This window comes from Symphalangus syndactylus, chromosome 8, assembly GCF_028878055.3.
Source record: "Symphalangus syndactylus isolate Jambi chromosome 8, NHGRI_mSymSyn1-v2.1_pri, whole genome shotgun sequence".
NCBI lineage: Eukaryota > Metazoa > Chordata > Mammalia > Primates > Hylobatidae > Symphalangus > Symphalangus syndactylus.
In genome coordinates, this window is record NC_072430.2 from 16301030 (window position 1) to 16371697 (window position 70668).

General features: G+C 51.6%; 1 protein-coding gene across 2 annotated transcripts; it reads right to left on the reverse strand.

Moving 5' to 3' along the window:
- Nucleotides 1-26920: 26920 nt before the first annotated feature.
- On the reverse strand, nucleotides 26921-38241 carry DLK1 (delta like non-canonical Notch ligand 1). Of its 2 annotated transcripts, XM_055291392.1 has the most exons (6): nucleotides 37998-38241; nucleotides 36674-36737; nucleotides 36059-36189; nucleotides 32954-33095; nucleotides 30719-30998; nucleotides 26921-30499 (listed from the first exon to the last, which is right to left on the reverse strand). In XM_055291392.1, exons 1-6 carry the CDS (start codon nucleotides 38062-38064, stop codon nucleotides 30251-30253), a joined length of 933 nt encoding a protein of 310 aa, XP_055147367.1. In that variant the 5' UTR covers nucleotides 38065-38241; the 3' UTR covers nucleotides 26921-30250. The 2 variants fall into 2 exon arrangements, with proteins under 2 accessions (XP_055147367.1, XP_055147366.1); XM_055291391.1 differs by having other exon boundaries at nucleotides 26921-30998.
- Nucleotides 38242-70668: the final 32427 nt, after the last annotated feature.

The window sequence follows — 70668 nt, forward strand, 5'->3', positions numbered from 1 at the left end:
TCAGAGCAGCTGGATTTTCTACATGGTGGCCCCGGGATCCAAACCAAGTGTCCCGAGAGAGGGAGCAGAAGTGAGTGCAGGCTTTTTGGCTGAACCATGCTCTATAAATGCAATGGTGAGGGCAAATCTTCCCACTGGGCAGAGCTTCAGGTGGGGCTCCCCGTCATCCACTTTGTATGAAAAGCATCCTGGCTCAAGGATGGCGCATATAGGATTCTTGACCAGTGAAGAATAGTTTGATTGACTTCTCAGACACTAGAAAGAAAAGATTGGCAGATCAGGGAGGGGGAGGTCTGTGGAAGAGGCAGGTGGGGGTGCTTTGAGAAAGGGTATCATGTGGCCAGAAGAAGGTCTATTCATGTGAATGCCCGCTAAGCACCCTACAATGGAAGAGGCAAGGCAGACCTTAGGAGACAGAATGACTTGGCCAGCTGATGTCAGCCAGCCTCTGTCATCGGCCACCCCGTGCTGTGAGCATAGCCGTGGGCCTGGCCACATGGCCTCCTATTGACGTAGGCTGCTACAGCCCCAGGAGCTCCTGAGGCTGAATGTCCCACCTGCCAGCAACAGAAACCAACAGTGAGCTGCCAGCAACAGCAGAGCCTTTGAGCTTCATCTGTATTTACAGCCTTTCCCCATGGCTTGCATTACCTGCTGAGCTCCGCCTCCTGTCAGATCAGTGATGGCATCAGATTCTCTTAGGAGCACAAACCCTATTGTGAGCTCCCAGAGCTCCCAGCAAAAGCAGAGCCTACACTGCACCCTTCCACCCTGGAAAAGGCAGCCATTCATCATGACTAGAATTGACACATACCCAGGGGACTAGTCAGTTCTCTAGAGAAACAGAACCAATAGGATGAGTATATACGGTTCATCCTTGAACAGCACGGGGCTGAACTGCATGGGTCCGCTTTTGGATTTTGGGGGTTTTTGCTGTTGTTGTTTTTAGAGACAGGGTCTCCCTCTATCACCCAGGCTGGAGTGCAGTGGCACCATCACAGCTCACAGCAGCCTCAAACTCCTGGACTCAAGCAATCCTCCCACCTCAGTCTGCTGAGTAGCTGGGACTACAGGTGCATGCCACCACACCCAGCTAATTATTATTATTATTATTATTTATTATTTTGTAGAAATGAGATCTTGCTGTGTTGCCCAGGCTGGTCTCAAAATCCTGGCCTCAAGCAATCCTCTCACTTCGGACTCCCAAAGCGTTAGAATTCCAGGGTGAGCCACCACACCCAGCCCAAGAGTTCACTCCTATGAAGATTTTCTCCCGCCTCTGCCCTCTCTGAGACAGCAAGACCAATCCCACCTCTTTCTCCTCCTCCTCAGCCTACCCAACATGAAGATGATGAAAATGAAGATCCTGATGACCACTTCCACTTAACGAATAGTAAATATATTTTCTCTTTCTTATGATTTTTCTTAATAACATTTTCTTTTCTCTAGCTTACTTTACTGTAAGAATACAGTATATAATACATATAACATACAAAGTATGTGATAATTGACTGTGTTATCAGGAAGGCTGCCCGTCAACAGTATGTTGTTTATTGGTAATTAAGTTTGGGGGGGAGTCAAAAGTTACAAGTGGATTTTCTACCACATGGAGGGGCGGGGTCGATGTACCAAACCCCTCTGTTATTCAAGGGCCAACTGTATATAGAGAGAGATTTAGTATATGGAATTGGCTCATGTGCTCAGGAGGCTGACAGCCTGGGGTCCCAGGAGAGCTGATGGTGCAGATGGAGTCTGAAGGCAGCCTTCTGGAGCAGGGGTGAGAGCGGCGGGCAGGTGAGCAAGCCTTTCCCCGTGGCTTGCATTACCTGCTGAGCTCCGCCTCCTGTCAGATCAGCGATGGCATCAGATTCTCTTAGGAGAATCTGTGAACTGTGCATGGGAGGGATCTAGGTTGAGCGCTGCTTGTGAGAATCTAATGCCTGATGATCTGTCGCTGTCTCCCATCACCCCCAGATGGGACTGTCTAGCTGCAGGAAAACAAGCTCAGGGCTCCCACTGATTCTACATTATGGTGAGTTGTATAATTAGTACATTGTATATTACAATGTAATAATAATAAAAATAAAGTGCACAATAAATGTAATGAGATTGAATCATCCAAAAACCATCCCCTAACCCTGGTCCATGGAAAAATTGTCTTCCACGAAACCGGTCCCTGGTGCCAAAAAGTCTGGGGACTGCTGTTCTGGAGGGTTCCCGTTGCTCAGGCTCACCCTACTCAAGCCTTCACCTGATAGGATGCCACTCACCGCATTGCAGAGGGCAGTCTGCTCTACCCAAGGTCCCTGGCTGAAATGTTAACCTCTTCCAAGCTGACACATAAAATTCACCATCACATCCAGGAAGTGGTTTGCTTTTCCTGGCCACAAGTCACAGAGAGCTCCCACCTCACCCCCAACCCCGTCCCCCCACCCACCTCACCCCATCTGAAGATTTACAGTGCTTGATCCACCAACATGGACTCCCACATAAAATCACAGAAAAAGAGGTGTGACCATGTACACATAACCACAGGATACACCATCAGTTACAGACCCTGCCATCCAAATGCTGTGGACTGATAGGAAGTGGGATGGTTTGTTTTAGGCAAAGCTGAGATGCCAGTCTGAAGATGAGCCCACGTCCTCCGAGGTGCAAATTCCCTAAATCAATGGCCATGATATGGTGTCCTGCCCCTGGTAGATCAAATAGAAATGTTACCTCTGTACCTACGTAGGTCCAGGAACCAAGGGGCAGAAGCAGGAATGGCCCTGCTTGTAATAATCCCTCCTACAACCTATTTGAAGAGTTTGTGATTCTTATTCCTGCAACTCAAAGCCCTGTGATCAGGGAGGTCCTGGTTCTCAAAGGGGAAATTCTTCTGCCAGGGAACACAGAAATAGTCTCATTAAACTTTATTTTTACAGCTTCATTGCATCATAAAGTTCACCCATTTTAAGTATGCAAGTCAATGATTTTCAATAAATTTGCTGTGTTTTACAACCATCCTTGTAATCCAGATTTAGAACCTTTCCATCACCTCAAGAAGATCCCTCAGCCCCATTTACAGTTAATCTTCATTCAACCCCCAGCCCGAGGCAAATGCCTATGTACTTTCCGTCTCTCTGTCTTTGCTTTTTCTGGACATGTCATACACATTGCATCATACAGCATGTGGTCTTTGGGGGTTCCTCCATGTTGTAGCCTGCATCAGCACTTCCTCCCTTTCTCTTGATGAAGAATATTCCATTAGGATGGATAGACCACATTTCATTTGTCAGTTCACCGGTTGACAGACATTTGAGTTATTTCTACCTGTTTTTTTTTTTTTGGCTATTAGAAATTAAGCTACCATGAACATTTACATGCAAGTTTTGTGTGAACTTATGTTTTCATTTCTCTTGAGTAGCTATTTTGGAGCGGAACATTTGGGTCATTTAGTAAATTTATGTTTAACTTTTTTTGCATAGATTCAGGGGGTATGAGTGCAGTTTTGGTCCATGGGTGGTGAAGACTGGGCTTTTCATGTACACATCACCCAAATATTGAACATTGTACCCAATAGGTAAATGTTTAACTTTTAAAGAAAAAGCCAAACCACTTTCCCAAGTAGCTGTACTGTTTTACATTTCCTCCAGCCGTGTATGAGAAAGCCCATTTCCACACACTCTAACTAGCATTTATTATTGTCTGCCTATTTAATTATAGCCATTCTAGTGTGTATGAAGTGGTATCTCATTGTGGCTCACATTTGCATTTCCCTCATGACTAATGATGTGAGCATCTCTTCAAGCGCTTATTAGTCATTTGTTTATCTTTTTGGTGAAATGTCTATTAAAATCCTTTCCCCATTTTTTAATTGGATGTTTGTCTTCTTGTTGAGTTATCTGTCTGTTCTGGACACAAGTCCTTAATCAAATATACGATTTACAAATATTTTTCAGCCTATGGCTTGTCTTTTCATTTTCCTAATGATGTCTTTTGAATTGCAAACATTTTATTATTTTGGTGAAGACTGATTTATCAATTTTTTCCTTTATACAGTATGCTTTTAATGTTGAATCTGAGAAAGCTTTGTTAACCCAAGGTTATAATGATTTTCTGCTGTGTGTTCCTCTAAAACTTTTATAGTCCTGGTGTGGTTGCTCACGCATGTAATCCCAGCACTTTGGTAAGCTGACGCAGGGGGATTACTTGAGCCCAGGAGTTCGAGACCAGCCTGGGCAACATATGAGATCCTGTTGCTACAAAAAATTAAAAAATGGCTGGGCACAGTGGCTCACGCCTGTAATCCCAACACTTTGGGAGGCCGAGGCGGGCAGATCACTTGAGGTCAGGAGTTCGAGACCAGCCTGACCAACGTGGAGAAACCCCGTCTCTGCTAAAAATACAAAATTAGCCGGACGTGGTGGCACATGCCTGTAATCCCAGCTACTCGGGAGGCTGAGGGCAGGAGAATCACTTGAACCGGGGAAGCAGAGGTGGCAGTGAGCCGAGATCATGCCATTGCGCTCCAGCCTGGGCAACAAGAGCGAAACTCCATCTAAAAAAAAAAAAAAATTAAAAAATTAGCTGGGCATGGTGGCACATACCTGTGGTCCCAGCTACTCAGGAGGCTGAGGTGGGAGGATCACTTCAGTCCAGGATGTTGAGGCTGCAGTGAGCCGTGTTCATGCCACTGTGCTCCAGCTTGGGTGACAAAGTGACACCCTGTCTCAAAAACATTAAAATTAAAAGGAAAGTTTTATAGTGTAAGCACTTACATTTAGGCGTACAGTCGTTTTGGGCGATTTCTTTTGCGAATGGTATGAAGTTTGCCTTTCTGCATGTGGATATTCAGCTGTCCCAGCACCATTTGTTAAAAACCTAGCTTTTCCCATTGAACAACATTGACACCTTTATCAAAACTCAATTGACCGTAAATGTAACAGCTTCTCACTGGACTCTCAGCTTTGTTTCATTTATCTACGCAGCATGCCCACTCTTACACCAGGTAACGCTGCCTCCGTTACCAAAGCTGTAAAATGAATTTTGGAAGTGGGAAATGAAAGCCTTCTTGTTTTGTTCTTTTTCAAAAGTGTTTTTGCTATTCTGGGTCTTTTCATTTCCATATAAATTTTAAAATCAGCTTGTCAATTTCTGTGAAAAAGCCTTCTGGGATTTTGATAGGGATGGTGTTGACTCTGCAGATCAATTTGGGGAGAATTGCCATCTTAACAATATTGATTCTTCTCATCCATGAATATGAAACGTCTTCATTTATTTAGATATTCTTTCATTTCCCTTGGCAATGTTTTATAGTTTTCGGTGTACAAATCTTACACTTCTTTTATTAAATTTATTCCTAAGTCTTTTATTCTTTGTGACGCTGTTGAATGGAGTCACTTTCTCAATTATTTCATTTCCAGATTGTTCATTGCTAATATAAAGAAATGCAGTTGATTTTTGTGTATTGATCTTGTGTCCTTGCTGAGTTTATTTATTGTCATAGTATTTTCGTGAATTCCTTAGGATTTTCTCCATACAAGATCATGTCATCTAAATAAAGACAGTTTCCTTTCCAATCTGGATGTCTTTATTTATTACATCTGACTGCACTGTCTAAAACCTCCAGCGCAACATTAAATAGAAGGCGCAAGAGTGAAAATCTTTGCCTCGCAACTCCTGTTAAGGAGAAAGCATTTAGTCTGTCACCATTAAGTCTGACATTAGGTAAAGGATTTTTATAGCCTCTCTTTATCAGGTTAATAAAGTTCCCATCTATTCCAGGTTTGCTGGGAGGGTTTTTTTTTCTTTTTTAATTGTGAATACAAGCTGAATTTTGTCAAATGAGTTTTTCTCTGTCTATTGAGATGGTCATGTGGGTTTTGCTCTTTATTGTATTAACACAGCGCATTATATGAATTGATTTTTGGACGTTAATCCAGCCTTTTATTTTTGAGACAAATTCCATTTGGTCATGATATGTAATCCTTTTTCTATAGTGGTGAATTCACTTTGATATTTCATTGACGGTTTTTTTCCTCTATATTCATGAGGGGATTGGTCTGTAATATTATTTTTTTGTGATATCTTTGTCTAGCTTTGGGACCAGGGTAATACCAGCTTCAGAGAAGGACAAAAGTATCCCTTTGTCCTCTATCATTGGGAACAGTTTGTGGAATAGTGATATTAATTCTTCTTTTTTTAACTTCTTTTTTAATTTTTTGAGACAGAGTCTCCCTCTGTTGCCCAGGCTGGAGTGCAGTGGCGCCATCTCGGCTCACTGCAACCTCCTCCTCCCAGGTTCAAGGAATCCTCCTGCCTTATCCTCATGAGTGGCTGGGATTACAGGCATGCGCCACCACGCCCAGCTAAGTTTTGTATTTTTAGTAGAGAAGGGGTTTCACCATGTTGGTGAGGCTGGTCTCAAACTCCTGACCTCGTGATCTGCCCGCCTCGGCCTCCCAAATTGCTGGGATTACAGACGTGAGCCACCGCGCCTGTCTTGACATTATTTCTTCTTTAAACATTTGGCAGAATTCATTAGTGAGGCTCTCTAGGCTCAGGCTTTCCTTTGTGGACAGACTTTTAAAAGTATCAATTTTTTGGCTCGTTCTAAGTATATTCAGATTTTCTACTTCTTCTAGAGTGAATTTTCGGGATTTGTGTTTTGCTAGAAGTTTATCCATTTACTCAATTGCCTAATTTGTTGGGGTAAAGTTGTCCACAGTATTCCCTTAGAATTTTTTATGAATTCTATAGGGTCAGAGGTTATGTCTCTCTTTCATTACTGATTTTGGTTATCTGAGCAGTCTCTTGTTTGTCTTGATCACGTTAGCTAAAGGTTTTGTTTTTTTTTTATTTTGTTGATCTTTTCCAAACAACAAACTTTTGGTTTCTTTGGTTTTCTCTGTGGTTTATCCCTTTTCAACAAACTTGCTTTCCACTCTTATCTTTATTTCCTTTGTTCTGCTTGCTTTGGATTTAGTGTGTTCTTTCTTACGTAGATTGGTAAGGTGAAAGATTAGACTGCTGATTTGAGATCCTCCTTCTTTCCTAACATAGACTGTGTATTGTCTTTTAAGCACTCCGTTAGCCGAATCAGGAAATGTTGATATGCCATGTTTTTGTTCTTACTCAGTTCAAAATACTTTGGATTTCCTAAATTTCTTTCTGTTGTTGTTTTCTCATTTAATTCTGTTGTGATTGAAGCACATACTTTTTGTGATTTCATCTTTTTTGATTTGCTGAGACATGTTTTGTGACCTAGACTTTGGTCCACCTTGGAGAATGTGTCAGGTACCCTTGGAAAGAGTGGCTGTTCTGCTGCTGCTGCTGCTGGGTGGAGTGTTCTGTAGAGATCGGTTTGGGGAAGTTGATTGATAGGGTGGTTCAAGGCTGCTATAACCTTACTAATTTTCTGTATACCTGCCCTATTAACAAAATACCTTAGGCTGGGTAATTTATAAACAATAGAAATTTGTTTCTCACAGTTTTGGAGGCTGGGAAGTCCAAGATTACGGAGCCACAGATTTGGTGTCTGTCAAGGGCCTGTTCCATAGGTGGCATCCTCTCCGGTGGACTGGGGCGTCCTCACATGGCCAAAAGGGCAGCCTCTTTTTCATAAGGTCACTAATCACATTCCTAACAGCTCCACTCCCATGATTTAATCACCTCCTACAGGACCCGCCTCTTAATATCACATTGGCAATTAAGTTTTAACATGAATTTTGGGGGGATGCATTCAGACCATAGCAAAGGAGTATTGAAATCTTCTACAAGTGGAAAGTTATCTATTTCTCTTTGTATTTATATCAGTTTTTGTTTCATGTATTTTGAAACTCTTATTAGGCACACAAAGGTTTAGGATTTTTATGTCCTCTTGACTGACTCTTTCATCATTACAAAACGTCTCTTCCCTTCTTTTTTTTTTTTTGGTAACTTCTTTTTGTCTTAAAGGTCTATTTTCCTGATAGTAATATAGCCACTCAAGGATCATGAGGTCAGGAGTTCAAGACCAGCCTGACCAACATGATGAAACCCTGTCTCTACTGAAAATACAAAAATGAGCCGGGTGTGGTGGCATGCATGTAATCCCAGCTCCTCAGGAGGCTGAGGCAGGAGAATCGCTTGAACCCAGGAGGCGGAGGTTGCAGTGAGCCGAGATCACACCACTGCACTCCAGCCTGGGCGACAGAGAGAGACTCCATCTCAAAAAAAATATACATTTTTATATATTATATATGTATATATATAGCCACCCCAGTTCTCTTACAGTTACTGTTTTCTTGGTATGTTTTTTCTATTCCTTTACTTTCAACCTATTTTCTGAATCTAATAAAGTGTCTTTTTTTGTAAATAGTATAGTTGGATTTTTTTTCAATCTGATAATCTCTGTCTTTTGATTTGAGTGTTTATATTTGATGTAATTATTGATATGGTTTAATTTACATCTGACATTTTGCTATTTGTACAATGTGACAATCTGTCTTTGGATTTGCGTGTTTATATTTGGTGTAATTATTGATATGGTTTAATTTACATCTGACATTTTGCTATTTGTCTGATGTCCTTCGTTTCTCTCTTCCTGTTACTGCATTCTTTTGTGTTAAATAGATATTTCACAGTGTAACGTTTTAATCCTTATTTTCACTGTATTTTAAATTTTATTTTCTTAAAAGTTATTCTGAACATTACAATATGCACTTTAATTTAAAATAATCTTTATGGGATTAAAACTAACTTTATTCCAATAAGATATAGAAACTTTGCTCCAATATATCTCCCTTCTTTTCTCATTTCTTTGGGCTAATACTGTCATAAAATGCATCTTGATATATTACAAGCCTAACAATACAGTTTTATAACTATTGCTTTATTTAGTTATGTTTTACATCACTTAAGAGAAGAAACAAGTAAAAAAACATATTTATGCTAACATTTACATTTACCTACATAATAATCTTCACAAGTGCTCTTTATTTCTTCATGGAGATTCAAGTTATCGTATGACATGATTTTTTTCAGCCTGAAGGACTTCCTTCAGCATTTTTTGTAAGGCAGGTCTGCTAGCAAAGAATCCTTCCAGTCTGTTTATCTTGGGATGTCCCTATTCTGCCTTCAGGTTTGAAGGATAATTTTGATAGATATAAATTCTTGATTGATTGATTTCTTCTTTCAACACTTTGAATATCCTACTGCCTTCCAGCTTCCATTGTTTCTGAAGATAATCAGCTGTAATCTGACTGTGGTTCTCTTATACATGATGAGTCATTTTACTGTTGGTGCCTTGAAGACTTTGTCTTTGATGACATATGTTATAGTCACAGACTTTGCCTATGGTGTGTCTAGGTGTGGATTTCTTTGAGTTTATTCTATGCTATGGTCTGAAGGTTTGTGTCACAAAATTTATATGCTGAAATTTATATGCTGAAATCCTAACCCCAATGGTAGTAGAAGGTGGGCCTTTTGCAGATTAGGCTATGAGGGCAGAGCCTTTGTGAATGGGATCAGTGTCCTTATAAAATAGGCCCAAGAGAGCTTCTTCACCCCTTCTGCCACGTGAGGACTCAGTGAGAAGGCGCCATCTGTGAACCAGAAAGCCAACTCTCACAAGACACTGAATCTGCTGGCACCTTGATCTTAGACTTCCCAGTCTCTGGAACTGTAAGAAATAAATTTCTGTTGTATCTAAGCCACCTAGTTGATGGAATTTTGTTAAAGCAGTCCAGACAGACTAAGACATTCCACTTGGAGTTTGTTAAGCTTATTGTATATACATACTAATATTTTTGAGCAAATTTGGGACATTTTCAGCTATTCTTTAAAAAAAAAAAAGGTTTTACCCCTTTCACTTGATGGTGTCCCACAGGTCTCTGAGAACTGCTATTCATTTTATTCTGTTTTTTTTCTTTCTGTTCTTTAGACTAAATGGTTTCTATTGCTTTGTCCTCAAGTTCGCTGAGTCCTTCTTCCTCTAGCTCAAACCTGCTGTTGAGCACCTCTAGTAAATTTTCATTTCAGGTATTATACTTTTCAATTCCAAAGTTTTTATATAGTTCTCACTAATACTTTGTATCTTTTTGCTGACTTTCTCTATTGGTTAGACTTTGTTGTCATACTTTGCTTTATTTCTTTGTTTTCTGTTTTTTGGTTTTTCTGAAATGGGGTTTTGCTGTGTTGTCCAGCCTGGTCTCAAACTCCCGGCCTCAGGTGATCCTCCCCCCTCAGCCTCCTGAGGAGCTGGGATTACAGACATGTACCACCACACCCAGTTGCTTTAATTATTTAAACATAGATTCCTTTAGACCTTTGAACATGTTTATAGTAAATTGTTTTAAGTCATTGTCTACCAAGTCCACTATCTGAGCTTGCTCAGAGACAGCTTGTATGCACTTCTTCTTTTCTGTGTATGACCACATTTTTCTGTTTATTTGTATGTTTCACCATGTTTTTGGAAACTGGAAGCTTTGGATAAATATTATAACGAATCTGAGTTCTGATTTGTCTCCCCTAGAGGCTATTCCTGCATTTATTTGTGTGTTTAGTGACTTGCCTGGATAAATTATTTAGAGCTGGTCTCCCCTCCAGTGTGCAAACATGGAAATCTTATTTGTTTGTTTGCTTAATTCCTGCCTTCATTTTAAACCTTTTCTATAGATTAAGCATAATCTGTGTAAGCATCCTTAATAGGCAGCCAATGATTTGTCAGAGGTTTTGCTTAAACACCTTCAGCCAGTAAGGTTTCCGCCCTTTGGTGTGGTGAGGCACACACTCAGAGTGCAGGCAGTTTACAAGTGTGCCCACCTTCACTTGCAGCTTGTGCAGGGCCTCGTGGTCAGCCAGGAACAAACAGATAACTGGGCCCTCTCCACTCTCTCCTGCGCATTCCTACACCTTGGGCAAGTGCACAGCATTCCAGATTCTTAGAAATATGTCTGGTTTATCAAAGCCCCTATGGTTGTCTTATTTCCCAGCTCTTTCTTGTAAATTTTTGGCTGGTTGCTGCTTTCCCAAGTCGGTATCACAGACTTAGGTAGCTGTGACATTAGCCTTCCTTGATTGTCTGCTACAGAGACGGCCTTTGCTTTTGACAGTGTTTCTGGACATTGTGCTTTTCTATGGAGCTCCAAATTAGATCAGCCCCCTCCAGCAGCAGCAAGATTTCTGGATTTATGGTTGCCACACCATAGAGTTCAGAGAGAGGTGGGTAGGAGCAGCCCCTTGTTGAAATGGCACAGACCCCGCCACTGTCAACAAAGCCTCAGCTGTTTTTATTAAATAAATGTCTTTCCATTTGTTATTTGCCTTTGGTTAATGTCCAGAGTTCCGAAATGGTTGTTTTTGGCAATTTTGTCCAATTTTATCATTGTTCTCATAGGGACAGGATTTGCCGTGATCCTCCTCCCCGTTTAACTTTAAGCTCCGCTGCTGCCAGTCACTTCAGGCTCCTCCCATCAAGAGACCCGTAGGCAAGGAAAGGGGTCACCATTCTGGCAGGAGAAATGGACCCTGATCATCAGAAAGAGATAGGGTTTCTAGTACATTATGGAGCCAGGAAGGAACACATTTGGCACCCAGGTTATTTTCTGGGCATTTCTTGGCGCACTTTGGCCCAATTTGATCATAAGTGGGCAAGTGCCACAGTCATGACCAGAGCAATGCATGGTGACCAAGGTTTCAGACCCCTCAGAAATGAGGCTCTGAGTCACTCAGCCCTATGAGCCGCCTAGATCATTACAGGTACTACATTGGGATGAGAACAACCTGGAATGGGTGGCGGAGGTGGGAGACAATGAGTGTCAGTCACGGCCTAAAGATCAGCTGCAGTGGTCGGGGCAGTTGGTTCATCCCAGCAATGCTCCTCTCGTGAGTTGTCCCCGGGAAAAGAGGCCCATAGATTCCCGGAGGAGTTGCTCTCAGGAATTATCATATGAAATAAGGGGAGTCAAGTGGCACGAGGTGTGGACTGTAGCCTGTGCTATTTGGGACTGAAGCATTAATTTCCCCAGCTGCTGGAATGGTTGGTGGCTGACAGCACTCAGCTGGGTCCACCTCTCCCTGGTGCCTTGCCTTTGGCTGAAGAAAGCCTCACTGCCCATGGTCAAAGGCTCTCTCCTGCGGCAATCCATATCCAATGATAGGTCAATATGGAGATACAAAGACTCATCCCCAACCCCCACCCCAATGTGAAACAACTCTGAGAGGATGTCTAAAGCTCCATGAGGATTGTCTGATACTTTGTTGCAACTGAAGAGCAATTAAACTCATCCCACTGCCCTTCTTGTTTCCTTGACCCCCACCCTCCTGGGGAGGTGTTGATCATGAGAACATTTCTCAAAAAATCTCTTGTACATAAATTTCCACTCAGAGTATACTTCCAGGGGAACTCAACCTGCAACAATTGGTATCTCACTCTCTTGTTTCAATCATGCATAATTAAGCCTAGGCAACACAGCGACAACTCATCTCTACAAAAAATTTAAAAATTAGTCAGGCATGGTGGCACACACTTGTAGTGCCAGCTACTTGGAGGTTGAGGCAAGAGGATCACTTGAGCCCAGGAGTTTGAGACCAGCCTGGGCAACATAGTTAGACCTCTGCCTCTACCAAAAAAAAATAAATAAATAAAGGAAGAAACAGAAAGAAATTTTAAAAATTTGCCAGGTATGGTGGCACACACCTGTAGTCCTAGCTACTCAGGAGGCTGAGACAAGATCACTTGAGCCCAGAAGTTTGAGGCTGCAGTAAGCTATGATCATGCCACTGCGCTCTGGCCTGGACAACAGAATGAAGCCTTGTCTCGAAAAAAAAAAACAAAACAAACAAAAAAAAAACCATAATTAAGCCCAACAATTAACATGAATGAATCCTCCTCCTCTATTTTTCTGGCAGCAGACAGGGAGAAAAGGGTGGCACACACAAAAAAGTCTAATTGACAGATGTTAAAATTGAGGGCAACTGTTTTATGAATAGGTAATTAAATCTTTTTGTATGCCAACGTCTCATCATTGTATACCAATGATAAAAATGTTGCTTGCACAAGAACTGCCACCTCTGGGATTTTTATAATAACTTCTGACAATTATATAGAATTTACAAGGCCTAAGCTGGAAACAACTTCAAATGATGGATTAAGTCTGATGTATCCGCAGTACCAACATTGGGCACTGCTCCTAGAAGGGGCTGGGACACATTTCCTAACTAAACTAAGGTGAAAACCCTTTCACATGTGTCTTGTCGCACTGGTCTCCTCTAACACCCTCTGCAATGGTGAGTTTGAGTCACACAGTAGTTGAGAGCCATGGCTTGGAAACTGTACGAGCCAGGACCCCATCAGCAGAGCCGAGCCACTCAGACAGAGAGGGAGAGAAAGGGATCCGCTGCAGGGGTTTGACCTCACACAACTGTGGGGCCTGGCTAGGCAGTCTCCGTAAGTCTATTGTCTTTGCATCCGAGGCTGGAGCTTGGAGAACAGAAGGCAGTGGGGAAGGCAAGAGGAATGTAAAGTGGGCAGATCAAGAGCGAGCCGGGGTCCATAGCAGAGCCGGCCCCACAAGGACAAGCACACCCGGCTCAGTTCTTTTTGCCTCTAAAATTGGTATGAGTAGCCCACAGGATCCCAGGGCTTTCATCGCAGAGCGAAACACACATGCCTGGCCCAGAAGCCAGAGAAGCAGAAGGAGGATCTGGGGGTGTGGCACAGCCATGGGCCCAGCCGGTCTCATGTCAGTGAGGTGATCGGAATATCAGCAACCTCATAGGTGAGTTACACAACGGATGTTCCTTCACCCTGCCCTCCCAATCTCCCCAGAGTCAATACTGTGGCCCACTCTCACCAAAAATACACAGGAAAGGAAGTTCTTGGTAACATAACTCAGCCTTGCTAAGCTGACACATTACCCATACACCAAAGTCCACCTCTTGTCAACTTGACACCCAGGCCACATCTCCTCTCCAAAGTATGAACGAGACTCACAAAGTCATCCTTGTGGATTACACAACTATCTTACAGCTACACATTGCACAGCAGGCCTGCCTATACTTACAAATACACTAACCTTTCCCTAGAAGAGGATAGAAAGTCCTTTTTTCCCCTTTGGACAAGGTTGACTCTTCTAGCTCATTCACACTCCCTGTTTTAAATTCTGCAGCTTAGATACTGAGATACGAAGCTAACTACTGGTTCCACATCATATGCTAGATGATGAGACAAGAAAAGAAAACAAAAAATACACATGCATATAAACATATTCAAAATAAGGAAGAAAGACCCATAGCTATTACAGTCCTCATTTCTGCCACTGGTTGCATGGTCCTAACAGGCACTGATAACTAACTCCTTCCAATGGCCATTTCATATTCCCTTTGGCTTTAGCGAGCATTCCAGCTACTCATGGTTCTTTGCTTTGTAGAGTGCCCCAAGCATTGATTCATGAAGACTTTGGGCCATTGGAGGTTCTGCCTGATTTGGGCTGGTAAAGATTTTCATTGGTTTTAATCACAGGGCAGGGGAGGAATAGAAAGCACCCAAGGGTCTCCTGCAATTCATGGGTGCATTGGCAATCCAGTCTCTCCTTGATCGGGATTGATCAGGATTGATCAGGATCAATCACCCCAGCCAGTACAGTGACCCGCCTTCTTCGCTTGCTGACTCAGCGGTTTGAGGACCTCAGAGTGACCGGATGGCAGTTTCAACATCCAGCTTTGCTGTAGTTTGCATAGGGTTTGTTTGGCTCCATCAAGTCTCTTCTTGAAATTTGACGCCGAGTGTTAGCCGTGGAGGCCTGGTGGGGGGTGTTTTGGTCAGGGGAGCAGATCTCTCATGAACAGGCTCTTAGTTTCCACGGGAACTGGTGTTTGAAAAGAGCCTGGCACCCTCCTTCTTTTTTATTTTTTATTTTATTTTTCATTCTTTCGAGAGAGTGTCTTGCTCTGGTGCACAGGCTGGGGTGCAATGAAGTGATCACAGCTCACCTCACTGCTGGTTCCATCTCCCCAGCTCAGGCGATCCTCCTGCTTCAGCCTCCCAAGTAGCTGGAACCATAGGCATGGCTCCCACGCCTGGCTGATTTTTTTTTTTTTTTTTGTAAAGACGAAGTTTCACCATGTTGCCCGGGCTGGTCTTAAAATCCTGGGGTCAAGTGATCCTCCCACCTTGACCTCCCAAAGTGCTGGGATTATAGGCGTGAGCCACCACACCTGGCTGGCACCCTCCTTCTGCCTTATGTGCTGCTATGTGATCTCTGCACATGCTGGCTCCTCCTCACCTTCCATCAGGAGTAGAAGAACCATGAGACCCTCACCAGATGCAGGTGCCAGCACCATGCTTCTTTTTTTTTTTTTTTTTTTTTTTTTTTTTTTTTTTTCTGAGGTGGAGTCTTGCTCTGTCACCCAGGTTGGAGTGCAGTGGTGCAATCTCGGCTCACTGCAACTTCCACCTCCTGGGTTCAAGTGATTCTCCTGCCTCAGCCTCCTGAGTAGCTGGGATTACAGGCACCTGACACCACGTCCAGCTAATTTTTGTATTTTTAGTAAAGGGGGTGTTTTGCCATGTTGGCCAGGCTGATCTCAAACTCCTGACCTCAGGTGATCCACCCACCTCAGCCTCCCAAAGTGTTGGGATTATAGGCTTGAGCCGCCACGCCTGGCCAGCACCATGCTTCTCGTACGGTGCTCAGAATTATGAGCTAAATAAATCTCTTGCTTTATAAATTATCCAGTCTCTCACATTCCTCATGGGAATACTAAATGGACTGAGACAAGCTCAAGGGAGTCATTGCTGTGTCAATGCCAAAAGGACTTGGTAGGCCCACGGGTGTACATTTTGGCAGGAGCATTGAGGGCAGGGAAGGCAAATTCCATCCAGAGTCAATATCTATTCCGGTGAGAACAAAGTGCTACCCCTTTCCATGATGAAGTGGCCCAGTGCAGTCATCTGCCTCTAGGTGGCTGGCCGGTCCCCGGGAAGCAGACCACGGCAGGATTCAGTGCCGGTCTCTGCTGGTGGCCCATCGGGCTCTCAGCAGCGGCTGTAGATGATTGGCTTTGTGCGATGGAAGCAGATGTGGCTGAGAGTGTGCAACCTCCACCCCTTCCTGCTTTGCTCAGGAGCCTGTATGACAAACCCAAGCATAGGCCAGAGAGGAGACTGTCTGCCGTCCCCAAAACAGGTCATCCCATCCAACTGGTTAATAAAATCTTCCTCTGCTGAGATCATCCTTTGACGACTTTCGCTGAACTTTCACATGAGACACAAATATCTTCACACTCTGTGCTGATTTGGAGAGGTCTATCCACTTACCCACTTCCTCAGACCTTCTTCTCACCGGTTTCTCAATTGTATTCCAATTCCAATTCCCTAACCGCTTAGCCAAACCATTAGCGAGAGCCCACAAATCAATACAGACCTGTGTCTCTGGCCAGCTCTCTTTCCCAACAAAATGAACAACCCAGATTCTGCGAATTGGTAGGATGCCCCCTCACCACAGACCTTCAGGGCCATCTCAGAGTGGGGCCACCTGTTGCAGCTGTCTGCGCTGGGGTAGTATCTGTGTGTCACACAGAACCATCTATAAACCAGGAGGGAAATGCCTTCCTCAGTGACCTGATCATGGAGACCTCCCCTGAGGCCATCAATACAGATTGATAGAGAGAAGGTGGCACAGCTGAGAATAGGGGCTGCAGGCTTCAGAGTATCAGAGTCATTTTTTCTTTTTTTTTTTCCTTTTTTGAGACAAAGTCTCACTCCGTCACCCAAGCTGGAGTGCAGTGGCACTATCTCAGCTCACCGCAACCTCCACCTCCCAGGTTCAAGTGATTCTCCTGCCTCAGCCTCCTGAGTAGCTGGGATTACAGGTGCCCACCACCACGTCCGGCTAATTGTTCTATTTTTAGTAGAGATGGAGTTTCACCATGTTGCTCAGGCTGGTCTCATACTTCTGACCTCAGATGATCCACCTACCTCGGCCTCCCAAAGTGCTGGGATTCCAGGAGTGAGCCACCACACAGGGCCTTGAGTTGCTTCTCACTCAACTTGCTTTTGACTAAAGCATTTGCTCCAGCCTGAGCCTATACGTTCGTTTCCAGGTGACACAGGAGCACCACTGTGCACGACCAACCTTTTGGCTGTGTGGGTCTGACTGTACTTAGCCCACAGTGGGTGTCCCGGGTCACCTGGTAACTTGGCTGCCCATGGTCAAGAGCTCATTCTCAGCCAGACGCACTGGCTCATGTCTGTAATCCCAGCACTTTGGGAGGCCAAGATGGGGACATCACCTGAGGTCAGGAGTTCAAGACCAGCCTGGCCAACATGGTGAAACCTCATCTCTACTAAAAATACAAAAATTAGCCAGGCGTGGTGTTGGACACCTGTAATCCCAGCTACTTGGAAGTCTGAGGTAGGAGAATTGCTTGAACCGGGCAGTTGGAGGTTGCAGTGAACTGAGATCGCGCTACTGCACTCCAGCCTGGGAAAGAGAGCAAGACTTTGTCTTAAAAAAAAAAAGAATTAAATCTCTATGGAAGCTCAGGAGCAAGTCAAAGGTGGTTTCTCAATGACACCCGAGTGGAGAGTGGTTCTCCACAGAGGAGGGCAGCACCTCACTCCAAAATGTGAACAGTCTGCACTGTGATTCACCTGGGAGGGGATGCCAAAAGCTCGGAATAACCTCCCAGGGAAGTGCTCCTGACACTGCAGACACCACTGGATCTACTGGGTCATATGGCCCAAGAGGCAGAGCCACTGGCACGGCAGCCTGGATCTGCTGCGCAGCCTTCTCTTGTTCTGGGTCTCACTCAAAATTGGCAGATTTTCACATCACTCAGTAAATGAGTCAGAATAGCACGCCCCAGTGAAGCACAGTCATACCTCACTTAACCAAAGGGGTATGTTCTGAGAAACGCATCATTAGGCAATTGCGTTTTTGTGCAAACATCATAGAGTGTACTTGCACAAACTTAAATGGTACAGCCTACTGCACACCGGAGTGAGGTGATATGGTCTATTGCTCCTAGGCTACAGACCTGTACTGCATGTGACTGTACTGACCACTACAGGCAATTGTAACAAAATGTTAAGTATCTGTGTATCTAAACATAGAAAAGGTACAGTAAAAATACAGTATAAAAAAATAAAAACTGGCCAGGCGGGGTGGCTCATGCCTGTAATCCCAGCACTTTGGGAGGCCGAGATGGGTGGATCATCTGACATCAAGAGTTTGAGACCAGCCTGGCCAACTTGGCGAAACCCCACCTCTATTAAAAATACAAAAATTAGCTGGGTCTGGTGGTATGTGCCTGTAATCCCAGCTACTCGGGAGGCTGAGACAGGAGAATCACTTGAACCCGGGAGGCAGAGGTTGCAGTGAGCCAAGATCATGCCAATGCATTCCAGCCTGGGCAACAACAGAGCGAGACTCTGTCTCTAAATAAATAAATAAATAAATTTAATAAAATAAAAACTGGTCCACCTGTCCAGAGCACTTACCACGAGTGGAGCTTGCAGCACTGGAAGTTGCTCTGGGTGAGTGAATGGGAAGGCCTAGGACATTCCTGCACACTACTGTAGACGTTATACACACTGAGCACTTAGGCCACACTAAATTTATTTTAAAATGCTTTTTTCCTTCGATAATAAATCAGCCTTAGCTTACTGTGACTCTTTAACTTTGTAAACGTTTTCGTCGTTTTTAACTTCTTGACTCTTTAGTACCAACACTTAGCTTGAAACGCAAACATTGTACAGCTGTACAAAAATATTTCTTTCTTTATATCCTTATTCTATAAGCTTTTTTCTATTAAATTTTTTTCTTACTTTTTAAGCTTTTTTCTTAAAAACTAAAACCCAAACGCACACATAAGCCTAGGCCTACCCAGGGTCGGGATCATCAGTATCGCTGCCTTCCACCTCCGCAGCTTTTCCCCTAGAAGATCTTCAGGAGCAGTAACAGGCATGGAGCTGCCATCTCCTGTGATAACGATGCCTTCTTCTGGATGCCTCCTGAAGGGCCTGCCTGAGGATGTTTCACCATTCACTTTGTTTTTTTCGTTTGTTTGTTTTTTGTTTTGTTGTTGTTTTGTGTTTTTTTGAGATGGAATCTCACTCTGTCGCCCAGACTTGAGTGCAATGGTGTGATCTCGGCTCACTGCAACCTCCGCCTCCTGGGTTCAAGCAATCCTCCTGCCTCAGCCTCCCAAGTAGCTGGGACTACAGGTGCGTGCCACCATGCCTGGCTAATTTTTTGTATTTTTAGTAGAGATGGGGTTTCACTGTGTTAGCCAGGCTGGTCTCAATCTCCTGACCTCATGATCTGCCCGCCTTGGCCTCCCAAAGTGCTGGGATTACAGGCATGAGCTACCGTGCCCGGCCCCACTCTGCTTTTTTATAAGTAAAAGTAGTACACTCTAAACAATTAAAAGTATAATAGAGCCGGGTGCGGTGGCTCACACCTGTAAGCCCAACACTTTAGGAGGCCAAGTTGAGAGGATCATGAGGTCAGGAGTTCGAGACCAGCTTGGCCAACATGCTGAAACTCCGTCTTTACTAAAAATACAAAAAATTATCCGGGCACAGTGGCGGTCACCTGTAATCCCAGCTACTCAAGAGGCTGAGGCAGGAGAATCGCTTGAACCTGGGAGGTGGAGGTTGCAGTGAGCCAAGATCGCACCACTGTACTCCAGCCTGGGTGACAGAGTAAGACTCTGTCTCGGGAAAAATAAATAAATAAAAATTGAAGTATAATAGAGTAAAGGCATAAACCCATAACATAGTTATTTATTCTCATTATCAAGTATTTTGTACCGTCCATAGCTGCATGTGGTAGACCTGATAGAACTGACGGTGCAGTGGGTTTGTTTACACCAACATCACACAAACACGCGAGTAATACATTACACCACGACATCATTACAACAGCTACGATGTCACTAGGCAAGAGAACGTTTCAGCTCCGTTCTAATCTTATGGGACCACCTTCATATGCGCAGTCTGTGGCTGACGGAGACATCATCATGCGATGCATGGCTATATATATGCCACCTCCGAAATCCAGGATCTGCACTGGAAGCTGTGTCTCTTTCATGCCGATAGGAGATACCAGATGAAGCAACTTTCCTTTCACGTTGGAAAGAATCTTTCGACATGCTCCAAAACTACTGGACTCCTAGAATTTTCACTAAGCTGGAAAGTCCCCAAATTTTTGTGAGATTTATTTCCCACCCTTTGGCATTCAAGTGTCTTACCAATGCGTCCTGCTAACCAGGTCCAGTCGAAAGAATAACTTCAAAGTAATGAAGCAGCGTGACGCTCTTGTAAAGGAAAGACAATCAAAGTTCCTGGGGAGTAGATTATGCCATAGAGTTGGAGAGATGGTTTGCCCCTCAGGTAGGAAGGTGATGATGAGCTGCTGGCCTTACCAACAATACAACTCGGAAGCAAACTTATTTTGCTGCTCTTTGCTAACAGGTATAGAGAAAAGGAGACACCTACCAACTCAACAGCTGCATTCCCAGTGTCTGATGATGTGTTGATTTGCTCCAGCAATGGAACCACATCTGGAACAGCAGCGGCAAATTGGAATTGCCATCTGATTAAATTTATAATAATTTACTCTAATTTCTCTAAGATCCATCTGTTTTCTACTCAGGCCAAATAGGTGAGTTGGATGAAGATATTACAGGAATCACCACCCTTTCATTTTTCAAGTTCCTTGATGAGGGCACTAATCTCTGCCATCCCTCCAAGAATACAGTATTACTTCTGGTGTACTATTTTCATAGGTTGAGCCGTTCTAGTAGCTTCTTCCATTTGGCCTTTCCTATCATAATAGCCCCCACTCCATGGGTCAAAGAGTCAATGTGAAGATTCTGCCAGCTGTTGAGTGTGTCTATCCTAATTTTGAATTCTAGAGCTCGGGAGATAACCACAGGGTAGGTTTAGGGACCCACCAGGTCCATGGTGAGAGAGATCGGAATAAAACTCCATTGGTCACTCCACTGATGACTTCCAAAAGCCCCTTTTCTGACTGCTGGACCACAGTGATGCTTTAGGTCTTCAGAAATCAGTGTGTTAATTCAGAGCCAGTATCTAATAATCCCTGAAAAGTCTGATAAGATAAAAATAAAGTGCTGACGGCGCACAGTGGCTCACACCTGTAATCCCAGCACTTTGGGAGGCCGAGGCGGGCAGATCATGAGGTCAGGAGATGGAGACCATCCTGGCTAACACGGTGAAACCCCTTCTCTGCTAAAAACACAAAACGTTAGCCGGGCATGGTGGCGGGCGCCTGTAGTCCCAGCTACTCGGGAGGCTGAGGCAGGAGAACGGTGTGGACCCGGGAGGTGGAGCTTGCAGTGAGCCAAGATCACGCCACTGCACTCCAGCCTGGGTGACAGAGAGAGACTCCATCTCAAAAATAAAGAAATGAAATAAAATAAAATAAAATAATAAAATAAATAAAATAAAATAAAATAAAAACAAAGTGCTAACTGCGGTGCCTTAGCATTAAAAAAAAAATACTGAGGCCAGGTGCAGTGGCTCGTGGTTGTAATCCCAGGACTTTGGGAGGCCAAGGCAGGTGGATTGCTTGAGCCTGCGAGTTTGAGACCAGCTTGGACAACATAGTGAAACCCTGTCTCTACAAAAAGTGCAAAAATGAGCCACGTGTGGTGGCGTGCACCTGTAGTCCCAGCTACTGGGGAGACTGAGGTGAGGAGGATCACCTGAGCCTGGGAAGTGGAGGTTGCAGTGAGCTGTGATGGTGCCACTGTACTCCAGCCTGGGTGCCAGAGCCAGATCTCATCTCAAAAAAAAAACAAAACAAAACCAGATATTGTTATGATTGATATTAATTGCAGCAAAGGGTCTTGATTCCATCCTTATCTTCAACTTGGCAGAGTGACATCTTAACTCCCCTAGGCAGGGGATGGGGGCATTCGGGGTAGAGTGGGTTATTCCACAGTGAGCGGATGGATGGAAAAGGAGGTACTCACAGAAGCTCCACCCTGAAGTGGCCAAGGATGGAACCTCATTCTCCTGGGATTCCTACTGGTGACCTGCAGGAAGTGACGCTGCCTGAGATGACCTGTTTCCCTGAAGCTCCCAGTGAAGCACAGTTGCTAATTCTAAGAAAATTTGGAATAAGTTATGTTTAAAAATCAGAAGGCAGCATCAGGTGGTGGAGAGAAAATTGGCGTGTACCTTCTGGAGGTCTGGACACTGGGCTCAGCCCTACCACTCTCCAGCCGGGTGAGCGTGAACATGCGTTTCACTTCTCTGAGCTTCAATTTCTTCATCAGTAACAGTAGAAGATGATATTATTCACCCCGTAGGTTGTGGAATGAACTGCCTGAGATTATGCATTTGGAGTACTTGGCACAGAGTCTGACACAGTTGTGTACTGTTGTTCTTAATGGCTCCACTTCTGCCCCATCACCCACCTTACACCAGGGTTTTGCAACCTGGGTGTTACTGACATTTGGGGCCAAATAATTCTTGTTGCAGAGACGTCCTGTGCTTTGCAGGCTGGTTAGCAGCATCCCTGGCCTCTGTCCTTTGGATGCCACCCAGATTTTACAATGAAAAATGTCTCCAAGGATGGGCGTGGTGGCTCATGCCTGTAATCCCAGCACTCTGGGAGGCTGAGGCGGGCAGATCACTTGAGGTCAGGAGTTCGAGACCAGACTGGCCAACATGGTGAAACCCCATCTCTACTAAAAAATACAAAAATTAGCCAGGCATGATGGCCTGTGCCTGTAATCCCAGCTACTTGAAAGGCTGAGGTGGGAGAATCACTTGAACCCAGGAGGTGGAGGTTGCAGTGAGCTGAGATAGTGCCAGTGCACTCCAGCCTGGGTGACAGAGTGAATCTCTGACTCTGTGTCATGGAGTTTTTGACTCCATGTCAAAAAAAAAAAAAAAAAGAAAGAAAGAAAGAAAAAAGAAAAGAAAAATGTCTCCAGACATTGCCAAATGTCTCCTGGGGGGAAAAATTGTCCTCAGTTGGGAAGTTTAGGCTGGTCATTCTTTTGGTTTCAGTTTCCACATTTGTAAATAAGTAGTTGAAGCAGGGAATGTAGATGCCTTCAAAAGCTATCATTCTTGCATTCCTTCATTTATCCCCTCATTCCTAGAAAACCAATGTTAAGTATTAACTCTGTATCAGTCCTGAGACACACAATTTTTTTTTAGTTCTCTGTTTTAATATCCAATGGTGCAAGTTGCCCCTTGGTTACTTTTTTCCTTGCTTGTTCTCGCTATTTTATTTGTTCAGATAAACTTCAGAATTCTATTGTCTAAGGACCTAATGCAAATAGATAGCATTAAACTTTTATAAATTAATGTTGGGGATAATTGACAACTTTATAATAGTAAGTTTTAATTACTCAAATCCTTATTTTTTAGCAATGAGTTGCTATTGGTATTTAGGTTTTTGTGTAGGTAGCGTATGTGTCCTATTAACTGACTTCTTATATTGTTCCTTCAGGTCATTTTCTTGAGGTTTTCGGTAGACAATGATCATTATCATTTAATCTCCTTTCCATGTTTTTCTTTTTCTTGTCTTATTACATGGGCTAGAAGTCCTAGAGCAACAGTGATACTCACTGCTCTCCATGACTACTCCTTCGCAGGTGAGGAAGCAAACATGAAGATATTATGGGCCCAAGGGACAGAGCCAAAATTTAAAGCCAGTGCCCTTAACTGCTGTATAACCCATGACCTTACTTGCCTTTAGGTTTTACTGACTAATAGGATAGTAAGCATTAGTTTAAGACAGATGTTCTTGCTGACATTAAGGAGATATGTACTTTTTTCCTAGTTTGCTGGGATTTATTTTGATTTTATGAGATTCCCTCTGGCACCTATTGCATTGGTATCATATATTTTTTTCCTATGACCTGTGCTCAAGTTGAAATTTGGTCAACTCCAGTGTTCGCATCTTTGTCATGGCCATGGCGCCCCAGTGACCACAGCCAGACGCACTTCCGGGTGCAGCTGAGCCACCGGCCAGTCTGAGTGAGCTGGGATCTTCATGTCTCCTCCCCAGCTGTGAGTCGGGGCTGGGCCCTCTCCTTCCTGTGAACAGGATATGTGGGATTCACTGAGTGAGGGTCTTGGCTGGGTGACGTGGAGAGCCAAGGCTTTCTTCTTTCTCAGCTGTGGGAGAGAGTCACTGAAGAAAGAAAGCCACGGGGCCTAAGACCCAAAGCCTATCACCTGCAGTGTGGATTCACAGGCACCCCCAGGCCCAGGGGCCCAGTTAGTTGAGCTCCAGCCTTAAGCTGCCCAGCTGTTAGCCTGTGTCAGGGTCCTGGACCGGGTCCTGACCACATAGTCTGCCCACGGAGCCCCCTCTCTATCTTCTCCCCAGTCTCCACAGCCCCTCCCCACTCCCTCCTTCTCAGCTCTCCTTCAGGAACATTCCCTGCACCTGCTCCAGGTGCTGCACGGGGCCTCTTCCTCTACGTGGAGTTCACTGGGGATTTTCCTGCTGCTGCTCCCTAGCCCAGAGCACTGTGCAAAGGCCGCTCACAGCAGTAATCCCTCAGGCCCCAAGCCTGCCCTCTGCCTCTGGACCATCCCAACCCCTGGACTCTTGTTGGCCACTGGGCCTGTAATCAGGGTTTCCTCTCCCAGGTCCAAGCCTGGCTCCAGGGTTGTCTAGTAGGGACTCTAGGTGACCATCACTGTCCCCTCCTTCTACGACCACTCCAGGCTCAACACAACTACTGCATTTCCTGATGTTACATTAAACGTGCTTTCCTAGAAAATGCTACACATGATCACACATTAAAAAAAAAAAAAAAAAAAGAAACCTGGCTGCAGGCCGGGTATGGTGGCTCACACCTGTAATCTCAGCAATTTGGGAGGCTGAGGCAGGCAGATTACCTGAGGTCAGGAGTTCGAGACCAGCTTGGGCAACATGGCGAAACCCCATCTCTACTGGAAATGCAAAAATTAGCTGGGCATGGTGGCGCCCAGCTGAGGCACAAGAATCGCTTGAACCCAGGAGGTGGAGTTTGCAGTGAGCCGATATCACCCCACTGCACTCCAGCCTGGGTGACAAAGTGAGATGGTGTCTCAAAAAAAAAAAAAAAAACCCACAAACAAACAAAAAATGTGGCTGCTTTGCTGTGTTGTTATTTCATTGGAAATTTTGTTTCTCTATTCAGGCGTGAGGACAGTGACTTTTCAAGTTTTGTGACCTTTGTCAGGTTTCAGCCTGGAGGTTCTCCTAGCTCTGGAAATGGAATTGGAAAGACTTCGTCTTTTCTTTTTCACTGCTGTGGAACAGTTCCTCTAGCCTGAGCCTTCCCCCTTCCCTCGAAGGGTCAAATGTGGCTTCCAAACCTGGTCGGCCTTGCCTGCCGTGGGATCTTCCTCCAGGGGATCACTCTGTTCCTGCTGGCTGCATTGAGGAATTTGGAGGATTAATATTTTCCCAGAAAACTCCCCCCTTTCATCAATATTTCTGCATTTATTAACTCGGGAACCTTCAGTGTGGTCATGTTATTTCCCTAGAGGTTTGCAGGACAGCGTCCGTGTCTGGCGTTTAGCCCCTGCTTGTCCGTCTCGTGTGCTCTGCTGCATTGAGGGCAGGAGGCAGGTGTGGAGTCAAGGCCCCGGGTGGGTGAGGGTAGGTGGGTGAGATCAAGGGCTATGGGGCTGACTGCCTAAGTGGCAACTCCAGATGGCACATTATGACTCAAATGGGCTGATTTTTCTGAAACAGGAGGTGGGCCAGGAAGCCCCCCACTTTGAGAAATGCAGTTAGGATGAATTTCAATGTCTACTGTTCATCCAGGAGAGGCCAAACCTCTCATATCCCGGGATGAGACTTAGTCTTCATCAGTCCTGATTTTTGGGGCCAGGAAGTGTTTTGGGTCATACCTCCTGGTTCCTAATTCAGGGTTTTAGAGCCAGAGAGGACCTTGGGTGGGGAGACCAGAGGGACACCGAGGGACGGAGTGGGCCTGAGCCCCAGCTATGAGGGCCGAGGGCGGAAGGAGATGGGGAGGAGGCAGAGCCGTGGCTGCTGTGGTGGCCGAGGGAGGAGGCGGCTATCAGGGGATCCCAGGACCTGGGGTTGGAGAGCTGGACGGGGTGGTAGCAGCCTGGCCAGAGAGAGTCTGAGAGAGGAAAGACGGGCCCTGGGGAAGAGGAGAGGGGACCCAAACCAAGGGCTGCCTCCCAGGCCACCAGGGCCAAGGAATAAGACCTGGACTCCTCTGTCCTGGGTTCAGCTGGCCGCTCTGGCTCTGGCAATCTGGGACTGGAATCCTGTGCTGAGCACACTTGCGTGTGGCCGGGGCTGGGCCTGGGAGGGATGTGCAGGGCCTGCCTGAGGAGCCCAGGGAAGCCCGTCCACCTGCCATGGGAAGTTTTGAAAGGCTGCAAGTCCCCCTCACTAAGTAGCACATAGACTGTGTCCTAGCCCCTCTCTTGGGAGACTGCCCCTCCACTAAGCCCCGGAAGGCCCCACACCAGCATGGGAGACTTGGACTCCCCTGAGTTCTGCGTTGGGCCTTGGAGCATGGGGGGAACTGGCCCTGAACACGGTAACTCTCATGCTCCCACGTGGACCCCCTCCCTGCACCTGTCACCTTCATGTCCCAGCTCCATCCAGGCCACCCACAAAGAACCACCTCGGGAAACAGACAGGGACAAGGCCCATGTGGGCCTTGGAGGTCATCTCAGGACCCTCTGGACAGGAAACTCCCAGTTTCCAAGAGTGTGGTCTAGAAGGGGTGTGCACAGGCCTGGGCGGGCTCACCCCTTAGCCCTGCGGCCTCCTGGCCACATGAGAGGTACTGGGTGTTAGGCCAAAGCAGGGCCCTGGAAAGCATGAACCCCTGCCCGCCCTGCCTGGGGCCTGAGGCCCCCATGGGAGGGGACCGGTGTAGCCTGGCACACGTGAAATCAAAGACGCAGACACAAGACTAGCCCTTGTTGTTTATTTTTCAATAAACAAGGTTTTTTTGCATGTCTGGACCGGCAGTAAACGGGAAAGCTAAAAAGAGCGCCAAGGACATTTTTTTTTTAACATTTTGGTGACAAAGTTGATACTCCTCTTCCTCCTCTCCTAATTTGGGACCGAATTGCTGATCATGTCTTGGATCGCTGTCTTTGAGCTTTTCCGTTTGTTTCGTAAACTACACACTACACCAGACACACACAAGGTGTGGCTGGGCGGTCAAGGATCCCGACACTCTCAGCAGAATCTGGTGGCCATAGAACATGGAATGACCATTTCTGCATGACGTGAAAACCGTGGCGAGGCTGCTGACTCTGCTCCTGTGGCACGGGGAGGGGGGAGTGCGAGTGGTGGGCACTGTGGAATTTGGGAGGGACGGCCTCATCGCGTGCTGGTAATAGATAATTTGTTGCGTGGGAAGGTGAGATGGTGGCTCTTCTCCACGGGAGGCGCCTGATCAGGACCCTCCATTCCCACGGCACGTGACCGGCACTGCGCTGGGCTCCCTGGGGACAGCTGTGTGTCCACCCCCCTCCAGATTGCCCCCTCATCCTGCCTGCCCTGCAGCTCCCGCACACTGCCTAGTGCTCCGCAGGTGCCTGGAAATGCTTCCTGATCAGATGAGTTGTGGACGGTGAACAAATGAATGGATGGGGAGTTGGTCAAGGACACGTCGACCAACCATGGGACGTCTTTTTCTTGTTATCAGGGGAACATGGCTGTTCTCTACAGCATCAAGATCGAAAACATAGATAATTTGATCGTCTCACCAATCTTAGAATTTTCTATTTGGGGAAAATGAGGAACAGAATCGTTAGCAGACTCAGTCCAGGTCTCACGCTGAGAGAGGCCAGGCGGGGTACCAGACGCCCGCCTGACACATGCCAACAATTCTTTTTTTTTGTCTTTTTAATTTTTTTATTTCTTAAAACAAACTCAAAATGAGATGAGATGGTGACTTATGAATGACTTTGTGGGGGAGGAAGAGGGACTTGGGGCGGTTGTCAGAGATTGGGGTGGAGGACTCAGGGGTTTGGGGTGAGGGAAGGAAGGGGAAGGGTGGGGGTGATAGGAAGGGAGGGCTGGTGGGGACAGGAAGGGAAGGGTGAGGAGAATGGGTGGGGAAGGGTGAGGGTGATAGGAAGGGAGGGCTGGGGGGGGACAGGAGGGGAAAGGTGGGGGATCAGAGGGGAAGGATGACGAGGATCGGAGGGGAAGGGTGGTGGGATCAGAGGGGAAGGGTGGGGAGTACAGGAGGGGAAAGGTGGGGGTGATAGGAAAGGAGGGGTGGGCTAACAGGAGGGGAAGGATGGGAGTCGGGAGGGGTGGTGGGGACGGGAGCTGGAGAAGGGGAAGGGGCTTGGCAGTGATGATGGTGGTCGGGGGTGACAGGGTTTTAAGGGTGAGGCTGGGAGGGGCTGGGGATGCATGCTGTGGGACTCAGGGCTGACAGTAGGGAGGGGCCTGGTGGGGACAGAGGCGGGTAGGAGGGGCTCTGCAGAGCGCAGATGATGCGGAGGAGGTGGTGAGGGTAGGGCGGGGCTTGGAATCGGGATGACAAAGGACCGGGAGTGAAGAGACCAATGGCTTGGTGGGGAGAGTGGGGTGTTGGGAGTTTGGGCAGATGCTGGTCGGGCTTTGAGTCAGGATGAGGGGGCTTGGGTGGTGGCTGGAGGACGATGAGGTCGATATTGTGTCATGACGATGGCGCAGGTGACCAATGGATGGGTGACTGTGAGTTGTGTGTGGTGACTGATGTGAGTGACTGTAGATGACGAAGGTGATGATGACGTAGAAATAAACACCTGGAGCCAGGTAAACACGGCAGCAACGCGCGATAAAGCTAAGAGCATAGATTCCTATCCAAATAGTCTAAGAAGCAAAATATTCCTATCTGGTACCCAAGGGCTGCTTAGCTGTCCAACCCCAAAAGCTGAAAAGCTAAACAGAGCTCTGTCCCATTTCTTTCTATTTTTGCAAAAAAGATAGATGCTCTTTGTTAAAAAAAAAAAAAAAAAAAAAAAGTCAAATTCAAAATTCAGAAGCTGGCTAGGTCTTTTAAGATCTGAGGATTATTAACTCAGCAACACAAATGTAAACCCATGGCTGTGTGGGCCAGGTCTTGGACCACATTTGCCACAAAACTAGTAAGCGCCCCACAAGTGACAATTTCCACTAATCCCTGTGAAAACCTTGGTGAGGGCTGTGTTGCTGCTCAGATTCTGCCAGGGGCACTTGCGGCTCAAAGTACATTCAAGTCTCAAGGGATGTCTCTATAGGGTAGAGGGAAATATAGTGTTGGGTTCTGGGTGGGCAAGGAGGGGTGGGGGAGGGCTGGCTGCCTAAGTGGCAACTCCACATGGCACATTATGACTCAAAGGGGCTATTTTTTCCCAAAAGGGAAGTGGGCCAGGAGGTTCCCCACTTTGAGAAACACAGTTAGGATAAATTTCAACATCAAGCGTTCATCCAGGATAGGCCAAAACCTTTCAGATCCCAGGATGAGACTTAGTCTTCATCAGATCCTAATTGTTGGGGTCAGGAAGTGTTTTGGTTCATACCCCCTCGTTCCTAATTCAGAGTTTTAGAGCCAGAGAGGACCGTGATGGTCGGTGTTCAAACCCCTCCCTCGAGAGGGGTGAGAAAGTGGGCCCAGGATTGGGATAGGGACTCGCCAAGGATCACACAGCGAGTTAGTGGCAGGGCTGGGACAGAGGCCCGGCCCCCCAGCGGCCAACCCGGGGCTCTCTCTGACTGACACACAGCCGCTGCACTCCGCTAAATCTCAAATCAATCGGAAAGATCTACAGGTAGCGATGTTGAGCTGGATGTGAGTGCGAGTCGGATGTGGTGTGTGAGAATTAACGAACGAAAACAATCGTAGCTTTTTGCACAGTGGGTGGTCATGTGCAACACTCGTAACGGTTTCACGAGGACCCTGTGGCCGAGACCCCCAGGGGAGGGGCGTCGGCACTGAGCCCTGGTTCTGTTGCCTTGTTTTTTTTTGGTCTTTTTTGAAATTTCATTTGAGTTTAGAGTTTAGAATAACATACTTATTTCTCTTAATCATTTAAAGATGAAATTCTTATTATTATTCTGTATCATGCATTAAGAGAGAGAAAGAGGATTGTTTTAGCATTGCGTTTGTCACACAGCCACACAAAGACAATATATGTAAGCGTAGCGTTCACCAGATTTGACACAAGAGATAGCGAACACCACAAAGATTAGGACAGACCGCATACAGTAAGCTCTGCGGAACTCCGGGAATCTAGGGGGGGCTGTGGGAACGCTGCCTAGATCTCTTCGTCGCCCGCCTCCTTGCTGAAGGTGGTCATGTCGATCTTCTCAGGGAAGATGATGTTGACGGCCAGGTCCTCCCCGCTGTTGTACTGAAGCAGCAGGTTCTTCTTCTTCCGCAGCATGTGGTTGTAGCGCAGGTTGGACACCCAGGTCTCACACTTGTTGAGGAAGATGATACCCACAGTGCCCAGCACCACCAGGCTGGTGAGCACGCCCAGGATGGTGAAGCAGATGGCCTGGCCCTCGGTGAGGAGAGGGGTATTCTTGTTGAGCTCTTTCATGGACACCTTCAGGATGCGGTGCTCGGGCTGCTGCACCGGCAGCTCGTGCACCCCAGGGGTCAGGCGGTAGGCCAGCCCGTAGCCGCTGGGCAGACGGGTGACCTGCTGGGGGCTCAGCGCGCGCTTCTTGACACAGGTGAGACCTGTGAACTCGGGCTTGCACAGACACTCGTAGCTCACCTGGGTGTGCTGCAGGCAGGTGCCCCCATTCTGGCACGGGCTGCTGGCGCAGTTGGTCACCGGGCGGCTGCAGGTCTTGTCGATGAAGCCGGCTGGGCACCGGCAGCGGAAGTCGCCCCCGATGTCGGTGCAGACGCCGTCGTTCTCGCATGGGTTGGGGGTGCAGCTGTTGGCCACGATCTCGCAGAAATTGCCTGAGAAGCCAGGGGGGCACAGGCAGGAGGCATGGGAGGCCCGGCCCTCATCGTCCACACAGGTGCCTCCGTGCTGGCAGGGGGAGCTGCAACACAACGGGGACACAGTAAACAGCCTCAGGGGCTGGGCTACAACAGCACTGCAGGGCACGGGGCTCAGGGCAGAAGGTCCCTGGCCTGACTAAGGAGCAGGTGCTCAAAACACATCAGGTGAATGAGGGAGTGAGGGAGGGAACGCCAGCCAGGGAGGCACAGAGAGGCGCCCGGGGCCGTGACCCCTGTCTGCAAGAAGCTCACCAGCAGCTCTGGGGGTGGGTGGGTGCCCACCTCACCCCCGTCTCGATGCTAACCTGGGACACACCCGACCTCCCATGCCAGGATGCCCACGTCCTCTCCCACCTCTTACTGCACCTCTCCAACCAGAGGACTGTTGGTTAGTCACTAGCCAACTGGGGAAACTGAGGCTAGGAGAGGAAAAGTCAGTGACAGCCCAGGACTGGAGCAAGCCCCCTTCCCTTAGCTCCATCCCTGGGCTGCTGGGGCAGAAGAACCAAGCAAGGGGCGCCCCTGACTCTATCCCGGGACCCACTGTCGTCCTTCGTGCCTATGTCCACTGTTGCCGCCAACCCTCATTATTATTATTATTAGCGGTGTGGATCCACAGGCTATTGTGCAGGAAGCGCTTGGGGACTCTCAAAGAGAAAGCAATACGAGGTCTGTCTATGCTGGCACAAGCCAGTGTCTGTGCCAGGCTGTTTAATAGTGGTCCATTCACCCAAGTGCAGCTTTGCAAACCAAAGCTGTTTGCTCAAAGTGGAGCACAAGGAGCATTTAAAGTAAGTGCTTTTAAACGAGCAAAGCCCTTTGTCATCCGATAAATGCCAAAACTCCGGGGAAGAAGGGGCAATAAACACAAGAAATCAGCATTGCTGCTTCAGGGTGTGGGCTGCGCGGGAGCTGGGCTCTGAAGGAATTTCAAGGGCCTTAGGCTCTATTTTGACACACTGGTTTAAGTCCATTAGCGAGAAAAGCAAAATATTTTAAGGGTCTCGCTCTGTTTTTCTCCTTCTTGCTAATAAGCAGAAATGGAGTTCAGTTTCCATCAGCCCCCACTCTGACTCCGTCTGAAGACTGATCTTTGGAAGCCCCGTTAATGTCCGCTTACAGCTTTTACAGACTACTGGGGTCTCTGTGCCAGCCTGCAATGTCCGGTCAAGATAAGCTTATTTGCATGTTAGCTTCTGTTTCGTCAGAGGAAAGGGACACCCCTGCCCCCCAACTACAGGCCCAGGACTGGGTTCAAGTTTGGATTCTTATATTCGGACTCTGCCTCTGTCAAGATCTCCCTTAGCTTCAGGCTAAGCCCCATCCAATGGGGAGGAGGGATGGCTCAGGGCCGCCAAAGAGATAATGGGTGGACAGCGGCTGAGCTGCTGGGAAGCATTGTTCAGGGAGGTCCAAGTGAAGACAGTGGCCACTCTTTGTCTGTTACGTCCACTGCCCAGGAGTCCCAAAGCCCCCTTCCCCACTGAGGATAGCCCACAGCTGGCCCACCTCCTCTCGTGCTGGCTGAAGCCCAATCTTTTCACCTCTCAGCCTGGCAACCCCCTCCACAGACATCCCAGAAAATCCAATTGCAGAGCCCACCAGTTCCCCAAAACCACCCCCTGAGATAAGGCAAGTGGGTTTTACAAACAGCCTCAGCCCCGCGGAGCTCCGATCTCTTATTACGTTGCCTTTAGAAAATTATGCAGCTCCGAGTGTCAGTTCATCATTCCGATCGACTGTCACTCACACGCATCAGGACTTGAGAACATCAGGGGAATATGAAATCGCCTTCAGGATCATTTGATAAAATTACGGCAATGACACATTCCCCCGTAAATACCCCCATCCAGGGCGGTCCCCCACGGGGCTGCCAGCATGAGCGCTTACTTCATCTTTTGTCAGAAGACAGGTCCAACAAGGCTAGGCTGAAAGGGTCTTTAGCGGCCGCATGAAAAGCAGCATTCATTAGATCACGCATAGGAAGGATATTTACCCATTGATCACACAGGGCCCGTCCTTTTTCTGGCAGTCCTTTCCCGAGTACCCGGGGGCACAGGAGCATTCATAGAGGCCATCGTCCAGGCTCACGCAGGTCCCGTTGTTGGCACAGGGGGTCGAGGAGCAGGCCCGAATATCTGCGGGGTGACGGAGAAGCCGAGAACTTAGCTTCCTCTCCATATACAAGCGTGATGCGGACCCCAGTGGCCTTTAAAATGGCTCTATGGCCACCAAGTGGGGTCTTGAGTAAGAGGGTGTAGGGAGCCCCCTCAAAGACACCCGTGAAGTAGGCTGAGGCTCAGGAAGCTGAAGGGGTTTCCTTGCCTAAGGTCACAGATCAGAAAGTCGTGGCCACTGATATTCAAGCCAGGATAGCTGTTCCCTTTGCCTGGCACCAGGTCACCCCATATCCAGCAACATGTCCGTGACGTTCACTGTGGACATCGTGCCCCTCCCTGCAACAGCGTGCCTAGCTGAGATTCCCTAAGGCCTGTCTCCACCAGACAAGACTGCACCTCCACCCTCTCCTGTTGGGGAAGGGGTCCTGACCAGCTGGGGGATAAATACAGCCCAACCCTCAGAAAAACCACCAGCGCTTCATAGTTTTCCATCAAAGAGGGGCAGTGGGGGGGATGGAGATGTAACGACCCCCCTCAGTCAGGAATCAGGAAACCTGTCAGCTCCAGCACTACCACGTGTTCCTGCGGTCTCCCTTTCCGCACTCAGGCTCTGAACTCAAGGGGTCCCTAGTAAAAAGGCTGCATTTTTTAAAGCCAGGGAAATTAGAACTACTGAGCGCTCTCTTATCAGCACAGGTTTCCATGAGCACTGGTATATTCCCACCATCTTTTAACACCTTCCATCATGCACACTTCATTATTCAGGTTCAGCAAGCCAGGGACGAGCTGATCACAAGGGCCTGCGTCAGGGGCTCTCTGACGATGGAGACCCCAGCTCCCCAGTGGGGCCAGGAAGGGACCCCTGTCCTGCCCTGTATCCAGCCTGCTGCCATGTGGCAGCAGAGTTCAGCTCCTCCCCATCCTGGGCCTCAGTTTCCCTACTTATAAAAAGAGGGTCTTTCCCTGGCCAATCTCTGAGGGACTCTTCAGCTTTGATTTTCTATAATTTGAGCTGCTGCACCTGCCAAACAGAAAGCCAGGGGCAGTGAGAGACACAGCAAGCTAAGGCAGGCTGGTGGCGGTGGGGGGAATCCCCCGTGCTGAGGCCACACATGTGCATATCTTTTCCCCCTCTCAGAGAGACCCACACCCTCGTGGAGGGGAGAATGCAATCAATCAAGGAGGAAGAGCCTGAACGCTGCGTTGATGGACTACCCTGTGGTGTTCCATGGAAGCCCGGCTTGGTGCAAGGACACATAAAGAGGATTTATCTTTACGGGACAGCACCGGCAAGGCATTAGCACGTGGCACCTCCAAGTCAGGCTCCTTATTCTCTGCACCCAGCTCTCCTGTCACTCGGAATCTTAAATTTAAGCTAAAAAGCTGGCGACCACCCCCAGCTTGTCCCTGCAGCTCTCCCTGCTACGCCAATCCTGGATCAGCCCTCCTGAGCCTCCAACCCCAAGACAGGGGTGAACTAAGCTGCTCTGAGGAGAAGGCTGCTTGGGGGTCTCTGCCGGGACAGCAGCTGTGGCCACGACAGCCTCAAAGACGGGCAAAAAGGGAGAGGGAGGGCCATGTCTTCTCTGGGACCTTAGACTCTCTGGCCATCCCCAAGCTGGCTGCCTTTGTCAACTTGGTGGGGAGGGTCATACCAAGGGCCCATGAGAAGGGAGGCATTTGTCTGGAAAATTTCAGCAAGGGTATACTGCATTTAGATACCAAAAAGATGGGCTCCAGGCTAAAAGCCTAACCCTGATCCCAAATAGTGGCTTTGCTGGAATCCCCCAGATCCCCAAACGACTCAGAGCTGCTGCCGCTGCTTCTGTGAGGGGCAGCAGAGATGCTGGCCAGACCATGAGTCAGCTGCAGATAAACCTTGCACCATATTGGGGGGGCTGGAATTAAGGACCAGAGACAATTCGGGGTGGGAGGGAGCTCAGCTTCAGAACCACAGCTGCCCTGGCTGTACAGGGCAGGGGCCATAACAAAACGCTCTTAGGTGTTCCTTAAGGAAAGATGTTAGATGCAATCGAAGATAAAAATTAACTCTCTTTCTGGGGCTGGGGGAAAGGGTTGTAGCTGGCTTTTCGCCCAACTTCTTTCATATCCCTTAGCAGACACTTGTGCTTCTCTGATCCTCAGTTTCCCTATCTGTACCGTCTTTACTAATGTTGGGGGCCGACGGACAGAGGCCCTGAGGGCAGGCTGCTACGCAGCTGGGAGTTTTTTTGTGGACTTCAGTTTGCTCAAACGTTAGGGCAGGTTTTGCCAAATGAAAATGGGCTTAGACGAACATTTCGCAGCCTGAAAATGCAGTGACGGCCAACTCTCAATTGCTTGGGGTAATGGAGGCAAAGATTGCATAAATTAATGAAATCAACAGATAACACCCATCTTCACTTTAACCCTTTCTCAGCTTTTCCCAACCGCAGCCTCCCCCTTTACCTGACCCACTCAGTCCAGGCCCCCCAGCCCTGTCCTCCTGGCCCTGACTTAGCACCTGCCCCTCAACCACTGAGCAGTGCTGGCCACCCCCCACCCTGTTTGTTTGTTTGCAGCCTCTTTAGGGTCTTGCGTGTGCTTTTCTAGGGAGTCTTAGCTCCGAGATCCCCAGAGCCCTGTCCATCACTGGGCTTCCATGACCTGGACAGGCAGCCTGGGGTCTGTGGTCCCACCAGCCCAGCTGTATGTGTATTTTGTGACTCTTTATTCAACAGGCAGCTCCCCAGCCCCATCCCATGTTCCCTCTAGGTGCTGGGTGCTGATGGTACAGAGGAGAGCAAAATAAAGTCCCTACCTCTGAGGAGGCATTCGGTACCCGCAGGAAATTTATAAACAGATCTTTAGAATACAGGGCACGAGGTGTGCAGGAATGAGGAAGTGAGGGCCACCAGCAACAGGAGACTGGGAGGAGGTGGTGGGGGCCGGGGCAGGCAGGTAAGGACGCAGGGCTGAGGTGAACAAAGGCGAGTGCCAACCTCTATCACAGAGTTCCCCGTCCCAGCCGTCGGTGCAAGTGCACTGCCCGGGTTCTTCACAGAGTCCGTGAAGGCAGCCAGGAGAGGTCACGCACTGGTCACACAGGGGACCCTGCCAGCCAGGCTGGCACCTGTAAGGGGTGGGGGAGAAAGGTGGGGACATATGAAGAGGGCAGGGGTAGAGAGGGAGCTCAGGCTACTTTCTGTGGAACCAAGGACCCTTGGGGGTCTTTGCACAGTGGCAGCAGGTGGTCCCGGGAAGTAAACACCAGCCACCTGAATGGGAAAACTTAAAGAGAAAACATGCCAAGCTGAGGGGGCCAACTTGGAGGGGCCCCGAGATCCCGGGGGCGTGCTGCGTTTTGCCGCAGTGGCCTGCAGTGGTCCCACCTACCACCCCGCCTCTGAGAATGCAGACAGGAGCTGTGGCTGCCCGCCCCCCCGCCCCGCCCCCGCCCTCATCTCCCCCGCTGGCCCCACCAGTTTTCTGCAGGGGCCAGGAAGCTGTTTGCTGCAGCGCAGTGGCCAAGCCCCCTGTTTCTTCTGCCTGACTTCACGACTCCCCAGGCTTCTGCATGGCCCCCACAAGCTGCCTCTGAGGAGCCACTCTATTACCTGCAAACATTGTCATCCTCGCAGAATCCATTTTGGGGGTTGCAGGCCGGGAAGCATTCAGCCCCTGAGGTACAAGAAAGGTTATACAATTCACCCCACCAGGCCCCAGGCCAAGGCAAAGGCTGTCTTCTCCCACACAGCCCACCACTGCCCTCGAGGGCACCAACAGCCCTCTTGGGTCCTACCAGCCTGGCACACAGTAGGCACTTCCTATCCGAGCATGGATGGAGCTCAGTGCACTCAAGAAAAACATCTCTGCCACGTTCCCAGCAATGAAATGACCACAGTACACTCCCCCTAGTTCTTAGGATCAGGAGAAACACCTTCTCCCCCGACCCCCAAAAGCAAATACGACACCTCAAGTCCTCCTAACAGCGGGGACGGGGACCGTGAAGGGAAATATGTTGACCCCTGGGCACGCAGCCTGACCGTCACTTTTGCAACCTGAGCTGAAAAGGGGAGCAGATTTTGAGGTGTTCAGCTCCGGGAAAGCCCAGACAGGTTCACCTCGTGGGGTCCCCAGTAAGGCGTCTGTATTATTTTTAAGGTTCATCCCTATTAAGCCGGGCACCCAGGTCAAATCTTCCCCCTTTCCCCTACCCCAGACTCTTCGCATTAAGAAAACGATGACGACACAGGGTTTTGCTTAGCGAGCTGAGGTTGCAACAACACTGCTTAGAGACTCTGACACTTTAATAGGCACCTACTGTGTGCATTTACTCAACCAGCTCTCCAGCTTTCTAGACAGCCCCCTCACAACCACTGGTGCAACGAGTGGGGGGGCGCTGCGGGAAGGGGGCAACTCTCTCGCTGTCAGAGACAGATGGCCGCTGCAGACAGAAGTGTCGCAGCCCCTCACCTACAGAAACGCGCCACGCAGGAAGGGCTCAGGCTCGGCTTCTCTGGGAATTGGGGGCTAAGACGGCAAAGTCGCCCCCCACCCCCGCCCCGAGACCTGTTCCCGAACGTTCACACAGGGACACCCCAAAGTTGCACCCCAGAGTATTTTCATAGAAGACTCCACAACAGCACCTCATTTTTCCATACCTCCTCGCTCAGCGCACCGACACCCCTCTGGCGCCACTTCTGCGGGGCAGGAAGGGGCTGGGGGTCTCACACATCCCCTGCGCACTGGGACCCCTGGGTCGGGCCTTGGCATGCGAGCGTGGTGGGTAGGGCGAGACAGGCACAGCGCGCGGCTTAGGGCTAGGCGGGACGGGCGGAGTTGGGGCGCATGAGACGGGGCGTGCGGGGCACCGGGCGGCCGGCGGGGCGTCGCAGGCTTCCCCAGAGGGGGCGCGAGCCGGGCCGCCGGGGGACTCACCATAGGTGCTGTGGCCGAAAGCCAGCAGGAGCAAGAGGACGCGCAGGAGGGCTTCGGTCGCGGTCATCTCTGGGCGGCCGAGGTCGCGGTCCCGGGAGCGGTGCGGGCGCGGGTCCGGCTCCTGGCGCCGCACTGGGCTTCTGGTTGCGGACGCGAAAGGGGGCGCGGGCGCGCAGCGAGGGGAAAGCCAGGGCTGCACCGGGCTGCGCGCTGCGCTCTCCACCGCCGCTGCCGGGGAGCTGCCGCCGCCGCCGCGCGCGCCGCCCTTTTCGTACCGCCTCCCCCCCCGCGGCCCCCGCCCCCCGCCCCCGCCTCCGTGCGCACGGGGCCGGCGCCGGCCAGTCCCGGTGACCCCCTCCCCTCGCAGGGCCGCCCCCGACCACTGCGGCGTCCCGGAAGCCCGCTCGCGCACACGGGTACACTCTTGGCTAGACGGGCACAGGTATCCCGCGAGCGTTTGGCACACGTTCCCTCACACAGGATAGCACGCGGCCGCCGCGCACATACAGGCCCTCCTAGGACAAGTCGCAGGAATCGAACCTGGGCCGCAGACCTCCCCGCAGAGCACAAATCCGCAGCAGGAACACCGAAACACTTATCGCTGACGTCCCGGGCACACGTGCAATGGTTAGATACCCAGGAAAACACAAAGGCGCACTATGAAGATGTGAACTAAGCATATAGTTACACACGCACACAGAAAAACCCCCAGGAAAAGCCCGACGCCCCCTGTACCCCTGGCCATGAAGACGCAGAAAAATGCAGTTGCCCCGTGGCAACCCGCACCCCGCAACGGAAACGCACACGGCAACTCAAACACACTGTAGCCCAGACGCCGTATAGACACAGTCCTGGGTGGCAGAGGGTCAAGCGGACCTGCGGTTACCCAACCATGGGCATCCTTCCCCATGTGCCGACCCCCTGCACACAAACGGGTACGCAGAGCCACCTGCACACCCAAACACACGTGTAAACAGACGGACACCCGTGCCCGCATTCAGTCACATCCACGCCCACACACACAGCATCTCAGTCAGGGCCTTAGCCACTATGAAACACAAATGCACCGACTCCTACGCACACATGTACGCACAGCCACGCACCTGATACCCACAAGCACACATACCCAGCTGACTCGTGGTCACACACACTGACAGAAACATATACGCAGTCCCCAACACACACACGATCACATCCGTCTTTGTCCACAGTGGCATGCGTGGGCAGCCTCACCAATGTGCTCTCACATACACACAGTAGCACTCCAGGCACTCGGCACGTATTCCAGACTCACTGGGAGACCTTCTCTGAGGGGTCGCCCGCCGGAGAGGTGGAGGTAGAGGATGCTGATTGCCAGAGACCTTCTTTCTCTGCAGAGCTCCCAGGGAGAGGAGGTGCTCCTCAGGCACCCCTCCTCCCCATTGCCCCCAGCCTAGGCTTAGAGCCCTGCTGGAGAGGAAAGTTCTGCACCCCTGCACCCAGTCTGGATGGGGGAGGGTCAGAAAGATAGGGAGGAAGAGGGGTAGGAGGGGATTAAAGATATTTCACCTCCTGGGGGAAGGGTCCCAGGCGTCCCAATCTTTGGGTGGGTCGTTTACGATATTTAATTTGCATATATTAATTTGCATACATATCCTAGATGCAGGGAGTGGGTGCCCACGCAGCTCGCGGCCTCCCCTTCTTCACAGTGCTGCAGGGGGGTGTGATCTCGCCACTTTGAACCTGGAGGCTGGATGCTTTGACCTCCTGGCCCTCTAGCCCAGCCCTGGCAGGTCTGAGCACACATTTCCCATCCTAGCCATAGATGTGGGAAGGCAGGCCCATGGGCATCCCCAGGCCCACCAGCCCTAAGTCAGTGCTCCAGTAAGGCACTCGGGATGGGCACAGGAATGGACAGAGATCAGAGTTGCTCGGGGCTGGCTCCAAGGAGGCTGGAGGGAAACTCCCAGCCCCTGGGGGAAGGTGTCCCTTCCCTGATGTTATCTGCAGAATGCCCAGATAGGTAGGGGCTGCTGGGAATGGCTTTGGGGACAGGCTGTAGGGAGTAGTTGGGGTGCCCACTGTGTGCCTGCCACATGCCCTTGCATTCCTGTGACCCTACTCTCTTCCGTGGACTCTTTCCTCAAGTCAAGAAACCAATTCCAGTGATGGAAGGTCCTTTGCCCAAGGCCCTTGGCCTAGAACGAGAGTGGCTGGCTGACAGGCCCAACCCTAGAAGTGCCAATGTCCACTGCATGGTGATCGCCAAGGTCTTCCTGACCAGGGTTCCTCTCTTCCTTCCCTTCGAGGCCCCTGACTTCAGCCTCCAACATTATCCCAACAGCAGGCAGACCTGGAAGAGCTGAGTTCTCAGCCAGAAGCCAAGGAGGGGCAGTGGATATCAGGGCTGGGTAGCCCTGGGGCGAGGGCCTCCCAGGCTCCTGCCAAAGTCCCGCAGAGAGGAGAATCCCTGGACTGCATGGAGCACTTAGGGTGCCCCAGTGTCCCCACCCCCACGCACACCTAGACTCCTCCCTTCCCCATCCAGGTTCTTCCCCCTCCCCACCCCCACCCCCGGCCCCACCACAGCCCTTCCCAGTTTAGGAAAGGGAGGGAGGCCAGAGGCAGGTACCCTCACCCAAGGGAGTCTGTCAAAATGTCACAGGCTTACGCTGAAAGGGCACTGCCTTGGGGGGCACCTGCTTTCTAATCCTATCTCCATTTTGTGCCCACCAAGGGCCCTGGGCCCTGGGCCAGTCTCTTCCATCTGTGAGCCCTGTTTCTCAGCCCATAAACAGGGATGTCCCACCCGTCTCTGAAAGGAACTCCGGTTTTTGTAAGCAGAAAAGCACTGTGCTGACAGAGCCTGGTCACAACTCCTTCCAGCCATTCCTCCAACAGCTGCACCCCGGAGCCTTCGCCCCCGCCAGCTAGAGGATCTCCGAGGGGGGCGCCCAGGCTCCACTGGACCCAGGCCCTCTTCAGGAGCCCCCTGCAGGGACACTTGAGGGACGGGAGGGGACTTTCCTGTCTCGCAGGACCTACAAGCCGGGAAGATTTCTGTTGGCTTGCTCGGATCTCAATAAAGCGTTTGTAAATTCAGGAGGCCGGAGCTTTCTTTTCAGCAAGCAGACACTGAGAAAGGGTAGCTTAGGAGCGGTGGGGAGGGGAGGTTGGTGACTGTCACAGACTTTAAGTCTGCACAGAAGGCGCGAAAATGCCACTGTAATCCCTTGGGGAGAAGCGGTACAGTCTGCTGTTTGCAAGCAGACCCTGGGGGCTGCGGAACGGCAGGCTGGAGGAGCTGGACGCCCCCTCCTCTCTCTGCGCATCCCTCCCCTCCTCCCCCCTCCTCTTCTCTCAAGAGCCGTGCTCCGTGTACAGGCCCCCGGGATTACAGAGATGAGGCCAGCAGCCCGCAGGTCCTCACAGCATGGTGTGGGGGGCGATCTACACGGGTTGCAGGGACCAGGACCTGCCAACTCTGGGGCCAGATTGAGATGCACGAGCCGGACTCCCTCCCTGTAGCCAAGCCGAAGGCTCTGCCTGTGGCCCCACGCCCCGCAGGCAAGAGCCGAAAGCAAGGGGAACCTGTCCAGAGGTGGTGTTGCTGGGCTTTGCCGGGGCAGCAGAGGAGCTGGTGATGAGCGAAAGTTTTCCGAGGGAAGGAAAGAAGTGTTGTCTCCAGCCCTTTTTCCTCTCCGCTCCTCTGCTCTCCCCTCCTGTCTGCTCCCCCTCCTCCTTTTCTAAACACTAACTCCTCCTCCAGCCAGCCCCAGACCACTTCGCCCCTGATTAAAGGCAGAAACACTGATCAGGGCAGCTCAGCTGGGTGGAGCTAGAGGGGCCTCTGAGACTCACTAGTCCTGGGCACCACTGGGGGTGGGAGGGCGAGAGCAGGGGTGGCCGGCGAGGGGGCTTCACCCCCCCTTCACGTTCTGCTCTGCACACCACCCCCACAGCCTCGGTGGGGATTTCCATGCCTTGAGGCTTTGCTTCTGCCTAGACTAGGTGTTTTTTTTTTTTTGCCAGGGTGGGGGGGTCTGAGCCCCCACTGATCCAGTCGTAGTGGGCATCCTACAGACAAGAGGTGCCCTTGTCCCCTGTCCCCACACCCAACGTTCTCCAACCTCCCTCCAAGACAGAAAGAGGGTGGGCTCCCCCAGATCTGCCTGCTCTTCCTCCCCAAGGGACTGACCAAGAAGAGGACCAGTGCCCAGAGACTCAGGTGGCCGAGTTAGAGTCCTAGAACTGGAACATCCAGGAGACTGCTGGGCAGGAGGCTCCCCTGCCAAGGAGCCACCATCCCTGGGTTGAGGGCTTACAGGCAAGCAGGCATTGCCCTTTCTGCATCTCCCTCACTTCTCCCTTGGATTTAGACTCTAATTTAACCCTGTCTCATCAGAGCCTCCTCACAGCCTGGGCTAGGTGGGGACTGCTCAGAGTCCACTGGGCAGTGGATGAGCACACTGAGGCTGGGGGGCCCCAACAGAGGTGCACGGCTAACGAGTAGCAGAGCTGGGATTTAAACCCGGGTCTACTCAAAATCCCAGTGCAAGGCTCTCTGCCCAGCCCAGCGGGGTGGTTAGAGTGCATGGAGCCTGGAGGAAAGTGGGCTCCCCCAGAAGCCTGCCCGCCCCTCTTTGGGTGGGAGGCGGAAGCTTCACAACCTAGGAGGCTGTGAGAGTTTCATGCGAACACCAAAGAGACACGCAGCTGCCACCTTTCGGAGTATTTTTCCAAACCTAGAGCTCATCTTTGGAGACAAATTCTCTTTTCTTCTACTGAGGAGAGGGGACCTGGGGGCAGAGGGTGGAGGGAAATGAAAGACGTACCCTGGGACATTTTCCAGAACATGAAGGTTTGGTTTCAAGTTCAATCAGAGAAAAGGTCTTCAGTGTGAAGTGGTATCGTGCTCAGCCGAGCTGGGAGGACGGCTGCTGAGGGACACATGCTGAGCCTGGCCTTGTGCTCGGGGCCTGAAGAGGTGTATGACAGTTCCAGGCCCACTCCAGGGTTCTCCAGGGCGGCAGGGTGCTGTGGGTGGGGGCACAGAGCCAGCCTATATCCCCGAGTCCCCGAAACAGGCCTGTGTATGACTCCCCCAGGCCCCACAGCAAGCTTCTGGGAAGGAAAAATACCGGAGAGCTGGGGTGCAGAGGGGACTCATTGGTTTGGGTCTATGTTTAGAGTTGGCTTCTGTGGGGTCTCACCTCTCCCCCAGACAGAACCAATTTCTCGTCATTGCTGATAAGATTTAAAAACAGACTTCTCGTTTCCTTCCTTGCCATTACAATCAACAGGGACGTAAGTCCACAGTGTGATTGTCCGCATCATCAATCACATGACCCTCTTAAAGAGCACCACTGAGTCATGCTGTGCCTGGGGTGCTCCCGGGGGCTTGGAAGGGTTAATAACAACTCCCCACCCCACCCCAGAGCTTGTAGATAGACTCACTCCCACTCAGGAGGGAGGAAATCAGGGGCCAGAGGAAAAAGGAGCCTTTTCATCACTCAGCTTGTCCACGCAGGCTTTGGCCAAAAATGCAGGAATTCTTCATTCATCAAAAATTCCCAGAAGTTAATTTTCCATAAAACAGAGGCTCACCTCTTTAAATGTAGCCTTTCATCTGCCTGGTATTGACTGAGCTCCTACTGGGTGCCAAGGCCTGGCAGGGTCCCTGGAAGAGGGGTGCAATGATGGATTTGAAGGTGGTTTCTCATCTCAGAGAGTTCAAGTGCGGACCCACTGCTTAGACACCCTCTGAGATGCAGAGTCGTGGATACTGGAACTGGCCACACATGGGAAGGGCGATCATGCATCTCTTAGAGGGTTAGTCCTCAGCTGCGTGTGCAGAGTACACAGAAGTTCTCCAGAAGAGTATGGGGAGGCCCTTCCAGGCAGAGAGAGCTGTGCAGGCACAGATGTGTGAACGAGACATGAGTGTGTGTATGCACGCACATGAGATGGCGAGAAAGCGTTGGCTGTTCTGTTAGTGAGGGCAAAGTCAGCATGGTGAAGAATGAGGCAGAATGTTGCAAAACCTTCAACATTTTGGACATAAATCTCTTAACTCTTCTCGAACATTCTGCACCCTCCTTTGCCCTGGCAAACAGTCCACGGAACAAGAAGCCCTCTTTGGTCATACCAGAGTCGACCTTCGCATATGTCATGCCCAGACTTGATGCTAAGTCTTGGGAATCAGGCTGGGCCACCCGACCCCTCCCATCCAGTGGGCACCAGCCCCCACCACCTACCTCCCCAGTAGGGCCCAGCTCGTGGAGACCTTCAGAGGCACAGGCAACACGCCCTGTGATGACGTATAAACAGGACACTTCCTTTAGCCACAGAAGAAATCCTTTTCTCAAGCCCGGATTCCCCTGGGGAGAGCCCTCATCCCAGCCCCTGCTTAAGAGTTTGTGGGGTGACTGTGGCGGAATCACAACTTCACTGTGCGCTGCGCCTGTGAAAGGGAGGATGAGCGGTGCGGCACAGCCCTCCACACCTGCTGGCAGGCAGCACTGTCAAGTTTAGGGACATGAAAGCACACAGCTCTCGAGGAATGTAAGATGTTCCCGTACTATATTTATTCTCATATTTGTGAGGGAGCATTAGCATTTTCATTCAATTATATTTTTTAAAAAAATATTTTTGCCGGGCGCGGTGGCTCACGCCTATAATCCCAGCACTTTGGGAGGCAGAGGCGGGCGGATCACAAGGTCAGGAGATCGAGACCATCCTGGCTAACACAGTGAAACTCCGTCTCTACTAAAAATACAAAAAATTAGCCGAGCGAGGTGGCGGGCGCCTGCAGTCCCAGCTACTCGGGAGGCTGAGGCAGGAGAATGGCGTGAACCCCGGGAGACGGAGCCTGCAGTGAGCCGAGATCGTGCCACTGCACTCCAGCCTGGGCGACAGCGAGACTCTGTCTCAAAAAAAAAAAAAAAAAAAAATATTTTTGGTATCCTACTGTGTTCAAGGCGTTAGGGATTTCCTGAGAAGGAAGACATTGCCCAGTCCCCAAGGAGGGGGCAGGCACAGGTGGGAGGTGAGAGGGACAGAGGTTTGTTCCTGTCTCACCTCCTCCTCCAAGGTCTTTCCCGCAATCCCATGCCTGCAAGTCCCCTGGCTCCCCCCGACTCACCCGCCCACCGAGGGTCCTGGCCCTCCCAGCCACCCTGGGCATCATCTCAGCCCTGAACATGTCTTCCTGCCTGGTGTTAATGGATTTTGCACGTGTGTCTGACCCCAGCAAGGCCAGACGCTTCTTGCTCAGCCCGGCACCCCGCAGCCAGAGGCCTGCGGCGCTGCCCTCGAGGTGTTTATGGATTAAGTGAATTAATGAATAAATGAATGAGGCACAAAGTGTTCTCTGAAGGTTACCATGGGCCCCTCGGAAAGATCCTGTGTCCTAGCAACTGTCCATGGCCTGGTGGCCCTCCCCAACCACCCGTCCTCTTGCCACCTCTGATCTCTGGGTTCCAGGGGGTTACAGACCCCCTTGGACTTGCAAACAGGAGAGCCCTCAGGGTTGCAGCGATGCCTCCACCTGGTTCTTTCCCCACCAGGGCCCTCAGTTCCTTCACTAGGAATGTGGGGAGCAGCTGTGTCAAGCCAATCTCCAGCACCCCCTACTACCACCTGCCCCTGCCCACCACCCGCAAGCACCTGGTTCCTCTGAGACGCTCTCCATGAGCCTGTTCCTATGGCAACACTGCACCTCCAGAGGCCCAACCTGGCTGTCTGCAGCCAGGATCCAGCTAGGGACGGAGCGCAGGGGACGCCCAGTGTGAGTGGAACCGCATTCCCCTCACCGCCTCGCCTCCTCACCCCACCCGGGGTTGCTTAGTACCCAAATTCAAGTGTGCTCTGTTTGTAATGAGCCTTAGTTTGATCCCTGCCCAGGTGTGTGTGTTTCTTCTCCCCCCTAGCAGTGGGGACTCTCCTCTCCGCCAGAGAGCTGGATGCTGGAGCGCAGAGAGGCTGAGCAATTCTCCATGGGTCACAGAACAAGGAATTGGCAGAGCAAGACTAGAATGTTGGGGAGTGGTGCCCAGGCAGGAGGATTACAAAAGTTGACCATAAGATGTCCTTTGAGGAACCCTCAGGTTCCTTCATTTAAACGGGTCTCTCCAAGGTCTGGCCAAAAAGCCCACAGACTGAAAACAGAAGAAACTGCATCACAAGAATAGAGGTCAAGCTGGAGCCCAGCGGGTGCTGTCACTTCACTGCTTCAGAGAATTTGGGGAAACAGCAGGACTGTCTCCTGGGCTGGTCACATCCTCTCCCCACCTTCATTTTCTCCTTCCTTCCTTCTCCCTGCACTGGATGCTGGTCTGCCAGTCCGCCTGCAGATGTGCACACTAAGGTCCAGCTCTCTCTACCTTCATCGCTCCAGAGCTGGGGCCGGGGTTAGAGCCCCACGGCCTCCCAGGTATCCCCTCTGGAGGTCTCTCTGAAACCATCATCTCCCATTTGTCCCCCTCAACCTCCTCCAGGGCCTCCACCACCCTGCAGTCGGCCCAGTGAGTGAGGGCTTAGACTCCTGGCTCCTGTAGCTTTGCCCTTTCTCTCTGCAAACAGGCCCCAAGCCCCAGGGGCTGTCGCTCCCCAGTCGCTCTCCAGTCCATCTCCATAGCCCCATTCTTTTCACCACCACCCTAGTCCAAGCCTCTCTCCCTAATGGCTGTATCAACCCTGGGCCTTCCTGTCTCCCCCATCCTCTCGGCTACAGGCCAGGGGTCAGAGGGAGGTTTTCTAGATGCACGATTATCCAGAGCAACCTGCTACTTAAACCCTTCGCAGAAGGAAAAGAGAGAGAAAGGGGGCAGGAAAGAAGGAAGGAAGAGGAGGGGAGAGGAAGGAAGGGCAGGGAAGGGTGCCTTCTCAAATTCACTTCAGCTCTCCCTGGGCTCCAAGCTCAGAATTAGGTGCACAGTAGGTTCTCATTAAGTATTTGTGGGATTGAATTGCACTGTCGTATCAAGGAATCAATAAGGAAGCATTTGGCCGGGATAGGGACGTGGAGATCGGAAATGGTCTCTTAAAGCCCGGGGAGATGCTCTTCCTTGCAAAGCTTTGCCCTCAGCCTTTAGACCCTGCTCCTTTTCAGTGGCTTTTTCCTGCATCTCTTGGATGAGCCAATTATTTCTGATTGTGTTTTACCTAATTCTTCCCTCTCTCCATGAGTGCTGGGCAACAGCCTTAGCTGTCTGTGGCCAGCAACAAGGTCCCAATTGATCCACACATGCCACAGTGGAAACTCTGCTAACACATCCTCACCATGGTTTCTTGGGGTGGGGGGAGTTCTACTCACTAGAGAAGTATTTTCAGTATATTCAGTATTTTTTTCCGTGCAAGGCAGGGTAGCAGGAGAAGGAGGAAGGGCGGGTGAAGCGGGGGAGTAGGTGGGCTTGGGGAAACGGTTCAAACTGTCTGCTTATTTCCCTGCAGGACGACCACCTGGCCTGGAGGAGCTATGCAGGGGAGCTGAGAGCCTGGACGGGACACTCCTGCCCAGTGCTAGTTGCTTCGTATGTGTTCGGGATCTGCTCCTGGTCCTGACAAGGAAGCTGGTGACACTGGCAGGATGTGGAAGGGCTGGGAGACCTGCAGAGAGGTGCTCAGGCCAGCTGCTGTCTAGGTCCAGGGCTCGTAGCTGCAGCCCGTTAGGCTTGCCCGAGGCCTTGCCACTGCCCTGGGCGGGGAATGGTTTCCACAGGTCGTCATGGACCGCTCCTGGGGATCTGCACCCAGGAGATCCTGGGTGCGGGATCTCTCCCCCCTTGACAGCTTGAGTTAACAAGGAGACCAGGAACGGTGAGGCCTATGTGATTCAGACGGGGTCCCCGCAGGAAACAGATGGTGCGCACAAGATGGTTAATTTGAAGAACGTTGAATAAAGGGCCTATTTACAGAGATGTGGGCAGGGTGTAAGGAAGCCGGAGGGGTAACAGCAGGCCCCATTACCCCATAGGCCTGCAGCTAGAGAGAAAGTGCAATTACCTGAACCAGAAACCGCGAGAGTCAGGTGGAGAGGGTGGATGAGTGTGGCCTTTGGTTGGGGAGCCCCCAGTCTCTGTGCAGGGAACCTGACCTTGCTCTCCTCCCTCCCCTGATCTGTTGGGGATCCTGTGGCCCTGCCTGGCTGGAGCCAGCTGATACAGACCATCTAGGCAGGCCGCCCCATGCACAGGCAGAGGTGGAAGACAGAGGCTGGTTCTGCAAGGGACCCAAGGAAAAGCACAGGAGCAACCCAGAGCTTCACTGAATCCAGTGGCCTCCTTCTCAGTAGGGGAAACTGAAGCTAGAGAAGCCTCTCCATGGCAGAGCTGGGATTTGAGCCCAGGCCTCAGGCTCCTGACCCTCACTGCTCTCGTGTGTATGGCAGTTTGAAGCAGTGCCGGGCCATGGAAGAGGTTCCAGCTCCTCGCTCGGCACCGGTTGGCTTAGTGACATTCACACTGGGTGGGCAGCCAGAGTTAGCTGTGCTGATGAACTGCTCAGCCAAGAGGCTGCCTGTCTGGGACGGGGGCTCCTTTCTCCTCCAGGGCCTCTCTCAGGCAGGCCTGCCAGGACCCAGGGCTGCTGAGTGCCAGGTGTGGCTACTGCCACACGGCCTCCTGTGATGAGAAGAACCTTACTGGACCATGAAGGTGGGTAGCACCCCAGCCACTAGACAGCAGAGATCCACACTCAGTGGGGGGTGACATCTGCAAGAGCTAAAAGTGGGCAGAAGAACCACTACAGGCCCCGTGTCAGGATTTGGGTAAAGTCCTGGGTAATTTTGGGCAAAGTCTTTCCCATCTCTGGGCCTCAGTTTCCCCACTTAATCTTCCTTGACTCTGACTTCTTACCTGTGCCCAACACCTGGCTGCTGGGATGGGGAAGAGACATAGGCTTGTTGCTGCAATGGCCTTGTGGGTGGGGTAGCCCTGGACCAGGTGGGAGAAAGACTGGGGGACAGTCTGCAGTCAGAAGACATTTAGGGTGAGACCATGATGGTGGTGATGGAAGGGTGACCAGGAAGACGGTGAGTTGAGAGACTGAGGAAAGAATGAAACCCTGCAATGCAACGGCAATGGGACTGGGAAAGAAGAATGCACAAAGCAAACAGAAGAAGAATGCACAAGGGAGACAGAAGAAGCTTCCCAGAGACAGGTGGGTGCAGAGGTTAGGGAATCTCCTCTTGGTCAACTGCCCCATTGTCCTCTCTTGGTCCTGCATTTCCAGCCCATCACTGCACTGGCTCCTTCCTTGATGCCCATAAACACTCTGAAAACCCTTGTCGTTATAGAAACAGAGAGGAATCCCAGACTCCAAGAAAGAGTGAGGGAGTGGCCATGGGTCCAAAATGCCCACAGGGACATCAGTTAAAATAAAGACTGAGATTAGTCACTGGGGCCTTAGGGAGATGCCTCCAGGGCAAGTGGGAGGAGGAGTCACAGGCAGAGTGACAGGCCAGGGAGTGAGCAGGGGGCCTGGGTTGGAGGCAACAAGGAGAGGGGTTGTTCGCTAGCAAAGGGCTTCAGGATGCAAAAGTGAGAGAGAAAGAGTGTGTGTGTCTGTGTGTATGATTGTGTGTGTATGACTGTGTGTATATGGGTGAGTATATGTGTCTGTGTATATGAGTGTGTGTGAGAGTGTGTGTGAGTGTGAGTGTGTGCTTGTGTCTTCATTTAAATATAGGAGAGACTCTAGGGTGTTTACAGCCTGAGAGGCTGCAGATGCTGAGCGAGGGCGTAATTGATTAATTGAATGAGGAGAACACAGTCTCCATCCTCTGTGGTTCCTGGTCTGCTAGGGAGACGAGGATTTGAACCGACACCTCCACTAATCTGTATGCATAAAATTGAGTTAGCTGCGCCCATGAGGGTGAGGGCCTGCAGCCGTCTGGGGCACAGCAGGTGCTCTGTGACTCTGCTTCCCCTTCCTGCACGTCAGCAAAGAGAAAGGCTCTGAGCAGCCCAGGCTGTAAGCAGCTTGACGACGCCACTATCCTCACAGGAGGAGCACAGGCCTTAATTGTGCCTTTAAACTTTCAAAGTGATTTCACATTGATTTTATTTACTCCTCAGAATCCCAAATTCATCAGGCTCTGCCCTTCGTGGCCAGGGAGACACTCTGCGCCGTGCGGGGTGGAAGGAAGACTCCAAAGGCCCCAGCTTATCTCGGGTTCCCCTCTGTGCCCCAGCCATGCAGTAAGGGTCAGGGAGTGTTTGTTGAGTCAATATATGATGGGTGGATGGACGTGGTGCTGTAGGAAAGCTGTCTCTCTCATTGTTGTACGTATGGGTAAACTGAGGCCCAGCAAAGGACTCCTACCCAGAGCTGTGCATGACAGCTGATCTTTGGAAGCCCTAATGCTTGTCGCAGTTCAGTTTTTGCCACTGTTCAAACATTGAGGACCCCCACAAGAGTCACAGCAGCCCTCCCCCTGGCTCCTTCTGAGAAAGGCAGTGGAGGCTGGTGGCTGTGGGCTCTGTGGCCCACCCTCCCTGTGGACCTGTTGACTCTAGAGTCTTCTTGGAGATCCAAGCAGAGCAGGTCTGCAGGGCTCATTTCCAGGCAGGGTACCGAAGGCTTCTCCCACAAGGCTCCCTGACTCCACCACCCTCCTCATGCCTGTAGCATGAAGGACAGCACCTCCCTGCCTCCAAGGCCTAGGCGACCTTTCTGTGACTCACCTGAAATGCCATCTCTCCTGTCCACCAATGGCGAGCCCACCCCATGCTGAGTGCCACCTCCTCCTGGAGGGCTTCCCTGAACACCCCTGCCAGGGAGAGCTGTCCACCACGATCCTTGCTGCTGTCAGGCCCCAAGGGCTTCTGAGGCTGGTGGCTGGGAGATTGGATGTGACTAACCACACATGCTTCCCAGGGACTGGAAGCTCCTGGAGGGGTGGAGCGGGGTGAAGAGGGGCCCCACCTCCACCCTGCCAGGCCTTTTCAACACCCAGGGATGTGAGACCTGGTCACGCGCTGGTGCTCGGCACAGGCTGAGCAGTGCTGGCACAGCTGCAAGGGGCCACCCTGTCTCCCTCCACATGGCTGACGGGTTGTCTGCCAGCTGGGCCACGGACAGGACGTGGGCAGGGATTCCCTGGGGAGGAGCCACCACGGCTTCCTCGTGGTTCAGGGCGCCTGTTTCAGCGGCTCCGATGGCCTGCATGTCCCTGTTGCCAGTATTTTTAACTTTGCCCAGCTTTTAATAAACCCTTCGTGTGTGCAGAGCAGTAAACAATGATTTGAAGACTTGACTAATTAAAACACCACTCTGAGGTTGCAGAGGGAAGCTGGCTCCATCCCAAGGGAGGGCCCTTCCCCCTGGGGCCACTAGCAGGCTCCACGCTGCAAGCCAAGCGCAGCAAAGCATCCAGATCTGGAAACCAGGGAATCCATGACCCAACATGGAGGAGCTGCAGCGGGGACCCCACACGCACCTCCCAGGAGCCCGGCCCCATCCCAGACCCTGCCACCTCCTCCAGGAAGTCCCCCTCACAGATGTGCAGCACTGTCCTCCTCGTGGTCCACTCCTGCCCACCCCCAGGGACAGCTGCTCAGCCTGGATCTCCGCCTGTCCCTTGCCCAGTCCTCTCTCTCCTGCTCCCACATGCCCAGCTCCACTTTCTTTCTCTCCTGCTCCTGTGCCTTGGGCACTGCAGCCATTCATCGGGGCCCTGGGAGGGGTCAGCAGGCTCTCTCTCTGCATCTCCCTCCGTCTCCCCATCGATCCTGTCTTTTCTCCATGATCGTGGCCCCCCTTCAGAGCCCCAGCACGAACCTCTCCATCGGCTCCTCATCCGGGAGAAGGTCGTAAGAAAATCGCGCCCCAGGCCTGCCTTCTGCCCTCACTTCTCCGCAACCCCCTAGGCTCCATCCAGCCCCTCTTGGACCTGCACTCTTCCTCCTGCCTCTGCCCTGGGAGGGTCCCTGGAGGTGGCTGGGTGCCCCCGAGGACGAGTGCTCCTCTCCTCATCGGGAGTCTGTGGGGGAGGAGCTGCAGAGTATTCCACAGGGCAAGCAGTAGATGCTTCATAAATATCAGAGAGACTCCACACACACAGACACACACACACACACACACACACGCACACACACACACAGGAGGGGAGGTGGGCAGACCTCCTTGGACAGGGTTGGATTTTGCCAGAAACCAGAGGAGATGATTATCCTCTACACGTGACCTCAGAGATCCCCCAACCCTGAAAATACCTACTACCTGTCCCACCGATCCCCATGCCAAGCCTCAGTCCAAGTCAGCGGTGGGGAACCCAGTACCCAGTCCTGCCCACGCCACCTGGCTGGTGCCTTTGATTGAAGGGGTGTCTTGAACTTCTCCCAACTGCGGTGAGCACATCTGTAAGATGGGGTTAAGGACTCTTGCCCTGAGAAGAACCCCTCGGAGCTCTGGCATGGCCGTGGTGAGCTGGGGCTGGAAGGACAGCCTGGGAGCAGAGCAGCGACACCTCGGTTATCACCATTTGTCCCAGTCGTGGTTATTACAAGAATTAGGAATGTTCCCACTGACCTTTAGGGTCACCAAGCCTCTCTCAAGGGTGGAGGTGCCTCCCTGCTGGGTGGCCCTGGGGACCCAGACCACCTGCTTGGGGGTGGCCAGGAGATGAGTGGCCGGTTGGACCACCTGTGGGTATCCGGAGGCCCCCCCCTGCCCCCCGATTGTCATGAGGCCTGCATGGTTCTACCTGTGATAGGGAACACTGCCTCCAAGCAGGCCCTTGGCCGCATTGCCAGGTTCCACCTCTGCCTGCCTCCTCCCCAGCCCTCCTGGCTTGTCAAGACAGAAGCTGGCAGGAGGGTTTGCAAACATGAATCATGGCATTTATTCCTATGTTCTCTGGCCCCGACTTTGTAAAAACACCTGCAGGTGACTCTTCCTCCAGAAAAGGGAGGCCGCTGGTTCTTTCTTCCCCCAGCTTTGCCGGGAAAGAGACAACACGGAGTGCTGGAAGGCGGACCGTGTCATCGAGACAGGCACATTTTTCGGGGTGTGTAGTTACCAACTAATTAGCAAGTCTGGAGACCACGACTGCGGAACAAGTGACACGAGGGCCCCGGAGCGCCCAGATGCTGCTGCGTTCCTGCACATTGCCTCTGTGGCCCTGAGGCAGGGGACGAAGTCTGAGGACAGCCCACCAGGAACCCGTGGGCCAGCGGGGAGCAAGCCTCTGGGACGCCCGGGTGCTCTGGCCCACTGCTGGGCACATCACTGCACCTCCCTCCCGCCCAGGCCTCGGTTTCCCCCTCTGGCTCTGGAGGTGATTATCACAAACCTAAAGGCGGCCTGGATCCTGGTGCCTGCTCCCCTCCCACAACCCAGTTCTAACACCTGGCACCTGCTTGGGGGTGGCCAGGCGATGAGTGGCCAGTTGGACCACCTGTGGATATCACATATGCCCACTCCCTGCCTGCCCAAGTCAAGCGTCCTGCAGTGAGGACCTCCGTCCCCTCCATGTGCTCTCTCAGTCTCAGAACCCTCCTGCCTCTGGGGCTGATCACTCCCCAATTTCCCACTCCCCTCTAGGCCTCGAGGCCTCAGTTCCTATTGTTCCCTCTACCTGAGGAGCTTCCTCAACCCTGTCACTTGTCAAAACACAAGCCTGTCCTCCAGGGCGGTCTGGGTACCCAGCGGTCCAGGCCACCTCCTTCTCCTCAGGAAGGCAGAGGCCCCTTGGCACGTTCACAGGAAGAGCGGCAGCTCAAGGCCGGAACACGATTACCAAACCCGAGACTTCTCCCTGGGGCCCCAGCCAGCCCGGGACCTTGAGGACAGATTTCAGGCAGGCACGCCTTCCTTCAGTACTGCCCCTGGGGAGCGGGCTTCTTGCTGCTGGAGGAAGCTGGGATTTAGTGAAAGGAGGCTAATGTGGAAGAGCAGACAGACAGACGGCCTGTGGGCCCAGCCCCACTCCTCTCTGAGCTTTGGAGTTGTGCCTGTAGCATGGGAATCATATAGGAGCAGTCTCCTAGGTCCACCGGGCCCTACTAAGTGCCCGGTGGAAGCTGGCAGGCACAGGAGGAAGGACAGGACAGCACATCTGACCAAAAGCCTCAGGTCCAAGCACAGCTGCCCAGAGCCGGACAGAGCCCAGGCAGGTCCCGGGGGGCCTCTCCCGCCAGCTGAGCTGCAGGAGTGCTAAGGCGAACTAGGCAGGGCCTGAGAGCCTTTGGAAGGCTTCCCAGTGGAGGTGACCTTGGGGATGGGCCTTGAAGGGTACACATGAGTTTGCCAAATGCAGGGGAGGGGGAGGCCTTCCCGGCAGTGGGACAAGCTTGAGCCAGGGAAGGCGAGGGCGCCAGTATGCCTGGCTATTCTGGGAGACGAATCCAAGGCCCAGTAGAGTGAGGGGAGCAGCTGTCCCTGAGGAGGCCGAAGGTCGGCAGGGCTGCCCAGCTGGGGTCCTGAATGCCAGGCCGCTGGGCAATGTCTTTGGGGCGCCTCAGACAGTCTCTGAGAAGACGAAAGACAAGGTCGGAGCTTTAAACAGCTGCAGTGCGGTCACTCTGGTGGCCATGACGGAAGCAAGAACACAAGACAGTGACCACCACACAGAGGTCATGGCTGGGCCAAGTGGAGCAGCAAGGAAGGCAGAAATGGAGGTCTGGGGACCTGGAGGAGGGGCAGGAGGAAGAAAGCCAGGAGGAGAAGCTGCAGGCCACTTCTCCCCGTCTCCTCAAAGCCTCACTCCTCTAGGCTCTCGCTGCCTAGCTTTCCATATAAAACAGGGAAAATTACGTTTGGAATATCTCCTACATTGATTGTGAGGTTAACAAAGGTAAGGAGTTGCAGAACAGTGTGTGAAAACGAACTCATGTATGTAAAGTGAAAAAGAATATATACGAGATCCCCTTTCCTATTGATCTTTTTGCACATGCCTAGACGCTTCCGGGGATCACAGGAGAAACTGACTAGCACTGGGCTTTGGGAGTGGCTGGGGAACCCCAACGGGAGGATTACCTGCTTTGCACTTCGAAACAGAGGGCCATCTATTTTATAATTGAAACCACTTTTAACGTAAAAAGAAACTGGCGGGGGTGCAGTGGTTCACGCATGTAATCCCAGCACTTTGGGAGGCCGAGGCAGGTGGATCACCTGAGGTCAGGAGTTTGAGACCAGCCTGGCCAACATGACGAAACCCCGTCTCTACTAAAATTACAAAAATTATCCAGACATGGTGGCCAGCACCTGTAATCCCAGCTACTTGGGGTACTGAGGCAGGAGAATCGCTTGAACCCGGGAGGCGGAGGTTGCAGTGAGTTAAGATTGAACCACTGCACTCCAGCCTGGGTGAAAGAGAGAGACTCCATCTCAAAAATAAATAAATTAATTAAAATAAAATATAAAAAGAAACAAAACAGGCAAATGGTTAGAGAAGGCCTGCATTTGCCTCAGGGGAAAGCACAGCCAGAGGGGATCGGGAAGGCTTCGCAGGGCTGGAAGGTTCCAGAAGGCTTGACTTTCCCCACCTGGTGGTCTACCCGGCCCGCAGTCCCAGCCCCGTGTTCCCCCCGCCACCCAGGGGCAGGACTCCCGCCCTGCGCGGCCCCAGCTCCAGCTCTGCGGGGCGAGCCCGCCGCGCCCCCTGCCGGCGCGCGTTGGGGAGGAGGGGCGGGACCCAGAGGCTGCGGCTGGGCTCCCGGGCAGGCGCCGGGCTTTCTCTCTGGGTTGTGTATGTTTCTTAAAAGAATGATACGTGTGGCAAAAAAGATAAGAGGGGAGCCATTATTAATGAGAACAGGTGAGGGGAGGATATTCATGATGGTTTCGAGCCTAATGAAGCCTGCTGAAGGCTCCCTCCGGAGTGATGGATTCCGCGGGGCCGGGGCGCTCCCATCACTCTTGTCCTCGGAGCCGCCTGTTCTCCCGGCTGCCTCCGCACAGCCCGCTCCGGAGGACAGGAGCGAGGCTGATAACAAATTTTGGGAACATAGAATTTCACACCTCATCGCACAGGCATTAAGACGACAATACAGCGGATGACTTCCTCCCGCTGGCCCATCCCCTCAGCAAGGAAGGCCAGGCCAGGGGGAGGCCTGGGGGCCGGCGGGGCTCCAGGGAGGAGGGTTGAGCTGGGGGGGCCCCCAGGGCTCGCAGAGCCCCTCAACTGTCCTCAGGCCCGGCAAGTGGAGGCGGGAGCGGTGACAGGGACAACGGGGGTCTCTGTCCCACCCATCACAGGGATCGCAATTGCGTGGAGAGGGAAGGCCCCAGAGCCCACGGAGCCGCTCTCCCCGTCCAGGCCCCCGTGAGGCCCACTGCAGCCTAGCTCCTGCTCCTGACGTCGGTTCCCAGCAAGTTCAGCCAGGTGGCTGGCTGTTCTCACCCCTCCCGGGAGCTGCACAGACAGCTGCGTTAGACAGAACGCAGGCCACAGGGCCGGGCAGTGAAACTTCCCATCACCAGAGGCCGAGCGGGCCAAACGGCTCCCCTGGCTGGAGGGCGCACGGGAGGGGCGCACCGTGACGTTTGGGAGTACAGAGCCAGGGAGAGGGGGCCAAGTCAGGGGCCGCCGCACAGTATGAGACGTGAGGAAGGAGGAGCCCACTGCCCCGCTCCTCCACCTCAGCGTCGGGTCAACCCTGCCCACCTTCACCATGTCACAGCAAGATGTGCCCCCCTTGGCCCAGCCTCCAGGTGACACACCGCCCGGACCTTTGACCCGCCCTGTGCAAATGTGAGCCTATTACCAGCACTGCCCTTGTTCTCAGCATGTGGGGATTAGGGGCACAGAGAGGTCCTTTTCTGTCCCCAGAGCCATCTTGAGTAGAATGAGGAGAAGAGGCGTTTCCAGGCCCTCCTGGTCCAGTTGCTCGCTGGCCCTCAGCTGCCAGGAAGGCGGACATTTGAGAAGGAGCAGGGAGGGCGTGGGGCAGGAGAGGGGTGGTGTCCCAGCCAAGGGCAGCGGGAGCCACCCAGAGGCCTTGGCCGGTAACTGACGCCAGCCCTCACCTGGTGGGCCAGGTGAGGCCAACTCTGCCCCTCCCACCCAGGGTGGTATCGCATTCGCTTCCCCTGGCTGCCCATCTGAACCCAAAGCCCCTTGAGGGCGGTGAATAACGCCTGCTGGCTAAGGGGTGCCCCTGGGCAGGGGGTGAAGACATCCCGCCAAGCTGCTGGTCTTTCAAATGGGATTTTAAGGCTGGGTAGAATTTTTAAAAATGAAAAGTAAATGGAGTTGTTTTTCTTTCTGAAAACAATAGATGCTATTTTAAAAAAATGTAGGGGAGGCTGAAAAATCAAAATAATAAATCATCCATCGTTCCTCTGCGTAGGAAACATTGACATGGAGGTATTTCCTTCCAGTCTTTTTTCTGTTCATTTCCCTTCAGTTTGGTTTTACATGCCAGAGATCATGCTGTCTCTGTGATCTTGTTTCTTGTTGGTTCTCATACAGAAGACATTCCCTATGTTTATCTAAATTCAGAAGAGACAAAGTATAAATGGCTGCATAACAGTTCGTGGAGTGGTTGGTACCACAGCTGGCTGCTAATCTTTTACTTGGGATATTTAGGATTTAAAATTTTACTTTTGATTAGGAGAAGCAGGTCTGTCATAGTGTCATTGTTGTCTAACGATTTTCCCATATTTCAGGTTAATCCCTTTTCAACAGTTTTTTTTTGAGATGGAGTCTCGCTGTGTCGCCCAGGCTAGAATGCAGTGGCACAATCTCGGCTCACTGCAAGCTCCACCTCCCAAGTTCACACCATTCTCCTGCCTCAGCCTCCTGAGTAGCTGGGACTACAGGCGCCCGCCACCACGCCCAGCTAATTTTTTGTATTTTTAGTAGAGACGGGGTTTCAGCGTGTTAGCCAGGATGGTCTCGATCTCCTGACCTTGTGATCCGCCCACCTCGGCCTCCCAAAGTGCTGGGACTACAGGCGTGAGCCACTGCACCGAGCCCTTCAACAGTTTTTTAAAAGTAGAATCTCTGTTTCTAAGATAATAGAAATCTTATAACAGAAAAAAGGGATTTTGTTTGTTAACATAAGTAATATATATTTATTTTAGAAAACTTAGAGACAAGTGTAAAGAGAAGAACACAAGTTGCCAATATACTCATGAATATGGATATATTTATGATCCAGGTGTGAGAGTGTATAAGAGTCAGTGTCTGTGTGTGTGTCAGTGAGTGTGTATGAGGGTGTGTGTGTATGCAAGTGTGTGAGTGTGTCAGTGAGTGTGTGTATGAGAGTGTGAGTGTGTCATTGTGTCAGTGAGTGTGTGTATGAGGGTGTGAGTGTGTGTGTCAGTGACTGTGTCTGTATGAGGGTATGTGTGACAGTGACTGACTGTATGAGGGTGTGTATGTGTCGTTGTGTGTGTGAGGGTGTGAATGTGTGTGTCAGTGTGTCAGGGTTGAGAGTGTAGGTGTGTCAGTGTGTGTGTCAGTGAGGGTGTGAGAGTGTGTGTGAGGGTGTGAGTGTGTGTCAGCATGTGAGGGTGTGAGAGAGTGTCAGTGTGTGTGTATCAGTGTGTGCACACACGCATCTATGGAGACAGGAAACTGTCTCAAGCTTCAGTCACCAACATTTCTTAAGTGCTCCCCGGGGCCCAGCTGCCCTCTGTGTGCCCGCAAGTCAACCCTGCCCTCTTTCACTTCTGGCCCGGAAGCAGCTCTCCTTCCCCAAGCCTGACAGTGCCTCGTGGTTTGGAGGTGGGGGGACATGCCGACTGCAGCCGTGAGAGCTGCTGTTGCCCCCAAAGCTGGAGGTCACCTGGGCCCCGGTCCCTACTGACACTGTGTCTCCACACCCTGCTCCCCCAAGCCCCATCACCTTCACGGGCCCAGGTCGGGAGAGCATCCCCCTCAGTGCGTCCGTGGCTCAGGCCAGAAACCTCGGAGGCCTCCTGACCACTCTGCTTCTCCCGCAGGACTTGCTGATTTCAAAACATGTTTGGAATCCCACCACTTCGTCTCTCCATGCCACCACCCTCGAGGCCCACAGCCGCTCCAGCCTGGATCATGGCGACTGTCTCACAGCTGGCTGTCCTGCTTCTCCTGTGCAGGGCAAGCCTTTCCAAGCCAGGCCACCTCACGCCTCACCATGGGGCCTTTGCCATGGAGCCTCCCTCTTCCTTATCCTGCCCCCGAGCTCCTGGCTGTTGCCTGAAGCCCTTCTCTCCTCGCTCACTCTCCGGTGCCTCCCTAGTAGCCACACTGGCCCCCTTGCTGCTGCCCCGAGCCCGGTGCACACAGCCTGCTCAGTCCTCTGGCCCCCTTGCTGCAGCCCCGAGCCCGGTGCACACCCCTGCTCAGTCCTCTGGCCCCCTTGCTGCTGTCCCGAGCCCGGTGCACAGCATGCTCAGTCCTCTGGCCCCCTTGCTGCAGCCCCGAGCCCGGTGCACACCCCTGCTCAGTCCTCTGGCCCCCTTGCTGCTGTCCCGAGCCCGGTGCACAGCCTGCTCAGTCCTCTGGCCCCCTTGCTGCAGCCCCGAGCCCGGTGCACAGCCTGCTCATTCCTCTGCAGTGGCCCAGGGCTCACTCCTTCACCTCCTTCAGGTCTTGGTCAAATTCACCTTCTCAGCGAGGCCTTCTACTGCCCTCCCCTCCTGCCAGCCCATCCGTGTATCCCTATCCCCATTCTCGCTTTATTTTTCTTCAAGCACTTGTAGCTTATAAAATGATTTAGGGATTTATTTATTAATAGCACTTGACCGCTAATAAAGCCTCTGCACTAGTCGTGCCCATAACCCTGTATTAGCGGGCATAGCAGTGGGTTGTCCTCACTTCCCAGGAAGGAGGGAGGGATCTGGCTCGGACTGGGTGCCTGCCATGTGCCAGGTCCTCTCTTGGTTCCCATTTTGTTTGGTTTGGTTTTGGTTTAAAACAGTCTCGCTCTGTCACCTAGGCTGGAGTGGAGTGCAGTGGCATGACCAAGGCTCACTGCAGCCTCAACTTCCTGGGCTTGAGTGGAAGTTGCCTAAGGGCTGGAGGAGCTGGGACCACAGGCAAGCACCACCACGCCCACTAAGATTTTCATTTTTTGTAGAGATGCGGTCTCTCTTTGTTGTCCAGGCTGATCCATTTTGTATAAGAAAAAAGAGATTCTGTCACTGAGTCTGTTTCCCAGCGACTCTGTAGCTGGGGGCATTCCAGAAGGCCAGGGTAGCCACACTCCAATCAGCCCTGCAAATGCTATTTCAAAACCTCCTCCTTCCCTACCCTGGTATAGGTGCCAGGAACTGTGTGGGCATCTGAGAGCCAGGGACTGGCAGGAAACTGTTATGTACCTCCGGCTCCCTGAGGTCCCCACCTCGCCTTTTTAAACAGACTCGACCCAACCATGTGGCTTCACTCTGTGGTAAGGAAAGCCCTGCCACAGACATTGGCCCAGACCCCTGAAATCCATCCAGACCGAGCACCTCCATCACAACACCCAGCCAGCCCTCTGCATCTCCAGTCCACTTTGGAATTTGCAGCTCCTCAGCTGGGTCAGTGCTCACATGGGTTGGATTCACTCACTTGGAACAAGACTGGCTCTGCCTCTAGTTGGCACCACCTGCCCTCCAGCTGTCTCACATCTGGGCTCCAGAGTGGACACGTGCTCGCCACTCCTGCTCCCATTGTCCCTTGGACCAGCTAGGGTGGCTCAATACCCACCAGATGCCATCAGAAGAGGGTGACTGGAGGAGGCACCCACATGGGACAGGAGCCGCAATGTCAGGGTCCCCACTGGGGTTCAGAGTGCCCACTCCACATCCCGTCCCTTCTCTCTGGTGAGGTCTTGCTCTGGAAAACTGTCGAGGGTCCTACTTCTCTTGATGAGCCACACAGAATCCTTTCAGCCCTCCGTCAACCCAGCACCAGAGTCACACCTTCGATGTTGACAGTGGCTGCCACCTCCACCAGCAGCAGTGAACATTTATTGCACACTTGAACCTTGCGCCAGGCACTGTGCTATGGACTGTACCTGTATTACCATATTTTATCTCACAACCACCCCACCTTATAGACTCGTCCCCATTTGTCCAAAGGCAAAAGCCTCAGAGGGGTTAAGGACCTTGCCTAAGGGTATGCAGGCCAGTCCAGTGGGGAACTCAGACTAAAACCCACAGCCGCAGGGGAGTTATTCCTGCATCGACACCTCCCTTTCAAGTCATGCTGCCAGGAGGGAGACAGTGGTCAGTTCCTCCATCTTGGTCTGCCCTGTCCTCTTTCTGCAGTGGTGACAATGAGAGAAATCAACCCAGAAGTAAGCAAACAGGATCCCCGAGTTCAGTAACCAAGCTGGGGAGGGCCAGGAGCTGGGCTGGGTCTGGAGATCCAGGATTCAGATCACAGGTACTGCTGCCTCAGTCTTGGCCTCTAAGCCCAGACTCCTCATCCATAAACTGGGCAGCGTGCTGCCTTCTGTGCCCAGCTGTCGAGAGACGCAGGCAGGGAGGGTTCTGGGAAGGAGCATAGGCTGTGCAGGCCCCACCCTTGAGGGAGACTCAAGAGTATTCGAGACTAGATCCCTTATTCGGGCACTACTGAAGTCCAGCCATGGTCAACACGGGCCGAAACGGACAGACAGATGGCCTTTATCAACCCCTCTCCAACACCTGGTCCTGCTACTGACCAGCCCCAGGAGAGAAGGCTGCAGATGGACAGGCTGAGACTGCAGGCCTTGTTCCAGATAGACACGCACAGCTCCAAATGGCTGCCCGTCTGGCCTCAACAGCAGCCCTCCTTGTTTGGGGCCTTGGTGGGTGCTGGGGGCTGTGTTGATCTTGGAGGGCTCACAGGCCCTCGCGGTGTTCCCAGAGAGGTGTTCTATGGCTGCTTTATGGAAATAATTTTATGGTCCATGTAGGTGCTGGGCCACTCCCATCCTGCTGATATTTCCATGCTAAAACTACCATGGTCACACTCCATGGTGAGGAGTGCTGGGGCCCAGCAAACAGGACCAGTCTCGAGCAGAGCCTCAGGTGTCGGATGCATGACTTTGTTTTTCTACAACTCAGCTCCTCTAAGGACCATCCTGGGGGTGGCAAGAGCTGACTCTTGGTTGCCTGTCCTCACTCCCCACACTCCTCTTCCCGGCATTGGGCCAGCACAGCAGGCAGCTGCAGGGGGGAACAGGCCCTTGGTGTTATCTCAGAGGGTACCCATGCCCTCCTCACCCACCCATGGCACTCCTTCCACCTCAGAACAGGAGCTCAAAAGCCTATTTTGAAACTAAACCTTCAGGAATTAACTTCTAAACAGTATGGAGGCTCCTCAAAAAGTTAAACACCAAATTGCCGTATGATCCAGCAATTCCCCTGCTGAGTATGAGTTCAGAAGAACTGGAAGCACGGTTTCCAGTGGACACTTGTACACCTTTCACAACGTAGACATGCATTGCACCATAATTCATGAAAACCAAAAGGTGGAAACCACCCAAATGTCCATCAATGGATGAATGGGTTAACAAAATGTGGCGTGTGCACACAGTGAAGTATTACTCAGCCTGGAAAAGGAAGGACATTCTGACACATGCTGCAAATGGATGAACCTCGGAGGCCTTATGCTCAGTGACATCAGCCAGACACAAAAGGACAAATACCGTGTGAGTATACGAGGTTCCAAGAGTAGTCAAACTCGTAGACAGAAAGTAGAAGTGGTAGTTGCCAGGGGCTGGAGAGAGGGGAGATGAGGGAGCTGTTGTTTAATGGGCACAGAGTTGCTGTTTAGGATGATGAAAACATTCTGGAAATAGATAATGGTGGCTTTACAACAATGTCAGTGTACTTAGTGCCACTATAAAATGGTTGCAATCATCAATTTTATGTTATATAAAGTTTACAATTTTTTAAATCACCAAAAAAAAAAAAAAAGAAAGAAGAATTAACTTCTTTGTTTACTCTTTTTTTTCTGCTGTATCTTCCTGTGTCCAAAGCATGAAGGTAGCTGTTCCCAGGACACTGGTGCTCAATCGAGGTGATTTCTGTCCCCCTCCAGGGGACATTTAGCAATGCCTGGGGGCATTTCTGGTTGTCTCAATTGGAATTGAGAAAAGGCCGCTGGAGCCCAGTGGGTAGAGACCAGAGGTGCTGCTAAACACCCCATGATGCACAGGACAGGCCCCCACAAAGAATCCCCCGGCCCCAAAGGCCAAGGTCAGAAGCCCTGCCCCAGGAGAAGGACCCTAGATGACTAAAAGCAAAGCATTCATGCTTCAGAATTACCAGGAGCAGCTCCTTCTCTGTGTCTTGGTGAAGAAACAAAATACTTTCTAAGGGGGAAAAAAAAGTCTTATTCCTGCACTAGCTGGCATCCTGTGGCCGGACTCCAGGGGCAAGAGGTGCGCAATGTTCTTTTGGGGGCCTCTGATGACCCCTGCCCAGTAGACTGTGAGCTCTGTGGGTCAGTACCTGTCTGTCCTCATTACACCCCCTCCCCAAAACGCACCTCCACAGTGCCAGCCACAGTGAATGGCCTGCATAGGACTGCCAAGGCCAGTCCCGTTATCCCTGCGCACTGAGTCCCACTTTCAGGGAGTACAATTGGGCCCCCTCCCCCCAGCCCAAAGGCCACCAAAGGCATGGAGGAGAGAAGCAGGATTTAAAGCCAGCTAACGAGTCTTCCTCTCTTCCTCCTCCCCAGGCCCTTCCCACTCTGTCCTTTTCAGATTAGATACCTACGTGATTAAGACGTTCCTGGCAAAAGTAATTTGTTTAAAGCAATCTGTTAGTACTTTGTGGACTCACTTAACTGAAGGGTCTGGGGAAAGTATCAGGATGTCAGGCATGGCTGGATCCAGGAGCAGATGGATCTTATCAGGGTTCTCTCTTCATCTAACCACCTTTTCTTTCTGCCCAGCCCTGATCTCCCTTGGGCCTTGGCCTCATTCCTTCTTGAAGCAGATGACCATCTCCACGATGTCATGAAAGACGGGACAGCCCCTTCCTGCTCACGTTGTCACTGTAGCTCACAATCCCCCAGCGTGTGGCAGCTCATCTCTCTGTTCCAGCTCATAGCAATTCCCAAAACGGACTCTGACCACCACCCATCCACCCCACCCCCAGCTCCAGGTCACGTCCCACCTTGTGGATGGGGTGGGGAACTGTGGTCAGCCGGACTGTGTGCCCAAACAAGACAGTAAGAGCTTCTCAGAGGGGAAGATGCCAGAAAACAAAATCAAAACATATGCCTCCCACCTCCCAGCCAGACTCGGGCCAGCCCAGCAGAGACAGGGGCTCAGCCTGGTGTTTGCTGTCCCTTCTCAAGTTGTTCTTACTCAACAGTGCTTTCACCGGCCCCGGACAGAGCCCTAGCCCACGCTCTGCTTCTATCTCATACTACCATGACCCCCTCTTCCTGCTGGCCACTCGGAAGCTTAGTGCCCCTCCCTGTGGCCTGCCCACGGGGTCTGCACAGCTTCATGCTGGCCTCTGTGTGCCTCACCAGCTCCCTTCCCCCTGCCCGGTTTGCCTTCATCCCAGCCTCCCTCTTAGTTGACTTGCTATGTGAGTGTCACTAAATAAGCCACTTTAAAGCCATTCTGGAGTAGAGTGAAGGAAGAATAACATCAAGGCCTTCAACAGTGACACTGTATGACAGCTGGATTTTTCTTCAATTTTTGAGGTATTAACACAGAAGGAAATCTGCGCGGTTCTGGAGCTTCGGGATTGACAGGCTGCAAGAGGATCCTGCAGGTGTACAGGCAGAGGACATTGACCTGCCCGGCCCCTGATGGGGCCAAGGATGGATCTGAAGAACAAGCTTGGTCCAGAGCACTGCTCAGAGCTATGACTCACAAGCCACCAAGGCCATCTTCAGATCTGGGTGAATGTGGAATGAATGAATGAATGATTGGATGAATGAATGAGACCTGAGGTTTCCCACTTCCAACCAGCACAGAGCCTCATGGCCTGGTTTTCACTAGGAGCGAGGATCCTCCTGGGGCTGCAAACTGGTAACCATAGAGCCCTTCTTGCCCTCCCGCAGCCCCCATCCACCTGCCTTGCTGTAGGGAATGGGCAAGCCCTGCTCCCACTCCCCGCCAGAACCTTGCCTGGCTCAAATCCTAGTCCTTCCATCCACCAACGGTGTCACCTTGGGCAACCTTCCTTGAGCTGCCTTTACAAATGTCCACACCTTGGTGGCTAAAAACAACAGAAATTTATTCTCTCACTGTTCTGGAGGCCACAAGTCCACAGCTCGGGGGTGGGCAGGGCCGTGCTCTCTCCAGAAGCTCTGGGGGAGGGTCCTCTCAGGCCTCTTGCAGCTTCTGGTCCTCCAGGTACTCATTGGCTTGTGGCAGCCTCCTTCCAACCCCTGCCTCTGTCTCCACACAATCTGCGTCCCTCCTCTGGGTGTCTAAGGACACCTGCAAGGGACTAAATATCCAAAGGGACAGTGGCCATACCACTGAGGTTTGCTGTCCCTTTTCAAGTAGTTCTTACCCAACAGTCTCTTGCCTGCTCCCGGACAGACCCCAAGCCCATGCTCTGCTTCTATCTCACTCTGCCATGACCCCCACTTCCCACTGGCCACCAGGAAGCTTAGTGCTCCTCCCACAGGGGTCTGTTCTGAAAACAGAACGCTGACCCACACCTGCAGCAACCCGCCAGGAAACTGACCCCACATCCCTCATAAACAGTGAAGGAAGCAGCCTGCAGTGAGCCAGGCTTGCAGGAGGCTCGATGGCCATCTCTAGTGACATGCAGGAAGCTAAACAGTGGCTTCTGTGACAATTGGCCCCAAATGGCCAGGACTTGACTCCTAACTGACAGCTTCCTATTTTTGTCCCACTTCTGACTAATGGCCAACCAGAGAAAGCCAAATATACACCCTAACCCATCCCAGGTGATGCCTCGATGCTAGGTAGGCACATCTGGCTCCCCCACACCAACAGCCTCCGGTCAGAGCACACCCAAAGCAGCCCCAGCTTTCCCTGCAAAGCTTCTCCGCTCCTCTTCCCACCTTTGAGTCTCTGCCCAACACAAGTAGTGGTAGCTGAGCCCAGTCTGCAGAAAGCTCTGGATAAATGGCCTCTGCTTCTCTCGTTTGAGCGGCCCTTGTTTATTTCCACACTTGTCACTGTATTTAGGGCCCTCCCAGATATTGCGGGATGATCTCAGCTTGAGATCCTTCACTTAATTTTATCTGCAAAAACCCTCTTTCCAAATAAGGTCACGGTCACAGATTCTGGGAATTAGGAGGTACACGTAGCTTGTTGGGGGTCACCATTCACCCACTACAGCAGGTACTTTGATACTTTTGGCCTCAGATCATAGAAGGACCTGCCCCATCTGGCTGCCCGGATGGTAAGTGAATACGTGTTTAGAAAGCCCTGGATCTGAACCTGGACCTGGCAGGAGACACAGTGCACAGGTATCCATTACTGTTCACAGAGTCGGGGGGGAGCCCCCGCGGTGAAGATACGAAAAAAACAGATTAGCAGAGCGCAAGGTTTCTTTTTGGTGATGGAAACGTTCTAAAATTAGATTGTGGTAATGGTTGTACAATTCTGCAAATTCACTAAACACTATTGAATTAGATACTTAAAAGGAGTGATCTTTATGATGTATAAACTGCATCTCTGTAAAAGCTGTTGAAAAAAACAGATTTAACTAGCAGGGACGGAAAAGGTTTTCTGGGAGACCCTGGCCCTCTGCAGCCCAGGAGAAGAGAGAAACACTGCCAGGGGCCGGGGGGCCATGCGGAGGGCAGCTCAGAGCCGCGGGGTGAGCCAGAGAGGCACCCATGAAGACTCGTGGTGGGGAGGGAGACTGTGAAATGCTGCCTTTCTAAGGGTTGAGGCCTAGGAGCTCCTGGGCTGTTGGGATGGGATGATGTGCATGTGGCCGGGTGTTGAGGGGTGAAGCCCCCGGTGCCCAGTGCTCCAGTGGCCGGTAGGGCTTCAGCTGGGACCCAGCCTTCGGTCCTCTCCCCAGGACTGTACGGCTCACATGGCTCCTGAAAAACAAGCTTGTCATCTTCTGATCTAGTGTCTTTAGGACTTGGGGTTCCCCATTAAAGCCCCTGGCTTCCACGAAGCCCCTCAATTCCAGCCTCACCCGCCCCCTCCCAGCCCTGCCCCCCAGCAGCTGTGTGACCTTGGATGAGCAGTGTAACCCGTGCTGGGGTGATGGCAAAGGCTCTCTTACCACCCTCCCCCGCCCCTCCAGCAACCTGTTCTCCCAATAGGCAGCACCTGCAGCATTCCTCAGAGATCACTCCCTGCTATGCCCACCCAGGAAGGAGCTGAAGACCCTGGGAAGTTAAGTCCCCCACAGCCCCTGTCTAAGTCGTGTGCATCCCCCCGTAAGCCATGCCCCCGAGCCCAGGTGTGTCTGGGACAGCCCTGCCTGGTTTCCTCCCGGTCCCTGGCGGGCCCCGGAAGCCCTTCCTCAATCATCAGCTTGCACACAAATCCCAGGCTGAGGGTCTGTTGTGGGAACCCATTGGAGACACCCTCTCACAGGGCTACTGGGAGGATTAGTTAGGTTACTACATTTTTTTTTTTTTTTGAGGCGGAGTCTTGCTCTGTCGCCCAGGCGGGAGTGCAGTGGCACCATCTCAGCTCACAGCAACCTCCGCCTCCCAGATTCAAGCAATTTTGCTGCCTCAGCCTCCCAAGTAACTCGGATTACAGGTGCTCACCACCACACCCAGCTACTTTTTGTATTTTAATAGAGATGGGGTTTCACCATGTTGGCCAGGCTGGTCTCAAACTCCTGACCTCAAGTGATCCGCCTGCCTCTACCTCCCAAAGTGCTGGGATTACAGTCGTGAGCCACTGTGCATGGCCCGGGTTACTACATTTAAAAGAGTAGTGCTGCAGGCATTACCCCACCCTGTCCACAAGACACATGCAAATAACATGGGGCACCGACAAGACCGGATTTAGGAAGTCCACAACTTCCCCGGTTTACCTTCCAATGTCCACTAAGTCCAACACTCTCCCTGTCTCCATGGTTACCACAACACCCAAACTCTCCAGCTCCACAAGGGTTTGGCAGGCCACTGAACCAGACAAGAAGACTCTGAGCCGCCGCTGCAAGAAACCAGCCCCTGGCAGCAATATTTACATGCTGGTCATGCATGTTCCAAAGGAGCAGCACCAGAGGGTTTTGCTACTGAGTGGAGAGCGCGCCTGGCTCGGATCAGTCCTGTGGAAAGCACAGTCTCTGCACAATCACATGGACAGATCAAAGACCAGCTGCCTTCCCACAATCTCGGGGGAAGATGGTGCAGCCAGGGAACTTGCCTCAAGCCTTCAATATCAGATAAGGCTGAATGTGTCAGTGAGAAGAACAGAGCTACAGAGTAGCCCTCGGTTACCTCCATTCAACTCCTCACCAACCAGTTCGGTGGTGAGGTCGGTTGGCTCCTTTATGTTGGATTAACAGGGAGGCTGGAGATTTGGATTCTTTTTTTTTTTTTTTTTTTAGGTCTTTGGATGTCATGTTTATGGCTGTGATTTTGAAGACATGTTTATCTGATGATAAAATAACTAGGAAAGGAATGTTCAACAGAGTGCTATTTTTGTAAAAGAATATGGATGAGGTAGGTCCGTAAAAGATAACACCCTCTCCCTGGGCTGGCTCCTGCTATCACAGCCACAGTGCGTGCTCTGCGACGCCTCACCCCAGAGCGCTCACCCCCATTAGGAAGGGTGAGCAGGTGATCGGTTTTGTTGACAGCATTTAGAACCCTCATCTTTTAGAGAAACCCAGATGAAAACGGGGATGGGTGTTGAAAGTGGCTGTGCTCTCCAGATGTAAGCGGGGGCGGCTAGCAGGGGCCGGAAGGGTCCCCAGCTTTCTAACTCACAGTCAAATGGCTATTTTTGTTCAGAGAGAGTTCAGGGAAAAAAATATCTTAGAACAAAGGACAAAATATGGATAAGATGAACAAATTCACTTTTTATCTTAAACGAAGAGTGACTTACAAAGCCGGTTGACTTGGAGGCCACTTTCTCAAGGCCGAATACTCTCATTCAACAGTTTCAGAGGAACCCCTCCTCCCCGACCCAAACTTTTTTTTTTAATTTGGTTTGGGGAATATCGGGGGATGGAAGAGGGGAGGTGTAGACAGGGACACCATTTTGGCCTTAGAGGCTTTTGGCTAGAATAGAAAAATCAAGGCAATCGGAACAATTAAGTCTTGAAGTTTTTCTGGTCACCTTCTGGGCAGATCTGGCCATCCCGACATGCCATCGCTGGCGGCGTTCATGTTATTTATCCCCACTTCATTCTGCAGAGGCTTTAGGGGGACTTAGGAAGTGACACCGGTGCAGACAGATAAATTAGAAGTGGGCGAGAAAGATGAGAGGAAGGAAAACAAAGTCAGAGACAGGAGGGCTCCGGGCGGCAGGAGGTCCGTGCCCCGCCAAGCGAGCGGAACAGCACTGAGCCTCCCAGACAGAACAGAGGAGACCCAGCGTGTTTTCCTTGCATGAGCCCAGCCTGCAAGCTCCTCATCCCCGGAGGCCCCTCGGGGACCACTCTCTGACCACACCACGCTGCCTCTTTTTTTTTTTTTTTTTTCTTTGAGACAGTCTCGCTGTCGCCCAGGGTGGAGTGCAGTGGCGCGATCTCGGCTCACTGCAGGCTCCGCCCCCCGGGGTTCATGCCATTCTCCTGCCTCAGCCTCCCGAGTAGCTGGGACTACAGGCACCCACCACCTCGCCCGGCTAATTTTTTTGTATTTTTAGTAGAGACGGGGTTTCACTGTGTTAGCCAGGATGGTCTCGATCTCCTGACCTCATGATCCACCCGCCTGAGCCTCCCAAAGTGCTGGGATTACAGGAGTGAGCCACCGCGCCCGGCCACCATGCTGCCTCTTGTAGAGCCCCATCTAAGTGTCTTCCTGATGGCCAGGCAGCTATACCAGGGAGGACAGGAGCTGTGTCTATGCCACCCCTGATTCCCCAGGGCCTGAGTGTTTGATTAGTACTTGATGAATAAACGAATGAATGAATCAGCAGATAAGCAAATGAATGAACATAGTCAGCTAAGAGAATTCACTTCTCCCCATCACCAGGCCAAGGGACAAGCTGGGAGAAGAAAGCCATCTGTCTCTGCCCCGGCACAGCTGGCCCAGGGCCTGGCTGTGGTCACCCTCCGTCTTGTCAGAGGCATGTGGTGACAGTTTCAGCTTGTCTGTTCACTCGTCAATGCCACAAGCATTTGCAGGTCACCTACTCCCACAGTTTGAATCCCTGCTCTGCTGTGTGTCCTTGGTCAGGCTACTAAACCTCTCTGTGCCTTAATTCCCCTACCTGTAAAATAGAAATAATAGCAGTGCCTTCCTCTGAGGGACCCTGGGAGGGCTTGGGAGTTTACATCCGTGCAAATGTGCTGGATCTACGCAGGACACATAGTCAGCGCAGGCTAGAGTTGACCACTGCTAGCGTTTCCACAACCCAGGCCCAAATGGGGGACGCAAAGGTGAGTGGACAGGATCCTCCCTGCAGTAGCGCCTACAGCCAGTCCCAAACCAGGCCCAGTCCTTAGCCCCCATGGCAGGCCTATCTCTGCAAGCCCACTCAGATGTCCCTGGCCCCTCCACCAAGGAGCAGCCCTAGTCATGCTCCGTCAGGAAGGCGCGAGTGTAACGCGGCACTGGCCGCAGCCGCTGTTGCTGTGTAGGCATGGCTGCCGCTGCCTTCCGACCACCGTTTATTCTGGTCCCGGGGAAGGCCACCTGCTTCCCACCCGTGTGCCTTTGCCCAGGCAGTTTCCCCTGCCTGGG

Coding starts and splice junctions, on each gene's coding strand:
- DLK1 (XM_055291391.1), bottom strand. CDS start 38,064: ATGACCGCGACCGAAGCCCTCCTGCGCGTCCTCTTGCTCCTGCTGGCT. Junction 36,738..37,997: donor TTTCGGCCACAGCACCTATG/GTGAGTCCCCCG, acceptor CTTGTACCTCAG/GGGCTGAATGCTTCCCGGCC. Junction 36,190..36,673: donor GAGGATGACAATGTTTGCAG/GTAATAGAGTGG, acceptor CACCCCTTACAG/GTGCCAGCCTGGCTGGCAGG.